General features: G+C 38.4%; 3 protein-coding genes across 8 annotated transcripts; 1 reads left to right on the top strand and 2 right to left on the bottom strand.

Annotated features, from left to right (window-relative positions):
* Positions 1 to 3,268: 3,268 nt before the first annotated feature.
* LOC307157388 (uncharacterized protein) lies at positions 3,269 to 10,599 on the bottom strand. 3 transcript variants are annotated; one of them, XM_079869304.1, is made up of 3 exons: positions 10,523 to 10,599; positions 9,722 to 9,867; positions 3,269 to 4,735 (listed from the first exon to the last, which is right to left on the bottom strand). In XM_079869304.1, the coding sequence occupies exons 2-3, from the start codon at positions 9,804 to 9,806 to the stop codon at positions 3,828 to 3,830; spliced, it is 993 nt and encodes a 330-aa protein (XP_079725430.1). In that variant the 5' UTR covers positions 9,807 to 9,867; positions 10,523 to 10,599; the 3' UTR covers positions 3,269 to 3,827. The 3 variants fall into 3 exon arrangements, with proteins under 3 accessions (XP_079725430.1, XP_079725432.1, XP_079725431.1); XM_079869306.1 differs by having other exon boundaries at positions 10,449 to 10,564; XM_079869305.1 differs by having other exon boundaries at positions 3,642 to 4,735; positions 10,289 to 10,545.
* Positions 10,600 to 15,236: 4,637 nt separating this feature from the next.
* On the top strand, positions 15,237 to 31,708 carry LOC307157377 (uncharacterized protein). Of its 4 annotated transcripts, XM_079869274.1 has the most exons (5): positions 15,237 to 15,303; positions 15,988 to 16,159; positions 22,708 to 22,799; positions 22,970 to 23,062; positions 23,171 to 24,085. In XM_079869274.1, the coding sequence occupies exons 2-5, from the start codon at positions 15,988 to 15,990 to the stop codon at positions 23,918 to 23,920; spliced, it is 1,107 nt and encodes a 368-aa protein (XP_079725400.1). In that variant the 5' UTR covers positions 15,237 to 15,303; the 3' UTR covers positions 23,921 to 24,085. The 4 variants fall into 4 exon arrangements, with proteins under 4 accessions (XP_079725400.1, XP_079725402.1, XP_079725401.1 ...); XM_079869275.1 differs by lacking the exon at positions 15,237 to 15,303 and having other exon boundaries at positions 15,976 to 16,159; XM_079869276.1 differs by lacking the exons at positions 22,708 to 22,799; positions 22,970 to 23,062; positions 23,171 to 24,085 and adding an exon at positions 27,982 to 31,708.
* Positions 31,709 to 43,470: 11,762 nt separating this feature from the next.
* On the bottom strand, positions 43,471 to 55,533 carry LOC307156995 (uncharacterized protein; the record flags this gene model as incomplete). Its single annotated transcript, XM_079868723.1, has 6 exons — positions 43,471 to 43,577; positions 44,855 to 44,865; positions 52,065 to 52,173; positions 52,420 to 52,503; positions 54,466 to 54,516; positions 54,759 to 55,533. The coding sequence occupies 6 exons, from the start codon at positions 55,531 to 55,533 to the stop codon at positions 43,471 to 43,473; spliced, it is 1,137 nt and encodes a 378-aa protein (XP_079724849.1).
* Between the last annotated feature and the right edge of the window lie 16,556 nt (positions 55,534 to 72,089).

Here is a 72,089-nt window from a genome sequence, read left to right as displayed (position 1 = left end):
AAGTGGTACCGTTAGAATGGAATGTTTAAACCAAATCAAATATGTAATCGCATGATGCTAGCTACTGCTAGTTCGCCAGCTGAAACTAAAGTTACCCTACTTAAAACGACACTAACGAGACGCTTACACACGTTTGAACAACACAGTGTAGAAAACAAACATTTTATATGGATATCATATTCTAATTAAATGAATACTTAAAATCACACAAAGAATGTCCTTGGCGATGATCAATGTGCTGCCGCGCCGCTGCTCGTGTCTGATAGCTAAATCATCCGTGTAACAGTTGTTCTAAATAAGCTACATCTGATTGGTTAATAATAATCCTATGTCAGTATCTTGCTGCACCATTGGCTCAACTGATATAGTAGGCAACCACATTTGCCTGCATATTTACGGGTCGTGCAATATGATTTCGGGAGGAAATGTGCAATAAATGGGAGTGGCAACACTTTTCATATCGTTGAAAATAAAACAACCGTCCCAACTTTACAAATCCAGGTTCTCCCTCCATGGGGATCATCCATTTCGAAAAGTAAAGCAGATACAGACCCTCAGCCCACCGTCTATTAACTGATATTATGCTACTAAACTGTTTTTTTTTTTTTTCTCTTGCGAGTCATTCCAAACATCATGACGTTGGAATTTGGTAGGTTTATGTATATCACAGCCTATTTTAAATGGATGGAGACTTAGGCATGTTATCCAATCATTAATGGCAAGGAAAGACCCTTATACTTAAGAGCGGCACACATGAGGTGTTTCTCCCTCATATCCACTTCAAGGTCTTAATAAATTGAGGCATTTTCTTTGTTTAGAATCCAGTATTCCTCTAATACTTTAGTCTTTTATGAGTTTAAAGAAGAACTCGTCTCATTTTCTGTCCAAACATACCGTGTCCATCTTTAAAGTATGATCGACTTCTACGTACTCCAGTTTTGCTAAATATTCCTCCTTCGAATTGCCTAAAAAACTAACTTTTTAGCGATATATTGGAGTTTTAGCAAAATTGACGTTTCCATTAGGAGTATTTTCCAATTGACAAAATTTTAAGGGTAATTAAAACGCGGCTAGTATCAGAATATTGTTCAATATTTGTTTTGAAGCCATAATCCGTGTCTTCCTGAATAAGGTTTTCGGCTTCAGACCCACCCCAGTAACTGGACAGAGGTAATTATCCGCGTTTCCACCATTGGGCCAAAAGCGGGCGTGCTAGTGGATGATTTCATATACCAGCAAACATCAGCATTAAAGACTTTTAGGATCATTTTAGCTCAAAACTCACTTTTCATGTTTGAATACCTTCTTGTGATCCGATGTGGATTCTGATCACCGTATAAGGCAGAAATATTTATACGCGATGCAAAAGACTATGTGCGCTAACCATTACCATAACTTATACTACAGAGCCGTTGAATGCTTGAATCTGATTGGTTGAAGAACGTTCTAAGGTGTGCATTATTTTCAGGGAAACGCACGGCTAAAGTAGTTCCAGGCAGGTCTCGACCGCATTACAGTTCCATATCACTTCTCATAGTCAACTGTAATAACGGAAAATAGGATACAATTCATAACAAGAAAAAACATTTCGCCCCGTGCGCTTGATCTGCAATTTTCAATGTCTAGCTTCACAATCAATGGAAACATGCAGTTTAATTTTAATAAATAAAGTATATAGTCCTATATAATCAATAGAAAATTAAACTGAATATAGGCTAAATGGATATAGTCCTGCAGCGCAGATAATTTAACAAATAAATAATTATTGATAGGCCTACTTGTTAAAAGAGCTTTGTGTTTCATTTATTTGGCTAGTCTACTGTCATCTGTCAATAATAGATAAAAAAAGAATGAACAAATTAATTAAAACGAATTGAATTAATAAATAAAAAATAATAATGACGCACATGCTTTTCTGTCTCATTATTGCAACATCTCTCTCTAATAACTGCATTAATAACTGCATAAAGCCGGGGACACACTTTAAGGCCGGTTATGTAATTTGATACGTATGACTGATCATGCCCAAACGCGTGTTCAGCGCGTTCAGTCTGTGTTCAAAGTCGGTGTTTAAAATCTGCTGCAGTCGATGAAAACAGTCAGAGAATGTGTCAGCTAGTCGTGTGTCCCCAGCATTAGTCTGCTATCAGTGGCTCAAACCTCCGTTACTAACTCTAAAATGACGTTTTGGAATTAGCAACGGAGGCATGATGGGATTAGATGCGTAAGAAATTAGTCCTACATACAAGAGCGTTTTAATGACAAAAACTTTACAAACGTCTTGAAATACATAATCTGAACAATGTTTCGAGGTGTGGTAACTGTAGTATAAGCGTAATAATTGATGACAGGCCGTTGAATTATTAGAAAAATAATTCTAATTATTTTAGAATATTTCCGCTTCGCGTCGTGACCGCATTACCACCTCGGGTGTGCATTATTTTTCTAATAATTCAACGGCCTGTCGTCAATTATTCCTTACATGGTATTTATGACCGCTTGAAGAAATCAGACAAATTATATAGGCTATCACAATCATGTTTTTGTTTTATCTGTAAGTGTGATTTATGTCATAAAATAAATCAACTCGAGCGTTTTTCAAAAGTTTCCTCCGTTTCTCTGACTGAAAATATAACTGTATTGGGAGAGAGTGCTAAAGCTCCTCAGGTCGTAATTTTGGTGGCATATTTGTAGAAATGATCATTCTTTCTATATGTGATTTAAACCATCGCTACTGTCCTGTGACTACAAATAAACTGAAACAGACGTGACTGAAAAAGTAGGCTGTGTCCTCTTTCTTTTTTAAAATAACAGTAAACCACTTTATTTCTGTGTGACTAATGTGCAATCTTGACACTAATTAATTCATTGTGATCAATGTATCACTTTTTATTGTAAACTTGTGGTAAAACATCGATGTTTGGTAAGTAAAAACAAAAATGCCAGCAAACGGTCGCTTTAATCATGTTTGTTTTGCGATCTCGCTAGTTTCCAGTGATTTCTTTCTGATTAGTTGTCTGATAAAACTTCCATTTGTTGGTGAAATGATGGGTTTGTGTGACGTTGATCCAGAGAGGCGTGTTACGGGTGGGTTTTAGCTAAGCATTTTAGTGGTTTGACGGTGGAAACGCAGCATGGTTTTTCGGCTCAGTGCTACAGGTCCGAAGTTATTGGCCCGGCACGGCCTATTTAAAGCCCTGGCTCACACTGGCCTGACAGTGGAAACGCAGCTATTTACTATACCATATTGATGGCCACTTCAAGGCTTGCTCTCTATAATTATTTTATTTAATCCCCATAGATCCGTATACACTTGAATAAAGAAAAACTATCTCAAGTCAGACCTACTACAGCCCACCAATAATACTTTCTCTGATAGTAGCTTTGGTTTTGGTCATGCCATGGTTTCCCATGTACACTTACTCTAGGTAAGTAATTCTGTTGTCCTAGCCGGAAGTTCCCTTTTTAGTCTTTACAGTCCAAGTACACTTGATCCAGTGCCAAGAGTAAAATCACAGTTGGCGTGCCCTATTCTCCGCTCAAAACTGGACTTTAGTCCGTTACTAACCTGACGCAGATTTGCAGTAACAATGGATCCAACATAATCTACTAGAGTCAATCATTTCAGAGTAAGTCAGAATAAATTAAAACCTAACAATTTATAATTAGGGGAAATAAATCATGGCAATTGCATAATCAAGTCAATGAAAATCAATACAAAACATCAAATGGTCAGAAATAAAGAGTAAAAGACACATAACACTGCAATGTCTTTCCAGAATGAGTTTGCAAATTACTTTTCAGATCTATTTTATACGTGAAACGCACTAAAGAAAAGTCCTCTTTCCAGTGTGTGTTCTCATGTGGGTGTAACGGGTTCCTTTATGTGTGAATCTCTTTCCACACTGAGGACAGGTGTAAGGTTTCTCCCCAGTGTGAAGTCTCATGTGACTCTTCAGACTTTCTTTTCGCGGGAAGCTCTTTCCACACTGTTGGCAGGCGTAAGGTTTCTCTCCGGTGTGAACTCTCATGTGAGTATTGAGGTTTCCTGTGTTTGTGCAAGTTATTCCACAGTGATGGCACATAAAAGGCTTCTGTCCGATGTGAGTTTTTACGTGGCGTTTAAGGCGTTTCCGGTCTTTAAAGCTCGTCCCACACTGATGACATGTAAAGCAGTTCGCTCTTAAGTGAAGCTTCATGTGCTGAATAAGGGTTTCTTTACGTGCAAAACATTTCCCACACTGACCACACGAGAAAGGCTTCTCTCCAGTGTGAACTCTCATGTGAGCCTTAAGATTACCTTTTCGATTCAAAGTTTTCCCACACAGTTTGCAGGTGTAAGCACTCTCTCCAGTGTGAACGATCATGTGAGCATAAAGAGTTCCTTTATGTGCGAAACTCTTTCCACACTGATTACATGTGAACGGCTTCTCTCCGGTGTGAATCCTCATGTGGACTTTAAAGTTTCCATGTTGATAAAAACTCTTTCCACACTGTTGGCAGGTGAAAGGCTTCTCTCCAGTGTGAATTCTCATGTGGACTTTAAGGTTTCCATTTTTTTTGAAAGACTTCCCACACTGTACGCAGATGAACTGACTTCTAGTTCCTGTGTCTTGAGCTCTATTTTCTGAGGAAGTATTTTCAGTCTCTGAGCAACTAAAAGATGTTTCTTCAGTTACGAAATCAGTGTGTTTCTCATTCAGATCTTGACTCTCCTCTTTCAGCGCCATCAGGTCTAAGGCAAATAAAGACAAATATATGTTAACTCCAGCTAATGGCAGAAAGCAACAGACATCAAAACATTTATACATGTAAAGCATAAAAACCAAAAATATACATAGCTGTAAACAGCGATAACAGGCTCAAGTACTACGTTCCCATCGTCACACATGCATTTATAGGAGGACTGTTTCATAGCCTGTTGTATGTGCTACACTTCCTGTTGTATGTGCTACACTTCCTTCTACACTTCCTGTTGTATGTGCTACACTTCCTGTTGTATGTGCTACACTTCCTTCTACACTTCCTGTTGTATGTGCTACACTTCCTGTTGTATGTGCTACACTTCCTGCTACACTTCCTGTTGCCAGCTTGTGGCGTTCTGACCCTGAATCACAGTAGCCATATTCATGACCCCATGACCAAACCTACAACACCAATGTGATCTTTATCAGACAATACACTTAGAAAATCCTAGACTTCCCATTTTACCTTTATGACATTAATTTAAACCCTTGCAATGGCCACACTGTTCGAGATATCAAGATTCTGCTGGCAATTTAGCATCTTCAATGTCTTGCCTATTGGTGCGTCTCAATCAGCACTGAAGGAATGGCTTCTGGAATCCACTGCTGCTTTAATGTATGTCGAATGAGTGAAAATCAAGGTATTAATCAATATTTTTCCTTCTAAATATCACGAGTTGAATGACTTCTCTAGGCTTATAAGATTTTACTTTGTTATAGCAGTTACCAGTGTGATTACTAAAATGTTCTTTTCATGTATTCTCTATGTCAGTATTTGATATCTGAATGCAGTAACAGCGCTTCCTCATTTAGCCCGGCTTCCAGAAATGAAATATATGGAAGATGTTTAGTTTGAGAAAGGTCTTCAACATGTGTTAAAACATATATCTGTTCCTCTAGGTCACCATGACGACTATAGGTCACAAGAGTCATTGGAACCAATAGTTTAAGTGACCATCTCTTTGTTAAAGCCTTACTTTCCAGTTAGACTAAAGTGTAGCTCTTCTTGAGAGAAATAACGTATTATCTTGATGTTTTGAGAGGACTCTTCTGTTTATAGTTAGAGCCTGGCCAAATCCAACCTTGAGGAAGCTGTGTGTCGGCGTGTGTGTTAGTCTTTTTGGTTACAGCTTATGGAACAAGTGGCATTATTGGTGATCGACTGAGTTGTTGTTCGGGACATGCTGGCGCCCAGCAACCCAAATCTGCGACCAGGAAGGTCACGACGTGCCTAACTTCAGGGTCTGAGTGTCAGCAGCATAATCAGATGTAGATATGCTTCAGTCTATATGTATATGTGTGGGAAATTACTATGTTTATCTATTTCTTAGCCAATGAGAATCATTCAACCTGAAGTAATGAAGTAGCTTAGACCTTGGTGAAGGGTATAACTGCTGTGATCTTTGTAACTGTAAGCGGGGCGGCCTACAAACTCCTTGTGAGTCTTGAAGCTGAACTTCTGGCTGATGAAACTTCAAACTATCTTCAGTAAAACTTTTCTTTCATTTATTATAATTCTGACTCCGGGTCTTCATTCATCATATCTGGTTCTGGGTCTTTGACTGTAAATCCCCTTACAGCTCCCTAGTTTACTAGTCAGGCTTCCGATCAGGGAGTCGGACATTTTAAGGGTTGTCTCAATTAGGGGTGGCACGATCCGCCTTTTTTGTCTCCGATACCGATTCCGATACCTGGGATTCAGTATTGGCCGATACCGAGTACCAATCCGATACTAAAATAATAATAATTCAAAAAAGTGCTGAATTACCTAATAAACTGTATCTGTATGCTTGACTGTGGGGAAGAGACTGTGATTATTCTTTTGAGAAAGGCTTTTAAGCTTGACTTAAACATTATTTTCCTAACTTTGTAAAACAAAAAACGGACAAAATATATAGGCTACTATATAATTAAAAAACATTACTTTTTAAATTTTAAGCGCAGCTTTTTAATGAAGCAGCAACATATGATAGATAGGACAGAACAACTAAAGCTATCAATAAACTTTCGTTGCTCAAAAGTATTGTAATATGAAAGGCTCCAAGCGGCACGAAACGCTTATGCGCATTTCGTGCGCAGAATGATGCGTTTGAAGCGACATGGAGTCACAGTGCACAGCGACAGCACTTCGCATTGAAAAGTTCAAAGCACAAAGGTAAGAGATATTGATGCGATTAGTTTGAGCCTTTTAACAGTTTTAATTTCTGAACAGTAGTGCTCTCTACTCCAGTGTTGTGATCTAACAGGCATCCGGGAGAAAGTAACGTTAAACTCAAGCCAGATGAAGTCGCGGTCTCTCCCCGAAACGCGATTGGCTTTTTTTAAGAAGCAATTGGGCGGGATTTGTATGTGAAAATCTGGCAACCCTGCGTGACGCGTGTTGCTCATCTCTCTTTACAGTAGTATAGTCTGTATGTAGCATGTCTCTCAGGAGTTGTTAAGCATTTGTATGACAATTTAGGACTAAGGGACGTGATCGTATCGGATCGGGTTATACTCCCGCGATTCATGCAATATCCGATCCAGTGATTTTGGCCAGTATCGGACTAATACCGATACCGAATATCGGATCGGCGCACCCCTAGTCTCAATCCCAGAATCCTATCAGTGCACTGAAACGTTCATTCCTAAAAAGTAAAAAAAAAAATTCTTAATTTCATTGATGCTTCCTGGTTTTCAGGCACTTTGAAAATCAGGAAGCAACAATGAAATTAAGAATAACTATTAAAGGGTTAATTCACCCAAGAGCGACTGTTAAAATGCATATTATACACAATATGAACAATCATCTAACTAACATCATGAAGTATGATCATTTTTTTCTTTGAACAGTGATGGAGCTATTGCTATACTTGACCCATCTTCTGGGGTGTCTTAGCATATAAAACAGCTCCTTGTAACAAAAGTTTGTATTTTAAATTTGCAAGGCTCCAGATTAATATTTGAGGGCAGCAATTTTATTAACAATGTCGAAATAATAATTCAAAAGCAAAATGATTAAAAAATAAATATTTAGGAGTGGAAATAATGTTTTGGTCATCACATTAAAAATAACATTTAAATATGATAATATTTGAGTTTTTGAAGTGCTGGAGAAAGAAGTTTGACGTACTTGAAACAGGGTTTCTGCACACTTTTTAAAGTCAAATTTAAGGCTTTTTATTTGATATTAATCAAATATTAATTGATATTAATTAGATAATGTTTTACTGATTGTGTTTTTGTGCTTGGTGCCATGGCTGGTTTAGGCCTGTTGTTGACAGATGACTGACAAATATATTCATATTTTTAATATTCTATGCTGTGGTCAGTTCACAGCAGTGACAGAAATTTAATTTTTTATTAAGGGGCAATATTTGCCACCTTAAATTGATTTGGGAAATCATCATTCGGGAAAGAAGCAAGTGATTGTTCATTGAACCATTCAATTGATTCGTTCAAAACGCAGATTTCAGTAAAAAAAATAAAAATCATGGCTGTCTGTTGCATTGAGACTCTGCTGGTTTCATTTTGAAATTCTTGTCAGTGAAATAAAGGGAAAACAAACAATATTAACAATATGGTTTATAAAATGTAACTCACAATGTTAACTTATTGTTAATTTAACTGTTATTTAAAATAAATATCACATGTGATATTGTAGGCCTATGATAACAACATAATATGATATAAGACAAAAACTCATTTGGGAACAGACCTATAACTGCACACATCACGCAGTGAAAGCACGAAAGAGTGCCTCGCACATCGTTAAAACAAAGATTACAATATCATAATAGACAATACACATCGCACACCACTACGCTCATAAAGAATGAACTTAAAATTGAACTGACATTTACCAGCTTACTTCTCCTTCTCTCCTCCTGTTTCGCAGGAGACGGGCGTAATGCTGACGCGAATGTGGCGCGAAATGTCACATGAACAAGTAAATCCACAAAGAAAGAATAATAAATAAAAAAGTACACTATTTAGATGGTTCTAATTTGTATGCTTCAAAACATTCTAACTAACCCACTGATGTCACATGGACTACTTTGATGATGTCTTTATTACCTTTATGGACATGAACAGTGACACGTCCATTGACTTTCAATGGAGGGACAGAGAGCTCTCGGAATAAATCTAAAATATCTTAAGATGTCTTCAGAAGAGAAACGGAGGTCTTACGGGTTTGGAGTGACATGTGGGTGAGTCATTAATTACATAATTTTCATTTTTGGGTGAACTAACCCTTTAAGACTTTAAGGATCCGCGAAAACCCTGTTGAAAGCATTTTACTATTCCTGCCAAACCTCCATGTTACAGTTAGTACTACTACATTAAATCCATGGTGAATGTTGCTGATCTGTGGACTTTAAGCCTATAACTAGTTCATTCATGGCACAATGTTTCACCTGGTTTCCACGTCAGTGCTGTTTGATCTAATAGAGATCTACGGTTAATAACGGAGAAATTTGACTGCTTCTCACTAGATCTCGCAGCGATGTTATTACTTCTGTGGTGAATTCTAGGGCTGTAGATATCGATTATTTTAGTAATCGAGTATTCTACGGATTATTCCATCGATTAATCGAGTAATCGGATAAATGGTGGTAATAGAAATAGATACAAGTGAACAACAGCCTTTAAAATGACTTAAAAATACAAATAGGTAATACTTTGTTGTTAAACACGGCTTACAGCGCAGCACCGGAAGCGATCGTGCATAGAGCCTATTTGTTCAGTAAATCACTGTTTAATAAAAAAGAAAAGAAGAAGCAATTTTATGTTTAGCTGTTTGCACGCGTTTATGTTTTGGAAAGTATGAACTTCTCAGGTTCACTTGAAGGTATTATACTTGCATTAGTGTTTGTCTGGTCATGTGATCTCGTGTCTGACCGCTACATGTCAAATAAACCCACTTTATTTAGGACACTCATATTTCATTCATTTCTGTAGAGCTGGACATTTTAATAAGGATCAAATAAACCAACCTGTTTGTGTCTCAGTTTCTTCTTGTTTCACTCTGAATGTTTCATCAATCTTCACGTCTTCACTCTCCTCTTTAATAAACGGCATCTTTATAATAGTGTCGCGTGGATGTCAGTCGCTTCACCAGGAGTTCTTCTGCGTGTTTGTCCTGTTTAAGATGAGAATAAATCCACACTAAATCTCTGTGTGCGTCTAAATCAGATCTAGTTCAGTAGTTCAGTTCACTGGTAAGAGTCAGAGTGAGAGTTAATTGACTTAAATCACCAGATTAAACTAAAAATAAAATCAAAAATAAATCTCAAATCTCAAAATTATACACTGAAGTTATGATTTATAGTTGGTGTTTAATTATGTACAGATTATATTTAATAGATTACTCTTTCATGAAAACATTTGCAGTTGGTTTGTAAAGTTGTCATTACTCATGTTTGTTTGTTGTTCTTATTGCATTTACACTGTTTAAACCAGCAGATGACGTCAGTGTGTGTCATCAGTTAAATTCAATTCAATAAAATAAAATAAAATAAAATAAAAAACATCCGTTTCTCTCATCACTATTTACAACTCACCACATTCGTGTTTACGAACTGATTCACGATATTGGGAGCAAAATGAGACGCTCCTTTTCTTTTACTCAATTGCGGATGCACTTTACTCACAAGCAATAACGTACATTAACTTTAGTTAAAGCATTACAATGTTACATTCAATAATACATAGGCTAATTACCTTTAGATCGCTTACAAAAACTATAAAAATACACTGAACGGTTTGCATCTATTTAAACGATTTAAAACACTAACCTTTCTTCAATCACAACAGTTGCAGGAGCGCGGCGCTGCCACATGACGTCACTTCGCCGCACCATAATAAAAGTCCTGTTCACACGCTGAAATGTGCATGGAAATTACATACAAAAAAACACACATAAATAATAAAACATAACAGAAGAATTCAGAGTAATAAAAACATTTAAATAATAAAACATATCAGAAGTATTCAGAGTAATAAAAACATTTAAATAATAAAACATACCAGAAGTATTCAGATGTCTAATTGTGTGCTGAAAATAACTGCTTATGAAAGTGTTTGTAACATCTAATATTTGAGAATCTGTCTAACAAGTCATGAGGTTGGCAATTTATTTTTTTATTATTATTGGGTTTTTTCACAGTCCATTTTGTCATTTTTGTTTGATGCATTTTCTATTGCCATTGCAAAAACTACTACTGTCATACAAAAAAGGTTTGTCTATAAATTAAACCAGATTATTCTAAAACAAATAAACGTATCCTAAATGTATATAGTTGCAATTGTCTTCTATCCACATTAGTATGCACAATACAGGTGTATGTGTAACATGATCTGACCTCCATTTAGGGGTTTTATTGCAGTACATTTTCATCAATCTTTTCTCAAGGTCAGCATGTGTCGTTACAGCTCTTTCCAGTCTGTCAAAATCACCAAAAAATCAGAGAAGGAGTTATATGACAAATGGAGGTTATTCAAAATATACAACAGAGACAGACAAATAGAAAGCTATTGGTGTTTCAGTGGGACAGCATCAAATACTCTGACACAACCTTAAACATTAACATAAGATCAGTTAATGTAAGGTTTATTTAATTTTAATGTAATATTTTGTTAATGTATAGTTGTCCACAAAACTCCACATCTATGGAACACTTAATAATGTATATTTGTAACATCTGCTGCTCAAGACTGGAACTGTTTCTGTAACAGTAAGCAAATAAAGATTAAAAAAAAATTTGCGTGAAATATCCCTTTAAACTCATACTTGAGTGTGCAATCTTTCTTTTAGGGTACGTTTACACGTCAATGATATGCTTAAAACGTTTTTAGTTGAAAACGGTGTCGTGTAAACAGGCCCTTAGATGCAGTTTTTTTGTTTGTTTTTTACTGCAAAGTTTTTTCTGGGGTATATTTTTGCATTATCCTTTTATGAAAGAAGGCCAGTAATACTGATACCAATACGGCTACTGATGTCTCTATAAAAGTGATTTTTCCCCCTCAATTTTAGCCATTAAATACAGCCATTCAACATTACAGTATAATTATATTTAATTATACTGTATAAATAATTATAATTAAATTCTTTATGGTGGATATCATGACCATTTAAACATTCTCAACAAACTTCAAGGTTGATAAAACTGTTAACACAGTACTATAATTAAGTCCGAACATAAAAATAAAAAACTTGTGGTAGATGCAGCTTTCAGAGAACAATCTTGCACATTTCCCCCATCAACGATGGCAACACGGATCGATTCAAGCTCAAAATATATAGACTAAGAATAATACTGAATGATAAAAATCAACCTATTTATATCACCTGGCTTTCTCTAGTAACCCCTCCGATGTACCAGTCGAAAATGGACTTGACTGACTTGTAGAAAAATACTGTGTTCCATTTTCCAATGTTGACCTGCACACATTCTATTAGCGTCTTGTTCCACAATATTCCAAACTTAACAACCTTTGCCTCTGTAATACAACAATAATGTCGGCCGCCCAGGAGACCCTGAAGTCATCATCTAAAGGTCACCCTACCAGAAAGCAGAGGAATGCTGCAGACCAGGAGAGGGTCTGAGGTTCTTCCAGATCGGTCTGTGTTGGGGGGCACCTGAAGATCTTACAATGAGCTCTGATCGGCGTTTGAGAGGTGGAAGAAGTAGCAGTGGAGTACATGCCGACTACCCCCTTGATAGAGGCCTGTGTAACCGGTCCAACTGAGTAGGGCGATCTCAAGGAGACTAAAAACCACAGCCTCTAGAGCGCTTCTTGAGATCAAGTGAGTGAGGTTTACCCGCACAGCGACTACTGGCTTACGGCAGTTACACTCGCCCCCCTAAACCTCAATCCCATCCGGGTGACCGCTTCTACTCTACCCACTTACAGTTACACATGTACTTCGAATGCCACAGCGTTTTGTGGATTTCCCTTTTCTTCGGGGACGAGGAAACCTGAGGAGGGGGCAGTATGACACTGACACTTTGTTCTCCATTATATCTGTGTCTACTGTTATTTACCTGCTGTTGGGGGTTGGGGGGTAGCCATGCCCTAGATGGTGTGGGACCCTGAAGAGGAGGGATGACAGTCTAGTTAGCAAGAGGACAGAGACATTCCTGATTCTGCAGAACCGTTTGCTGTGTTGCATAAGAGACACGACAATCAAACGAGGAAGCGGTTGACAAAGCAGTTTCAGATAGACCTGCAAGATATAGTTTCAGCATCGACATCACAATGTGTCGATGGTCGCATTGCAGGATGTGCGATGTCAAGTAAGACAAATTAATCCAAACACATCAATCTATAACTTGGGCCCCAAACAGAAAAGCGACTGACAGAAGAGCCCATGCACTCAAACAAAACAAGACAGAAGGGCACAGACATGGCAAACAAACCACCATGAGCTCCGACAGAAAACAAACACACTGGACTGGCAGAAGTGCACAGGGCATGGGTGTCACGACCCTGACGCCGAAACTGAACCAAGACTAGACCAAAGTGTCAAGATCTAGACAGCACACCCCGAACACACAAAACATAAGAGCACACACTGCATTAAAAGGGGTGTATAGTATTCCTGTAACACATTTTCAGATGAAAATTTGAATTTCGGATGAATCCGGGTGTATTAGATATGGGAACCAGTATTCGTTGTGTGAAAGGGAGTATTAGATACCTGACCAGAAATGGGAAATACCACGGGTCTGTATACTGCCGAAAATATACCAATTCGGATGTATGTTATTGAGGTATTCATCCATGCAACTGCCATTTGTTGCCATGGCAAGTAATCCCCTTGCATTCATGCTAACTCTTTCCCCGCCAGCGTTTTTGAAAAAGTTGCCAGCCACTGCCAACATTTTTTATCATTTTCACAAAAAATGTCATGGCCCCCAGACTCTTTTGTTGTATGAACATCTGTACACGCAATATATCAAAAGAAAGAACAGACCCTCTGCTTTTAAACCCAACCTGTTTTATTCTTGCTTAATGCACACTTTTTTTTAACAACACTTGAATATGGATACGTTTTTGTAAAAGACTACATCCAGATCAGATTCAGAATGATGATCAAAACATAGATGGAGTAGATCGAGTCCAATGACATTGGTCCATCAACACCCCTAAAGCTTCAAAATACTATAGCTCGTTCTCGGTCAACATTTCATTTCATTTATCCCACTAAGAAACCCATACAGCAAAGTAACTTCGTCGTTACATTTATAATACATCCCTCTTGAAACCCTTACAGGTGAGTGACTTGATAGGTTGCAGGAGGTGCACAGCAAAACTATAAAGTTCAAACAATAATTCATTGTTTTTATGTGTCGGAAAATTTTTAAATATAATTTAAAACATAAAAACAGTCAGAAAACAACATTTCAACAGAAAACAACATTTAAAAATACAAGTCAAGTCACCTTTATTTATATAGCACTATACAATACAGATTGTTTCAAAGCAGCTTTACAGTGATAGCAAGAAAATGATTTATTTCAGGCTGTTGTTCAGCTCAAGTCAGTTCAGTGTTGATTCAGTTGTTAAGATCATCAATTATTAAATTAGTTCATTTCATCTGTAAAGCAGCTCTGTAGAAAACAGTGATGCCATTGTCCAGCTTGGATTGTTAACAATACAAACATGGATATTAAAAGATTGCAACAACCTTCTGAACTTGAGCTGAAGATGAGTTGACCCAGTCTTGTGTGTACGATACTGTGGAAAAGAGGAAACAATATCTGATATAAATACAGTATATTTTCCGTGAAATAATTTCCTATATCATATTTTCTGGACTATAATAAATTGTGTGTGTGTGTGCGCGCGCGCGCATGTGTGTTTTAACTATAACCTAAAACATGCTATGATTTATACTCCAAAGAGATTTTTATAATGCATTTAATGATAAGTAAGCAAAAATCAAACTCTAAAAGTGTTTTTAAAAGACATATTTCAAACACACCAATAGCTACAGACTGAAACACTGTAAGCTTGCACAGTTCTGACTCTGAGAAGAATCCACTTCAACATCATGCACAAACCAGGTAAGACTGATAATCTAAAATGGCTCTGTCAAAAATTATAAAGCTTGCTATATTTGAGTTCAATAATAGTTTTTGATACATATATTTGATTCATATCAAACAAAAATGGGGAAAAAATGGTTTGATATAGAAAAGTTCCAGAGACCCCTGGTAGGTAGGTAAAGTAATTAAAAAAATAAGTAAATAAAGAAATGGTGTATGCACTAAATCGTTTAATTAAATCATTAGTGTTTTGCCTCATAGACAGAATCTCACGTATTAGATGTGGTTCAAACCTTTCTTTGGTAGTTATTTTCAGCACATCACTAAACAACATATATTTCCTATTTCACAAAGAATTCAACTCTGGATGCTGCTGATAAATGTTTTATTATTAGTATGAAAATGCACATACGTATTTCTATGCACTTTCGTAATTTTAGAAAAGGACTTTTATTTTGGAGTTGTGATTTGACGTCATAAGGCTGCGCCGCGCTCTTGCTTCTGTTGTGATTCGGCTGAAGAAGGTTAGTGTTTGTAAAGTGTTTAATTCAAAGCTATCCGTTCAGGTTATTTCATAGTTTTAACAGGATTTGTAAAAAAATAAAAAATAATGCGTTATTATTGAATGTAACGTTGTGATGCATTATCTAACATCAGTGCATGTTCATTTGTTTGAGTAAAGCGCATCCACACATGCTTAACAGAAAATGTGCGTCTCATTTCGCTCCCTTTATTATGAATCAGTTTATCATGAACACGAATTCAGTCACGGGTAGAGATGAGCAAAACAGAGCTTTTTGAAACTCCGAGTCAATTGAATCAAATGCTTTTCAAAATGATTCAGAGATTCGAAGCGCTCGATTCGTGAAAATAGTGTAAATGCAATGAGAACAACAAACACTAAAATTTTGTACATTTTAAAATGCAATTACATATCATTAACTACCTATTTTAAACTAAGTATTACTCTAAAAATTAGATGTTTTATATTTTGTGTTCTTTTATTAATTTGTAGTGCTAGTTTTGAGCCTTTTTTATAACTTTTAGATTAATCAGGTGATTTAAGTCCATTAACTCTCACTCTGACTGACTCTCTTACCAGTGAACTGAACTACTTAACTAGATCTAATTTAGACACACACAGAGATTTAGTTTTGAGTATTTTTCTTTCTACTAATTATTCTCATCCTAAACATTCTATTATAAAGATGGCGTTTATTAAAGTGGAGAGTGAAGACATGAGGATTGAAGAAACAATTAGAATAAAACATGAAGAAACTGAGGATCAAACAAAGATGCTGTTTATTAAAGAGGAGAGTGAAGAAATGAAGATTGAAGAAACATTCAGTCTGAAACATGAAGATCCTGAGGAACAAACAGGTTGGTTTCATTCTCAAAGCTGAACTCTGTCATTTGATCCTTATTAAAATGTCCAGCTCTACAGAAATGAATGATAGTTTTGAAGAATGAGTGTCCTAACAGGGTTTTCCCTGGGTCAAAAAGGGTCTTTGGTGGCGGTGGACGGACACTGTGTGAACTGTGAGCACAGGACTGACAATAAATGCAAAGAAACAGTTTGTAATATTAATTGATCCTATATATTTATTAATTAAAATTAATCGCTGTCAGGACAGATCATAAAACAATGTACTGATAACCATTTTTCATTTAAACATTTGTAAATGTGTGATAAGTCACTGACTGACTGATTAAAAAAAGTTAGTAAAAAAAAAGCAAAAAAGTAGCATTACGTATAAAATTAGGCTGCCTCTGACTAAAGATTTTTCTAATCGACTAGTAGTCGTTCATTTGAGCCATTAATCAACTAATCGCATGTTTATATTAACTTAATTACTTGAATATATACTGGGTGGCAGGGATACTAAACCATAATAATCCTTTAATATATACAGATGGTGGACAACCAGAATGCCTATTACCGCAGCGGCGAAAATAAACCAGCCGCATTTCAAAGTTGTTCCCGAAATGACCGCCAGGTGGCGCAAAGGGACATTGTGCAAAACAGCAGCAATTGCCGTATTTTAATTGCCGTATTTTAAAATGTAAGTGGGTTAAATATAAAACCCTAAGCTAGGGGTGTGCGATATGACGATTTTTGATCGTGGACAATTAAAATGTCTCCACGATTTGCTTTTGAAGAAATATCGTAGAATCGTGCATTATATCTGTTCTGGCGCCTCTTTCCCAACATACTGAACAACGCAACGTATATTCACATAAAATGTTAACGCAGCGGAACGGGACTGCAGTTCACAAAAGTTCATATTTGCATGTGCTTTAATGCCTTGTCGGTTAAACATTTAATTTGCGTGCTGATGCGCTGTTCTACGTGTGCGTTTCTCAGCAATACATGTGAAGCTCACATGCACTAAAAGCCTGTCTACCAGCGCCTTGATACTGGACTAAGTTATCTTTCGAGTCTTATTGTGCTTATACTGTTAAATACACACAAGGTTTACATAAACAAAGTCGGTTATGTCTAAAGTGAAAGCAAACTTGAGAAAATTGAGAGAAAATCTGCTTGTCAAATGCGTGTATATTAGACACGTCGCGCGCACCTCTTAAAGAGACAGTAGCAATAGTAAACACGCTGCCGCTTGTCCTTAAAGGGATAGTTCACCCAAAAATTATCTCATCATTTACGCACTCTAATGTTGTTCCAAACCTGTTTTAATTTCCTTCTAATAGTTTCTAATATTTTTCTAATATTAATATTTCCATAGGAGAAAAATATACTATGGTAGTCACTGGGGTATATCAACCGTTTGGTTTCCCACATTCTTCCAAATAACTTTTATTTTCAACAGAAGAAAGAAACTTATTCGAGTTTAAAACAACTTGAGAGAGTAAATTATAATAATTTGAATTTATGATAATTTGAATAAAACAACAAAATGCAAAGAGAAAATCACTCACTGCTCTTGACTGATAACTTTAATAGTAGCTTTAATAAGTATCAATGTATAATTTATACAGTGAAGTCTGTTTTGTTTTATTTTCATATTTGTTCATTTAATTACTTTCTTCAATGCTACTTGTTAAATACACCTACTGTAGCTGAAAACGTAAAGCACTGTTTAGCCTATTTAATTTGTATATTAAGTTGTGTATGTGTAATGTGTATCTTTGATTTTAATATTTAATAACAAAGAAAATAATGACAAATATATTTATCTTCGCACCTGTCTGCCATTTTTTTATTTTGTTACCTAAGGTTTTTGTTTTTAAAATATGGACATTAGATTGGCTGTAGTGCTAAGTCACAAAATAGTAACATAAACCAACATAAAAAGAATCGTGATAAAATCGTTAATCGTGATTTTCCTGAAAAAAATCGTGATATGATATTTTTGCCATATCGCCCACCCCTACCCTAAGCCTAATAGGCATATTTTTCATATATATAAATAGGCCTATTAGGCTACAACAGAATTGAACCAAAGATAGAATCAATTTTAGAACTGAAAAAATAGAGACGATATTAGGAGCAATGACGCTGAATATTTTTACTATTCTATTGAGGAATTAGATAAATGAAGAGCTCTCGTGAGCGATACAATTGCATAGTAATTTAAAGTGATTTCGAAAGCAGTCCTTAAAAAATAAAAATAAATACATGGAGTAGTGTGGCATAATTTTTGAGAGATTACGCGGAACGTGTTTTAGTTAAGATCCTGGTTTCAATGCCCTTAATGTATATAGGCTAGGCTACTGCTTTAAAAAAATGTCACAACGCGTTTTGAGATTGTTTTGAATTAAACATTGACGTTTAAAATGTAGTGTTTTGGCACACCAGGCCGAGTGACGTTACGCATTGTTCAAAAATCAGGTTTTATTCTGGCATGTTGAATTGACGTTAGAATTTTTTTTTAGATTTATTAGATTTAGATTTTAGATTTCGTTACATTTATTTTTCTCATAACAGCTAAAATAACTTAATATATGCCTTGTCTTAATATGACCTACTTAATATAGGCAATAGGAATATAATAGCCTATATAATAAATTAGCAAAACCTGGCCACTAAATATTTAATTTTCAATTATTTTAATGATCACAATTAAAGTTTTAATTTTATTAAATTGAACAAGCGCAACAATCAGCATTTAATCAAATATTCTAAAAGATGTTTATTTCAACATAATATTTCGTTTTTTCGACATAATATGTGTGCGTGCAACAAGCAAGATGTGTATTTGTAAATCCAGTGATGCGTGCATTGATTTTTATCAATAAACTAGTGTTTTCTGACAGTTTCGACTGCAAAGATGAAGTTGACGATCGCCATATTTGTAGTGAACGCACCTAGAGACAAAAGCACATAAAGACATAATCAGAGAGTAGCCTTTTTCTTTTCGTTTTGAATTATTTCGTTTGAAGACATTTCAAGCTTTGTGTATTTGATGTATTTATCATGTCTGTGTGAGGCATACGCTGAGTTTCGTTAAGTTAGGAGGATGAGATGCGCTCCAGCTGACGTGCAATGCAAGTGACCGCACGGGCGCCTCCATGATTAGTGTCTGTTATATTTGCTTCTCTTACTTATTCAATCCAGGCAATTGGTTGATGAAAAATTGATTAAAATTAAGATACAATTTATAGAAAACGAAATTCACTTTAAAGAAAGGTTTTCTACTAAACAAAACTTAATGAAGTGGTCAAAATCATGTCTGACCCACTCCATATCCATCTCTCGATATAATGCATCCTATCTTACTCGTGTTGTTCACTTTTCATATTCAACATAGATGGAAAAAAATAACATTATAATATTTTAACAAATATGATACTAAATGAGATTATTTAATGGCTACAACAGTATAGTAGGCCTATAGACTCTATTTGTACAAATTGCTGCACATTAATTTAATTAAATGAAACCTTGTAATGAATTCACACTGTAGGGTAGACTGTGTACAGTTGAGACACCTTAAATAACTTGCGTTCGCAGCAAGCACAAGTTGTGATTTTTTGAAATAATGGTTCTTATATGGCTCTTTGTCTGGGTAAATGGTTCCATGACAACCCTGTAAATGTCCATGTAAAAAGTACTTGTTCTGTATTTTGTAACTATGTATCATGAGCTATTTGTCATACAATTGGTGGTCTTTTTCCCCTTTTTAATTTAACAAGAATAATTAGCGAGTGGGGCTGATGTATCTCCAATTGACTAAAATATGAATTACATTCCTTTGTGTAACATAAGATGCGATATGGCCCTGAATGTGTTTTTTGAAATCATGAAAAGTGTTGCCGTTGCCGCTATCAGTTCAGTGGCAATGGCTCACCATCACAGACGAGCGCCTTACAGACGGGGTAAAATCACAATACCAAATGCACACTAAAGTGTCCCTGTTTGTGATATAGAATTATTGATGAATACCTTTAGCTTTGAAGGCTACCCGATCACACTAAATGCGCCTCTAGCACGCATTGTGTTTATCATGCAATTTATACGCCAAAATGAGTTTTTACGTGCATAGGCCTACTGTGATACGCATGGGTAGGTTTAGTATTGGTAGGGTACGTGCATATGATACTGTAGGCATGGGTAGGATTAGTTGTGTGGGGTGCGTGTATTATACGCAAAAAGTGTGTATCAAATGCACGTGAAAACTGTGTCATATGCACGTTAAAACTCATTTTCGCGTATAAATTACACGATAAACAATGCGTGCAATCACACACACTTAGAACACTCATTCATTACACAGTAAGAGAGAGCTGAGAAGGGTCTGCTGGCATCATGCAGTACAAGAGCGGCCTCTAGAGGTGTAATAAAAACTATCGCTGATGCCTCGTGTTGTTTATTTCGACACGTGATTCTGCGTGCTGCACTGAGAGCACACGCTGCGTGGAGAGCGCTGACATCAGATGCGTGTTTAAAGCACCGACAGCTAAAAGGTAGCCTATGTATTATGAAGGTAAAATAGTAGCAAAACTCGAGAGCACGTAGATGTGAATTTGAGAACTTGTACAATAAATATTCGTACTTGTACATGAACATTTACACTCACAGCTCCAATGTGAAAACCTGTAAAATAAAAATCTGAAGTTGAATGTTGAAATTTGCACTCGCATACAATAGTCACAAACCTGTATTCTGAATCTGAAGCTGCAGACAAGTAGACCCAAATGTGTAAAATGCCATTCACAAATATACAACGACAGACACAAACTTGTAATATATATTTTGCGTTTAATCTTACGTTCACATTCGCAGTACTACCTCAAATAGGCACTTGCAACTTCTCAAATCTGTCACTGCAATTTCAAATTTCACGCCTTGACTTTTGCTACTCTTTTCGCGATATATCAGGTGCAAAACTAACTTGTGCACTTGAAACTCAGAGGCGGCGAGAGAGAAGGGGGGGCGGGAGTGGGGGGTTCAAATGAGCCGTTTTATTGGTTGGCAGCTAGCCAATGAAATGGGACTTCGATGATGTCACGAAACCCGCGTGCACTGAAACACTAACATGGCTTAATGCATTAGACTGATATTAAAAGAAATAAATGATATTATCAAACTCAGTAAACGCAATGCTTATAATGCATACTACAGAAAAGCAGATGAGCACAGAATATGACGAAAGAAAGCAAATGTGTGTTCAGTGCAAATAAACTTGCAAGTTTCATCACTTCAATACATGTTTTGTTATTTTGATTAGATAATCATCAAGTGTTTATAAAATAGAAGCAAAAGTGTGAGACTATACATTTAATATTTATGTCATTTCAATGCTCTGGCATTGTAGATATTTAAGCATGACTGTTTGGATTTATATGAAATGATAATACTTACAATAAAATTCCATATGTAACATTAACTAAGGTTAATAACTTCTGTATAAGGATTGTTCATTATTTGTTAATTAACATGTACTAATACATTCTTAAATTAAGGTTTTTATTTGTTAACCATAGTTAATGCACTATCAAACTAACATGAATGATCAAGGTGCAATTGTATTGCTCAAATATTATACCGATCAAATTGTTACTTTTTTATTCATTAAGTTGGCTTGAAAAATAACAGTAACTGGTTTTATTTGTTATTTATTTTTGTTTCAGTTTGAATGAATGTCTTTTATTGACTTCAATATTTATTCATATTATATATTTATTTCATTTAGCATGTTTTCATGGTTCAATACAGTTTTATTATTTTTATAATAAAGTTCAGCACTGTTTTACTTGGAGTGTTATGTTTGTTTTTATCCAGTATCAATTTTAAAAACTATCGGTTGATTAATCGGTTATCGGCAAGTATGGCCCAACCTAGCTATCATTATCGGTAAAATCCACTATCGGTCGACCTCTATTAGCTATACTATGTGTATTTAAATATCAGAAACATAACTAAACCTTATATGACTGAAAACACTGAACTGATCGTCTTTGGTTCAGCGAAAGCCAAAGCGCGAACGAATTTATCAGCTGATGACACGGGACACTGACCATTCTAATCTCACCAGTGTGATTATTTCAAATAAAAATAAAACTATATTTTTTGCAAGTGTTTTGGAAGCTAAAGTAGGCTACATTTACAATTAATTTGCGTCATAAATCTGAAAGGGCACGTGCCCCTCGGTTTGAATAGGCGCTTCTGATCGTTTCATAATGTTTTTCTCACTTTTGATTCACACCTTTGCAAACCCACCCACATTTCACAGCCATGTATATATAAAAAAGGCAAATGCCACGGAACTTATTTTGCAAACTGAACTGTTCCGTCCGAAAAATGAACACCTCTTCGTTTTACAGTTCCAGGATGACGAACACAAGAAAGGTAACACAAAAGCTAATAATTGTATTGTTGTTCAATATGAATTTAAACATTCTTCTGGTTTTAAATGTTATTTATCACATTACCTACTATGTTTTAATCATTCCACTATTGTTGACAGAAATCTTTGAAGGAAAACAGACCCCCAGGCCCTGCATTAACAGAGAGGAGGGAAAAGGCTGCGACAAAAAGCGTGTGGTCCCGAAAAAAGCGGTAATTTGCTTTATTTAATATTTTTAGATACATTTTACATTAAACTGACTAGCTTTGTAACAAAGTAGGCTACCACGGATTTTAATTGTTATTTATCACATAGCCTACCTACTATCCTTTTAATTGTTATTTATCACATTACCTACTATGTTTTAATCATTTGTTGACAGAAATCTTTGGAGGAAAACAGAGCCCCAGGCCCTGCATTAGCAAAGAGGAGGGAAAATGCTGCGTCAAAGAAGCGTATGGTCCCGAAAAAAGCGGTAATTTGCTTTATTTAATTTTAATTTCATTTGCTTTTACATTAAACTGACTAGCCTTGTAACAAAGTACCACGGATTTGTATTAACACGTGTTTTCTCTTGATATAGCCAAGTACTCTGTTTAGAGAAGTGATGGGACACCAAAGACAAACCGTGTCTGAGGACTTAAGGCCTGAGCTGGCAAGGCGCGACGCAGAGATAAAGGCACTAAAACAGCAGCTGCGAGTCTGCAAGGCGAAGCATGTTGAGGAGATGGAGGCCCTGAGGAGTGAGCTGCGTGTCTGCAAAGAGGCACATGTAGAAGCAAAGGCATCCCTTGCTGATATGCAAGCTACCCACAGAGGGCTAATCGAGATCCACTCCACGGTTGTAACGCAGCTAAGAGAGGCACAGACAGCGGTAACTGAGGCTCTAAGGACACGGTTGAACTGTACACCCGCCGCAACCTCAGACTGTCTGACTCCGACCAGGGGTACTCCGTGCCAGGATGCAGAGAGCAGGGGAAGTGTGCCTTCTTCTGCCACAGCACCTATTACAATCTCTCATCCCGATCTACCGTTCACTTCTCCCACTCCGGAGCTTCTTGAGTCGCTGATGATGCAGAGTCGGGGGCGACCAGATCGGTATGGTTGCTTGCTGTTCCGCGCCGTGGTACCGCAGCAACTCTACGAAGAGTGGGCATCCACAACAAACTGGGATGGTTCGAGAGGCAAACGTGGACTGCCTGTAAACGTAAGGCAATTTATAACTAATTCAGTTGCCCAGAGATTCCCCCGCATGGCTAGCTGTGACGACAAGCGGATCAAGGACAGGGTGAACGAATTTCTACGCTCCCCGAGGAATACTATTGCTCACTGACGTCTACAATATTAGATATTGTAGTCATCAATGTGTAGTCATTATTTATTTTTTTAAAAATTGTACATATTTACATTTTGCTTGTCAAAATTAACAAATTATATTGTAGATACTATTTTTGTAGCTAACGAAATTGTGTCGAAAAAATAAAAAAAGTGTTTTTACAAGACTTTGTGCTGTTTTTTGTGTTTATTTATTATTATTATTATGAGATGTAAATTCAGCCATTCTGTTGGATAAAAATTGTCCCTAATGTAAAATGGAAATGAATGGTAATTTTATTTTATAAATATAAAATATTTAATATAGGCTATAGGAGAAAAAAACAATATGGTGTAGCAATATTTTAGATCTATCAAATCTCTCTGCATTAATAATAAAAAAGTAGCCCATGTTTGTTCGGGATTTGAACCCGTGTCATCTGAATTATTAAAACGTAAGTTATAGCCTACCACTCGGCCACGAATTTTTGTTTTATTTTGTTTGAAATGTATTTCTACATATTTTGCTTTCGTTAATGTTAACCAATTCTGTTGTAGCATAATAGGCCTATATTTTTTCCCTAAAAGTTTGTTTTATTCTCTGCTTTGTTTGTTTATATTTTTACAAATTCAATCAGTCTCATTTTTGTTAAAATAATAAAAAAAAAGAAAAGTTTTTTTGTTTTTTTTCAAGATCTTGCAGATAGGAAACTTACCTTTTTAAAATGCCGCAGTTGCTGCTGTTTTGCCCTGTCACTTGCGCCACCCGGTATAGCCTAGTCATTTCGCGAACGACTTTGAAATTCGACTGGTTTATTTTTTCTGCGGCAGTAATAGGCATTTTGGTTGATTATTTATTAAAGAATTCAATTGATAATCATAACAACATGTAAGCCTATTTAATTCTGAATATAACAAAGAATGCTTAAACCGACTAACATCGGTTAGTAACTGCAAGTCCTGAAAATGTTTAAATTTTGCGGTAAATTATTTAAATTTATTTCACTGTTATGTTTCAGTTAATAAATCTACAAACACATTAAAATAACACGAAGTAAATGACAAGTAACCTATTGACATAGCCTTTCTAAATTATAGGAAAACTGGGCACACAATGTTAACGTGTGTCTACTTTGTTTAAATTTAATGAATTTGAATTCGTTTAACCACAATATTTATCTTGAATTTATCTGTGACCTCAGCTCAGATTACTGCCGCGCGGCAGATTACGTCATAAAGAGAATAAACTGACACTTTTCAAAGTCTGTGATTACAGCGCCACTCAGCGGTAAAAGGCAGCAAATACACATCCCAATTTCCCGCGGCGGTAAAAGTCTTCTGGTTGTCCACCATCTGTAGGCGTAATCTATAACCTATTCTGTGCTCGAGCACACATAAACTAATAGTAGACATTTCAGGCTTTCTATTCACCTTATTCTGCGCCCGTTCTATTTCCCATGATTCATAGCGGGTTCAACTGACTAAATGGTTTTCTACTTCCGGTTGAAGTGTTTGTTTACACAGAATGCAAGTACTAGCGTAAAGTGATCATTTGTAGTTATTAAAGTAGTAGACAATTTAATTTGTTGGTCAGCGACTGAAACTGCAGAATAGACACATGAGCATAATGAATTCATAGAAAATATTGCTCAGAAACATTTTTATTCAAATCACAAAACAACTGTTAAGTGCTGCCGCTGTTAACAGAATGAAAACTCATTTTTTACACAATCATACATTTAAAAATGCTGAGCATAAGTATTGTTGTACATAAGTGAATATTTACAAATACAGAATGTTGTTCATATAAAATTGTACAATTTGTTGTTAATGCAAATCTGATCAAATCTATTGTACACAAACTCAAAGAATAACAAAAAAAATCATACAAAGAGTAAATATAAACAGTAAAAAATGACAAAAGGCAGCGAGTGTCAATATTAAATATACAGGAGCAATTTATGTAGACGTGTAAAGGGTGTGTGTTTGTGTGTGTGCATCTGCATCTTCCCTCATCCTCCTGGTCTATCACTTCTGCTGTTGCTGTACAAAAAAAAAGAGCACATAGGCTACATATTAAACTCTACAGTTTCTGTCCATGTTTCTCACACTGACAACATTACAGTAAAAGCTTATGATAAGCTCTTCCTCGCTCAGGCTAATAACTACCTGGCCCACATAACGATAGCAGCTAGCTCTACGATAGCCTTCAGTGGAGTTCATAGCACTAAACCTACAGTAACATTCAGTGGACAAAGGCATAAACCATTAATGGCCATGTTTTTAACACATTTACTCATAATGGGCTTATTGTTCATAAAAATGTAGGTTAGAATGCCCACAGACAACACGAACATTTTTGTAGCAGGCCGGTGGAGTTCGTAAAAATGTAAACAATCGTAGGTAGCTAACTAGGTTAGCTGTGAAGTGGTGCTATCGCTAACCAGCTACACAATTCAACATTAAAAGTGGCTTACCTGTCGCTTCGACACGAACAATTGCACGTCTCTTCTTCACCACTGGTCTGTCATATCCAAGGTATAATTCCTGGTTGGGATGGTCATCCGTGGGGCGTTTGTTAAACAAATTGGTGCGAATAGACACCTTTTTCGGTGGATGCTTCAGTTTTAACGCAGCTAACCACTCTAAATGTTTACTCTCTGGCATTGAATGTATCTGATACGGAACCGGACATGGGCATTCTCTCCTTCTTATCTTATGCTCGAAGCACTCAGTTTCTAAAAAGTTTGAAATCTTCTTTGAATTGTTAAAACAACCAACAACAGCACATGTGGAGCCTGAACTCATTCTCTCGCTGCTAGTACAGGTCGAGCGCTACCAACCGGAAGTAGGCAACTGGAGTCGTCGTCATGGCAGGCAGCGCGCATTGTTTAGAGCAGAATAAGGTGAATAGATATTTCTCATGTCTGTGAGCCAAGCATATGCTGACTTTCAGTTCATTTTTGTGACGACCGAGAGACCGAGACGGCAGAAAGCATATCCTGTTAGATTATTTTATTTTAAAAAAACACGTTTTGTTGTTATTATTCCTTTAAACAAACAAAAGACCCTTTACAGTTACAAATGATGTGTTTTTTTATAGGGTTAGTTCACCCAAAAATTTAATTTCTGTCATTAATTACTCACCCTCATGTCGTTCCAAACCCGTAAGACCTCGTCTTCAGAACACAAATGAAGATATTCTAATGAAATCCGAGAGCTGTCAGTGTGACTTATAAGAGCTTATTTGTTGATCCTGCAACATGTATATACGGCTGTTCTTCAAACATTAGAAATGTACTGTTACATGCATCCAATGGGATCTAGGTATTTGGAGATATTTTTTGGCTTTTGTCTTGTCAGAATCAGTACAGGAAAATTACTAGACATCCCATATTTGCTATTCTTAAAACAGTCTGGAATGTTGTTCAGGTTGTGAAGACATTTAAAACTGAGTATCATTGACATAACAGTGAAATATAATGACATTGGCTCCTTGGGGAAGCATACAAGGAGAAAAGCAGAGAACCTAATACTGAGCCCTGTGGCACACCATACTTTCCTTGAGTAAATGAAGATTCTTCTTGTCAAACACAAGTAGTAGCAGTTGGCTAGATGTGACAAATGTCCACAAATGCCAACATATAAATCTGTTCAAGAGAATGTCATAGTCGGTGTTGGCGAAATATCTAATGACTAGATGCCGAGAGCAGTTTGTTTATAACTTTAATATACATAGACAATGTGGCTTACATCCTGACTGATATTGTTCACAAATACAGTTTCTCTGCAAAACTGAACATAGTTGAAATGCCAGTGTTTTTCTAATACTTTAGACCTTAATTGCAGGTTTACCAGTTCTTATTGGTCAAACTGTGGGTTTTAGATAGTGGGTTTGATAACTTTTTGATAAGTATTTGGGATGTGTCATAAAAGTAAAGAGTAAAAAATATTGTGAAGAGGTTCTGAGCTTACAACAACTCTTTCAGTTGCTTTGTGGCTACAGGATTCTGCATACATGCCTACATGTTTGGTGTCTGTTGTTTGGTGCCATTGTTAACTTCTCTGTTTTCACCTTAGACCTGACAGCGCTGAAAGAGGAGGAGAGTGAAGTACTGAATGAAACGGAGGAGAAAGACCAGTATGATTTCACAACTGGAGAAAACTCATTTAGTTGCTCAAAGACTGAAAAGACTTCCTCGCGAAAAAGAGCTCAAAAAACCCAAACCAACTTCACCTGCCAGCAGTGTGGAAGGAGTTTCAAGAAAAAAGGAAGCTTGAAAACCCACATGAGAGTTCATAAGAGAGAGAAGCCTTTCACCTGCCCTCAGTGTGGAAAAGGTTTCACTCAAACAGGAAGCTTTAACAGGCACATTAGACTTCACAATGGAGAGAAGCCCTACCCCTGCAAACTGTGTGGGAAGGGTTTCACGACAGATCTAAACCTAAGGTATCACATGAACAGTCACACTGGAGCGAAGCCTTTCACATGTGATCAGTGTGGAAAGAGTTTGAGACACAAGGTAACCCTTAAAATGCACATGAGGCTTCACTCAAAAGAGACCGTTTTCAAGTGTCATCAGTGTGGGGTGAGATTTAAAGACAGTAGACACCTTGAGAATCATGTATTAAGTCACACTGGAGAGAAGCCTTTCATGTGCTATCAGTGTGGAAAGGGTTTCACGCTTAAAGGAAACCTGCAGACTCACTTGAGAATTCACACTGGAGAGAAGCCTTTCACCTGCCCTCAGTGTGGAAAGAGTTTCACACTCAATGGAAACCTTCAGACTCACATGAGAATTCACACCGGAGAGAGGCCTTTCACGTGTCCTCAGTGTGAAGGGAGTTTCACGTATAAAAGAGACCTGAAGCGTCATTGGAAAAAATGTTGTGGAAAGGCATCGCAGTGTTCCTCAGCGAAGCAAGAAGCTTAGAAAAAGGAGCAATTTCAAAGTCATTTGCACATTCACTCTGGAAGAAGGCAATTTAATTGAGATTAGTGTAAAAAAAATGTATGTCACACTTAAGATTAGTGTTCAATTCTCACTATTTAACTATGAATTTTGCCTCAAACTCTTAATTACTGCTTATTAATAGTAAGGTAGTTAAAGTTTAGGTATTGGGTGGATTAAGGGATGTAAAATAAGGTCACATAGAAAGAAACTTATAAGGTTTTATAAGTACTAATAAACAGAAAATATCCTAGTTATTGACAACCAGTATTCTAGTAATATGCATGCTAATAATCAAAAAGTTAATAGTGAGAATTCTCCTCTATACTAAAGTGGTATAAAAATGATTTTGTCATAAGACCGGGACACACCAAACCGACTTCAATGTGTATTAGTGGCGAGGAAAGCCGACTGTGTTTCGGTACTTGAACTAAAAGCTGTACTTGAACACACCAAAAGGACTAAAGGAACTAGCACGAGCATTCTTGTATATACTTGTGTGAACAGATGATGCTCCTACACATGTCATTTATTTGCATCTGTCTCTTTAGCTTGATGCTGTTTATTTTCTTTTGTCATGTATATGTGAATGCCATACTTGACCATCTCCTTTGATAAAGTTTCAAATATTGAGCGGTTGCAGGAGAAACAGTCTAATTTCTAAGGTTGTATTGAAGCGTCCTCATATTTTTTATTCAGTTTAACACCTCAAAACTTGTGTCCTTCGGTGAAATAATGATGTAAAAGAAAAATTGTCATGGGGACCACTGAGCAAGAGTCAAGGCTTCATCTGTATATTTACGGACAGTTGTTCTGAAATGTGTTTGTCCGACCAAATTTTAAGTAGGCGTTTTACCTCGTTCACCTCGTGGCTATGCTCACACTAGCCGCGTTTCCATTACAGATTTGCGCAGAACTATTGCGAAATGACAGCGTTTCCATTAACCGATGTGACTAAATTGTTTGTTTTTTTATCTTGTGAGTCATTCCAACAATCATGACGATAGATGTTTGTAGGTTTGTGTATATTCCAGCCTCCACACTAGCCATTATTTTTATTGGAAGGAGACGATGATGTGTTTATTCAAGCATTAATGGCAAGGAAAGCCCCTTATACTTGAGAGCGGCACATATGAGGTGTTCCTCCTCCTTCTGCTTCAAGGTCTTGATAAATTGTGGCATTTTTGTTGTTGTTTAGAACGTTGTTTGTTTAGTCTTTTATGAGTTTAATGAAGAACTCTGTCTCGTCTTCTGTCCAAACATATCACGTCATCTTTAAAGAATGATCGACTTTTACATACGTCAGGTGACCCGTAAATGCGAAAAAGACGTTTCTATAGCAGTTTTGCGAAATATTCCTTTTTCGAATTGCCTGAAAAACCACCTCATGCAAGCTTAAATAATTTTTTGCGATATATGGGAGTTTTTGCGAAATCTACGTGTTTCCATTGGGCGTATTGTCAATTCGCCATTTTAATTTGCGCAATTTGAAGGGTAATGGAAAAGCGGCTACTGTGAGTCCATAACTAATTATTTGCATATTGGAATCTGATCTAAACTATTGACTGTCCCCACTGTATCACAACTGTTCATATCTGATTTGTGTCCTGTTAGTTTTTCTGAATATCTGCATTGGTTTCTATGGCAATGATGTTGCACTGGTTGGCATTCGCTGGGACTACTGCATCTTCTGAGGCAGCGGCAGAAAAGTAGGAGGTTGGCATCTGTATATGTGTCTTTATTCCGTGCTGTCGTCTCCGCCAGTCTCAAAACATGTCTTAAAGGTGCTTTAAGTGATGTGACGCGTTTTTTAGGCCAACATTTTTTTGTCACATACAGCAAACATCTCCTCACTATCCGCTAGCTGCCTGTCCCCTGAACACACTGTAAAAAAACGCGGTCTCTTGACACCACAGGCTCCACAAATGGCAAGAAAAACAAACTGGGCTCACCCGCACCACGAAACACAACAAACAGTGTTCCAGCCAATCACTGGCAAGAAGTATTTGAGGGTGAGGTTTGGGGGGGGGGGGGGGAAAGAGAAACATGTTTAAGATAATGTTTCTCTTTTTCTGCATTCTGTTCTGCAATATATAAAAGCATTTATCTAACTTGGCGACATTACACATTGAATGAAGTATCAGTAAAACTTAACTTTCTTTGTAGTGACTACTTTGACTTTCCTTTATGTCATAAGGGAGGGGAGGAGGGAGGAGACGGGATGAGGAGGAGGGAGGGTCTAGCTAGCCTCTGTTTTGTTTGACAACAATTCGAATGTCAACAAGAAGTTACTCTCCTGGCATCGCTTAGAGCACATTTAATTTATAGGCTATTGTAATTTTTTGCTCAACCAGCACTTGCAGTAACACAATCTTGTTTCAGCATGTTTCCTATAACATTGTCTGACATGTTTTACATGGCGTGAGGAAAGTCACATAAACCACGGGAAATTCGATTAGAGCAGTCAGACTGAAACTGATTTCATGTGATTTTTTTTTTCTTTTCTTCTTGGTTCGGTTTCAATATATTAACTGTAAACATGTATTTCAAGTAATTTTGGTGCTTACGTCATTGCATTTTACTTGTGTATGTACTTTAAGTTTGTTGTAAGTATATGTGATGAGTGCATGGTAAAGATAAACAGCCACATCTGCCTGCTTAACAAAAAGTGAAGTTGAAAACTTTTTGATTTGACTGGATATTAATTAGTTTATTTCAGTGCTTCTCCCCATGGATTTATGCTGTCAAATTAGGGTGTATAAAACATCAAAGAGTTATTTTAAATGCATTGAATTTCTATGAAATTTCTCTAAACATTAAATTCTTCCCTGAACGCAATAAAGCACATGTTGTACACAATTTATACCATATTCAATATCACATTCTATCTGCGAGTGAAAATCGGGGCTAAAAACATGAATTGTGTACACAGAGTAACGTACCATGTCTTAAAGTTCAAATCATCTCAAACCGGTTTCCTGAACATGACAATGAGTTCATTAAACTCAAATGGCCTTCAGTCACCAGGGGCCATATGTATAAAGCCTGTCTTAAGTCTTAAGTGTGTCAAAATTCTAAGAATGACATAATTTTATTCTTAATCCTAGACTTAAGAATAAGTGTGATTCATTAAGTTTCCTAAGTGTCAAGACTGGGTCCCAGCTCCTAAATTATTTAAGAGAGCTGGAGAGGTCCCCTAACCTAGTTATGAGTAACAAGATGGCAGCAGAGAGGAGGAGGCCACTTTTTTTTTTTTTTTTTTTTTTTTTTTTATGTATTGGAGTCTAAACTAGATGTACCGCATGGCGGTACAAAATATGACCGCCGCTCAGGCCTGCACTGGCTTTCCACAAAAATAAATGACGTGGAGCAATTTGGCTGTATTGCGTGTTTATGTATATACCTAAAAAAAGTAGTATGTGCATGTCTGTGTGTGTGTGTGTTTTTGTATGTGTGTGTGTTTTTGTATGTGTGTGTGTGTGTGTGTGTGTGTGTGTGTGTGTGTGTGTATGCGTGCGTACATGTGTGTGTGCGCGTGTGTGTGTCTGTGCATGTGGATTTGTATGTGTGTGTATGGGTGTGTGTCTGTGCGTGTGGATGTCAGTGTGTGTGCATGCTTGCGTTTGTTTGTATTCCTGCATGTGTGTGTGTGACAGTTAGGGTTGCCAACTTCAGAAAAGGAAAATGCGGGACAATCGTGGTTATTTATAGGAAAATGAGGGACACTCAAAATATTTGCACTGTATCACACAGTGTACGTCATTTCAGTGTCTGCAGTTAAGTTTGTGTTTAAAAGGTTATCAGACATAAACACATTTGTATTGCTTAACCTATTTATGTATTTAATTCTAAAAATAATTTTAATGTCATAAATGAAAAAAGTCACATTACAAACAAACCATAGTTCAAAATAACAGCATTTATCTAAAATAGAAAGCTTTTTTAACATTATACACTAGGCTTACAGTTCAAAAGTTTGGGGTTAGTAAGATTATTTTTGGGGGAAAAAAATAAAGTAATTGCCTACTTTTATTCAGCAAGGATGCATTACATTAATCAAAAGTGACAGTTAAGATAATGTTACAAAAGCTTTCTATGTACTTTCTAAAAGCTTTAAAATATTAATAATAATCAGAAATGTTTTTTGAGCATATTATTCCCTCAGGTAGATTACATGTTTTCTTGCGTGGCTGGATGTTAGACTCATGAACAATAATCACGTTGTTTGCATTCGCCAAAATTGATTAGCCGAAATCAAAACGTGGACAGTGAAAGGAAATTACCGTTAGGGCGAGACGAGTCCGGCTTGAAGCGGAAGCGACCAGACGGCAGAGGATGTTCGCAAATCAAACAATGATTTGTCTCAAAACAGTGATTAAAAAAAGCTGTGATTGGATGATGACAGGTGTCGGTGATCATTCTCAAGTGTCGTGGTCAGCACTGCTGCTGTTGCTGTTGCATCAGTCAGTGGTTTATCAGCTTGTCAAAAAACGGGACACGGGAGGTCACGCACGGGACAAATAAATTAGGCCCAAAATACGGGACGTCCCGCCTAATTCGGGACAGTTGGCAACCTTAGTGACAGTATCATCCTATACCAGCAACCCTTCGCTCAAGGTTGGTTTTGATTGTGGCATTTCTTTGAGATTTAGAATCCAGTATTCCTATATAGGCTAATTATTGTTTCTTTTATGAATTTAATAAAGAACTATGTCTCGTATTCTGTCCAAACGATCCATGTAGGCTACTTTTGTGTCCATTCGTTCCTTTTTTAACCCGTAATTGAAAAAACGAAAAATGAACGGTTGTTGTCTTTTTAAAACGCTAAGTTGAACACCAACATTTTTATTTGAACTGGCTACACCAGCTGCTGCGCAAAAAAGTATATATCGACGAATTTTCACATTTTTGTTTATGACTTTTTGCCACTTTATTTAACATTTAAAATATTCACAAATTAATATGGAAAACATGTCGATTTTACTGGTTATCTAAGGCCAAATTTTCAAATTTTTTCCCGGAGTGCTGAATGAGCCATTAATATTATCAATAAACTATTGTTTTGGCTAAAATCACATCTCCATCTCCGCTGTTTAGCAGATGCGCCTTTAGAGAGAAATGCACCTAAGAAGGTATTAGCTTTCGATTCGAATTTGTTCGTTTTAAACATTTCAAGCTTTAGCCTACATAGGCTATATTTTGTTTCAGTTCTCGCGCTCCAGTTTACGGAGATCATGAAAGTGCGTCTGATTGTTTTATTTTATTTTACAAAAGCACAACGTTTTATTGTTATTGTGAGTTTACACGAATAAAAGTAGTAGAGAATAATGTATTATTATTTTCTGTATGACCAGAAATTATAGAGTATTTTAAGCTGTTTCCACTGTTGATAGAAAAATGCAAGTGTTCGCACCCGCGCCTCCGTGCCATGTAGTGCCCGCTCCACACTCAGCTTTGTTCCTTTTTTGCATAAAAGCGTCTTCTAAATATAGCCTATTAAATGTTATAATAAAATAATATAAAATTATTATTATTTGCGTAGCTATACATGGACCTCAAACACACACTCTCAGAAAAAAAGGTACAAAAGCTGTCACTGGGGCTGTACCTTTTTAAAAGGTACATTTTTGTACCTAAAGGGTGCATATTGGTACCTTAATGGTACATATTAGTACCTAAAAGGGACAAATTAGTACCTAAAAGGAACAAATTAGTACCTAAAAGGAACAAAAGTGTACCTTTTGAAAGGGTACAGCCCCAGTGACAGCTTTTGTACCTTTTTTTCTGAGAGTGCACCGCGTCTTCTAAGTCAGGTGACTGTAAATGCGCAAAAACTGTTTCCATTGCAATTTTGCGAAATATTCCTTTTTCGAATCGCCTGAAAAACCACCTCATGCGAGCGTAAAAACTTTTTTGCGAAAAACGGGAGTTTTTGCGAAATTGACGTGTTTCCATTGTGCGTATTTTCAATTCGCAATTTCAATTTGCGCAATTTGAAGGATAATGGAAACGCGGCTATAGTCAGTTATTAATATTTCATTGTCCTCTCTCGTTTTTTCATGTGTTCATAATTTCTTTGTATGACAGCCTGGCTAAAAAATATGTCTGTACAATTAGGAATGTTTCATTGTGTTATCACAAATAAACAATTGACTCCAGGCACAACTACGCTTACAAAATCACATTTTTAATACTATTTGAATAAAGGGTGAATCTGTCAATTTTCCATTGCCTCACATTTGGCCACTACTATTTGGCAGTTCATTGACTTTGCAACTGATCTTCAAATCTTGCAGCAAAATCAAGCCACTTTTATGAGGATTTCAGGCTTCCCTGCATTGTTGGATCCATTGATGGAACTCATTTTTGCATAATTGCTCCAACTGTAAATGAGGAGACATCTATCAATAGAAAAGGATTCCACAGCATCAATACTAATTTGTGATAATTTTGCACAATGCAAAGCAATTAATTTTTTTTTATTTAAATATTAAAGTTTCAGTGTCTTAATTAAATTATTATATAATAATTACATTAAAGGACAAGTTTGGTATTTTACACTTAAAGCCCTATTTACAGATCGTTTCTGATGAAATAAAACGGTTAAGATAAAAATGTGGACACAAGCTGCTGGCCCGAGAATTTTCGGTTTCTTTCGCTTCCCCCCCACCTACAGAATGGCTGCATAGGTGCACTGGAACAATCCTTCCTAAAACGCATTAAACTTTCGTTTACAAAGACGTGAAACTCACCGAGTGGTCAGGGGTGTTCACTGATATGCTCACACAAAAATCACTGCAAAAGATGCTTTCCAACAGGTGTTTTACCATTCGTTGTAAAACTGTGGACCTATTTTTCCAAACGCCTCACACCCGTACATTCTTCCGTTGAGAGCTTGAATAATAGACACTCCAGCCCACAAACAACCCCATTTCCGTTTCCGGCGGCGGAGTAATAACGTACCTAACAGCACATCCAATACAAGTCAATGGAGTTGGACAAAAATTACGATAAAACCTGTTGGAAAGCATCTTTTGCAGCGATTTTTGTGTGAGCATATCAGTGAACACCCCTGACCACTCGGTGAGTTTCACGTCTTTGTGAAAGTGCGTTTTTAGGAAGGATTGTTCCAGTGCACCTATGCAGCCATTGTGGAGGTGGGGGGAAAGCGAAAGAAACCGAAGATTCTCGGGACAGCAGCATGTGTCCACATTTTAATCTTAACCATTCTATTTCATCAGAAACAATCTGTAAATCGAGCTCTATGGCATCTAGCAAAGATAGAAGCTCTGCATATCTGCGGATCGCCGGAGCTGGGACGGAGTTGGAACGCAGCCATTCCGCAGTCAGAGAAAATACACACATTGACTTTTGTAATGGTCTTGTCTCCAGAGCGCATTTTCATCCTGGCCAGTAGGGGTCGCTCTTCTTGAGCTCTCCATATCATGCTCCCTCCAGAACTGTGGATGGCGCTTGACTATAATTGATACTAGACTCTCCGCTCCTGAAGGAGGCGCCATTACCCCTAACCATGTATTAAATCCTTCTCATCAATCCTGATTTCCCACACCTGTGTTTGACCCTTTATAAGTCTGTTTGTTCCCTGTCACTGTGTTCAGTCTTGAGCCATTCATCCAGTGTATCCTGCTGCCTGTCTTCGAGTTAAGTGTATCTCTTGTTGTATATTTTGGACCCTCGTGTCTGTTTTTGTTTTCTCTGTTTAATGGAAGCTCGGCTCTCCTAGTTTATTTGTATTTTGTATCTTTTGTTTCTCAAGTAAAGTTTACTTTTATTTTTGAAGACTCAAGTCTCCTGGCTCTTTTGATATTCTGCAATTGGGTTTAACTAATGGGGATTTAGCTCAGTGAGTAACCACTCACACTTAGAGCACCAGAGACCCCGGTTCTATCCCCACCAAGGGCAACTTCTTACAACTTTAATGGAAACCTATTGACTCCGCTGCCGTTCCGGAGTTGGTGGAGTTGCTCCGGAGTCGACGGCATATACAGTCAGACCCAGAGCAGTGCAGAAGAAGGCACAGGGCTTTGGAGCATGAGATGGATATGTATGAACCAGAAGCTACGCTACCTGCTGATGAAAACCCTCTCAGTTAATGGCAAAAATCGTGCTGTACGCATTTTGTGTAGCGGATACGCATTTTGACTTCAAAGTACACTGGTACGATTTGTCACTCTAAACTACGCAAAAACCTGGTGACGCCTCTGTGCACGTGCAGTCCTTAAATCAAGAAACAGCAAAAGAAGAAGAGTTCGACCAATCATAGCGCTGGGTTCATTCCCCAAATAGCAAGCAGGGATGATTGACATGCCGTAAGGCCTATCATTAAAAAGAGACTGAAAATCGACACCAATAAAGAATCCCGCTCGATCCCCCTTCCACTCCCGCGGCCCGTCGTCTGACTGATGTCATAAGCGAGGACAGTTTAGTAGTCACGGTACTTCTGACTCCTGAAGGTAAACGGCCTGGGGTGGATGTGGAAAGTTGAAATATTGTATTGAGTTAACTTAATCTATGGATTCGATGATCGCATGGATTATCTTAAAATACTCATGGTCATTATTCATGGTCACTCAGAAAAGAGGAAGACATCATTAAGCCATGCAAATAATAAAATGCTCAAGTAACGCTGAACAATGAATCTTAATAAATTTGAAATCGCTATGGCTTGGTGATTATGAAAGTGATGTGATTTGTGGATTACCGATAAGCGCGAGTCTGGAGAAACAGGCGTTTATTTATTCATTCACAGTGTTGAGAAACGTAGCCTGCATGTGTTACGTTATTGTGTTAATAATAACTAAAGTGCCTAATTATGTTACATATTTATTTTGTATGAAAACTAGCACGTTAGTTACTTATGGATTAAAAAGTACCATTGTATCAGTGTTGCGCTCTGTCTCTCTCACAAACACAGACGCGCGCACACAGAGAGAGAAGATAATTGTAAAATGAAAATTGACGGGCTAAGTTTAAATTTTGTTCTTGCTTGTGTTTTTTTTCTGTCAAAATGTCAGAAAGCATTTTGTATTTTCCATCCGTGTTTTTAAAATTCGTTAAATGACGGACGTTTTACTGTTGACACAGCCCTCATTATATGTCGGATTCGTCTAACTTATACTTCATATTCTTTTTAGAATAAGTGATTCGGTTTGCTATTATTGGACTCCGGTACCCTGGTAATCCAGAGTTCTCGCGAGAGCACAAGTTGAATTTGCTCAGCGAGTTACTCTGGTGTTGTATAATGATGCTCGTTAAATATGCCCCTCGATCTGAGCTGCACCAATCACATTGGGTTATCTGATACAGGCGGGCCAGAGGCGAGCTAAACAGATGATGACAGCGCTGTGATGTCGAAGTCATTAGTAAACATTGCGAGATATGGCTATGGATGAACACCAGTTGTTTGAAACGGCTTTGGCCGCTACAATGAACGAGTTAGACTTGGCTTTTTATCTAAAACATGGAACAGAAGACGGCGCTCGAATCGTTCCTTTGCAAGAAGGACGTTTTTGCTGTTTTGCCGACCGGATACGGTAAGAGTCTAATCTACCAGTTAGCTGTCTATCCTTCTCATGGGCCTTGAGCAAGTGACTTACAATTTTCCAATCCCAGCAGCACAAACTATCCTTCTTTTTTGAGTACTTTAGCTAGCTTCTTTAGATTTTCCGCTCCATCGGAACTGTCGGAACTTCGGAACTTCATAGGTGACAGTGTCACTGAGGTATCTGGCTTTGCCCACAACAGGAAGGATATTTCTTTATATTTTTATTTTATTGTAACACTTATGTTTGGAGAATGAATGTACTATTTTGTTAATCTGAAAGAGAAAATAAAAACTGAACCATGAAGAAAAAAAAAAAAATTCAATACAAGGTGCCAAAATGTTGGCTGCCGAAAATAATTAGCCATTATTGGCATTTTCGTTTTTTTTTTTTTTTTGGCCAAAAGGGAAAATGGCAGAATATACTGTATATGCTACCCGTCAGTGTTCCATATAGTGCGTGGACAGCGAATTTATTCCTCTTTTGCATCTTTTCACACAGTCGTTTATGTCTTAAGTGAACGTAAAGAGTTGATGAAATCAGATGTGTATCATTATATTAGATCTGTGCATTCGGTCTTAAAGTGAATGCAGCCTATAAATGCTGTCAAGTCATTAATGTTAATCAAACAACAAAACACTTTAACAAAGATTATTCTATATTTAATTTATACAGTGAACACTGTATAAGTTTTTTTTTTTTTACATTTAGGCCTAATTATTACATGTCCATACAACCTAAATACACTACAAATTAGACTTTACATTAATTGTAACTTTGTTCTACTGTATTTTTTCTGTGCTTGTAATTGTTTTTTTGGTATTGATTGAAATTTACATTTAGTCATTTAGCAGACGCTTTTATCCAAAGCGACTTACAAATTAGGACTAAATTAAGCGAGTCATCATGAAGAGGCAAAAACAACAACAACGCAAGAAGTGCTCAAAATACGAAGTTCAGGCATTATTCAGAGTAGCATAAGCACGATAAGTGAGGTTTTAAAGGGAAAGGTTTTTTTTTTTTATGAAGTTAAGTGCTCACGGAAGAGATGGGTTTTCAGCTGTTTTTTTGATAAATTTGATCAATTTGATATTAGTTTCTGTTTTTGGTCAAGAGCGTCCAGAAGTTTTGGTTTCAGCCTAGAATTTTAATTTGGCTGCATCCCTAGTTTGTTTACAAAGCTGTGCATTATCAGGCACCAAAGTATAAAAAAGATATGTTAATCCCCTACCACTCTCAGAGAGTCTTTCTTTCCTCTCAGAGAATGTGTTTAACTGCCCCACGGTCACGTTTGAGGCGCTGAGAAGATTGGGCTTTCACAGTAATTTTAAGGCTTACTTATTTCGTCTGGCCTTTGGCATTTGATTAGGTATGGAGATGGGAGTGATTTTCTGTATGATGAATGCTTTGATTGTAGTTGTAATTTATTGTTATGTTTGTAATAACTTTATAGAGTTTTATGGTATTTATGTACAGCACTTTGGTCCATTTTTTATGGTTTCACAAGTGCTTTATAAATAAAAGTTGAGTTAATGCAGAAATTACAATGAATTATAGAACATTGGGGGAAAAAAGTACATGCACCAGTTACAGAGTTTATGTTGGTGGTGAAGACAAGGTGTATAGTGTTGCAGTGTTTATGATTGTTAGTCCACAATTCATACTTATAACTTTTCTCTTCATTTAAAAAAAAAATAAAATAATTATGGCTACCTCGATACAGTCTGGATTTAGATGGAATGTGCAAATGTGGCAGGGTAGTGGAAGGGCAACAGTTACACTTATGGACAAAATAGAGCAAAATAAAGAGCAGACTACGCCACCCCATTACGTGAACGGGGAAATTTCATAAGACACAGGTTCGCTACCACAGAGGACAAGAGACGTGGATCTGAATACAAAATACTTTTATTTTTACAACAATAAATTTTAAATATATAAAAACTGTTGACTCTGAAGAGTAAAAACTGAAGAGTTTACACCACTTCGGTGTGCACCAGGGGCCTGTACCATGAAGCCGGTTTAGGTGGCTAGCCAGCTATGTTTCAGTTTAGTTTCCGCCAACCCTGGGTTTTAGGTACTATGAAAGTAGCTTGGCTTTAATCTGTGTTCGTTGCCATCGTATCTTACGCTGCACGGCTAACCTGCTCCGGGGCAGGTTATGTTCTGGATTCAAGATCTCAGACTGAAGTTTGACCAATCAGCTGAGAGCAAAGAAACATATAGGTGACGTAACTTATTCCAAGTGTCTGTTGCAATGGCTTCACCTTTTCTTCCAAATCCTGTGACATCTCAGCGCAAATTGTTTGACGAGCACTTCGTAGAGAAAGAGTTTTTAGCCAGACAAAATCCCCTTGCCTTAACTGATTAGCCTGGCTAACGTCAGAGGTCTGGGAACTACGTGTGCATTTTCTCGTATTTGAGGCGTGGTTTACGAATGCCCAGAGACGTTTATTGGGCGCTATGAATGTCTATCAAATGCGCCTGTATGTAGCTCATAGCCAATCGCTTCAATTATACCAGATGACGTATGTAGAGTGAGAGAAATTTGACGAGGAAAAAGACGATGGGTCAAAGATTTATTTGTACACGATGGCGTTTAGCGAATATTACCGTTTGTGCAAGATAAACATGAGGGTAGAAGGTAACGTCGAGTCTGATGCCATGTTGGATCCATAGATATAAACAAACTGCTTCGGTGTCGTCATCGTCTTGCTGCTCCCTCCCCGTTCTGTGATTGGTTCCCTTTTTCAGGGGAAAATTTGTTCCATGGTGTCCAGACTGCCTAGCAGCGTGAATGAAATCGCGCTGCGAGCAAGGCAGTATGGGGAAACCCAGGCTATTAACTGATAGTTACTTGTATGAAAGATACAGATTTTCCGCAGAAGGAATGTCTTATCTTTGCGAACTTCTTGAGCCGTACAAAAATAATTTAACACGTCGAATTCATGCACTACTGTACCGCAAATATTGCGTTGCGTTTTTTTGCAAGTGGTACATACTTGCACGGTGACGCACAGAAGCTAGGGGAAAACACGGTTTGTCAAACCATTCGCAAGGTCGCTCTGCAGGAGTACATGAATAGTTTCATTAATAGTGGCCTGGCTCCAGTGCTTGACTCATGAATTTTCCGTGAGTCTGTGTTGTGTCAGCGCTTTGAGGAAAGCAAGTTAAATTTGGTACAGTACAAAACACTTAATTTGAACGGAGATAGAAAAACCTACACAATAACCCCCTATCATGACCCTCAGACAGGGCCACAGCACCGCTTCAATGTGGCCCTCAGTAAAACCAGAGTGAAAGATAGAGATGACCTTTGGCCTCCTAAAGGCACGTTTCAACTGTGTTCGGCGCTTCAGAGTCACCAGAGCGGACCACCCAGCTGGTGCAGATGTAGATGCAATCACCATACAATATTACACTTAATAAAAGCACATTGAAACTGCAGATAGGTCTCAAACTGTTTTTTTTTTTTTTTTTTTGGAGCCTCCTCAGCTCAGTCCAGCAGCTCCTTTAGTGAACAGTCTAGTTAAAGACTCCTTTAGTGAACAGTCTAGTTCAAGACTCCTTTTGTACAGGGACCTGACTGAGTCTGTTTCCACCTGAAACATAATTCCACCACAAACATGATCTTTACAAGTTTTCTGGAGGCTCATCAAATCACAAAAAGTTCCTTGACTTCCTACAAACACAGGACTGACTGTAATTTATGTCAAGGGTTTTAAATCCTTACACATTTCTTCTGAAGGCCATTGAGGTAGAGGCCTCAGTTTCTGGGGCAGGTTGTGTAAAATCCTACAATAAAAGAGATGTGTAAGGGCCAGTCCCTTTTTTATGCCACACATTCAAATGTTTGCCATAATAAAAAGCCTAGTGCATTCACATCAGCAACTGTCTAATAACACACAGACAGAGTGTCTTCATCATTTCCTCCACCCTAATAAATAAAAGTAGGCTAATGTAAAGCATAACTGTTGTAAAGCAGGTTATGTTTGGTGTTCTGTCTGCTGCATACTGACCTCTGTGTGGGAGACTGTGTGTATGTGTGCTGGCTTCAAAAGGGACACTGTATTTCCCTCTACTGCAGAACATACAGTCAGTCCTATTTAAAACATAAAGTAGTAATGTATTAACACAACAGTGTTACTTGCTTAGAGGAGCCAGTGCCAGGGTCAGATTGTACAGCACCTGTAATCCCATCCATAATCAGCCATCCCTTATTGCCTACTCAGAGCCAACTCCTCCGCCACAGTGTATTCTGGTTTTCTGAATTTAATTCTTTATTTCTGTTTGCTGCAAACAAATGTTTGTGATAAAATGTTCACAAAAATAATAAAAGGTTGTGGTAAATACTCACCACTTTGAATTATATTTTGTCTTTATCTGCTGCCAAGAACATTGGAGTTGGGGTTGCATCTAAAAATCAATGAATATTAATCTTTCTTAGTACATGCACATTTTTATATATTATAAAAATAGGCTATAGGCTATATTACACGTATAGGCTAGACATACATATATACATAATTTTACATAAATATAGAACGTATTTGTTTAACTTACACATTAACAATCAGCAATCTTTCTCCAACAGTCTTCTCTTGCTTTGGCAGCAGAGACTGTAGTGTTTCGAGCTTGAAATACATATTTAAATTCATCGTAATTCTGAATGATTATCTCTTGCTCCTCCGCGGAAAAATATATCGCTCTCGCTCTACCCGTGATTGGTTGTTCAGTGTCGACGTCACTCTTTTATGTGCACGCGCGCGTGGAGTAATCATAGCTTGAGGATCAAAGCCTGAGTTGACAGAGAAAGTTGATGAGCTGCATCATGGTACCAATAAAGCCTGATTGCATCGGTTTGGTTTTGTCAACTCAAAACTAATCCTGTAACCCCGAGTTTGTTCAGCTACCTTCATGGTACAGGCCCCAGACCAAAAATAAAGAAAACAAACAAACAAATACTTTCAGGCTGAGGCTTACTAGTAGGGCAGCTAGCTGGGCAGTGAGTACACCACTCACCAAATTCCACTTCACACAAACACTCACACTCGCTAAGTGAAGGAAACGCAGGTGCCAACGGCAAAACACTCAGTGAAGGAAACACCACCACCAAATGGGCAAGGACAGCTAGCTTCCCTACACCGGGGGCCTTCAGCTCCTGAAAAAAAAAAAACACAATATACTTCACATTTAGCCGCAGACACATGTATCAACAAGTTATAGTAGAACAAGTTCAAACTACAAAGGAGGTCAACACTTGGCAAATTACTGGCCACAGAAGTTAAACAGGCTGTAGAGATGCGCGGATGGGCTATTATTTCATCCGCAACCGCATCACAAAACTCATCATCCGTCCGCCATCCATCCGCACCAACATTTTTGACCAATTTTCAAAACCGCACCCGCCTGCCATCCGCTGATTGGTGTATACATATATTTTTCATTTGATTGGTTCAACCGCCCGCCACCCGCCCAAATTTAATTAAAATATTATTTTTCGTCACGTCATCCGCCCGATCCGCGGTTTATCCGCGGAGTCCGCGGCTGTAACCGCCAACCGCGCATCTCTAACAGGCTGGTGTGACCCAAGGAGTTTACATCAAATTGCCATTGAAGACCAAACATTGGAGCAGCCAACTGCTATAAACAAAAATAGAATAAGACAACAAATAAAGTCAACAAATCCAAAATGAAGACAATTAATTGGACAAACAGATTAAATCACAGAAAAACAAATCCAAAAGGGAACGTATCAAAACAATAACGAAACGTCACATCGTACTATTAATAGCAGCAGAACAAACAGTGCAGTCTTACGACATTGTCTAGGACAGAGGTCTTCAACCCTGCTCCTGGGGACCCGCTGTCCTGCAGAGTTTAACTCCAACCCTACTCAAACACACCTAGACCAGCTAATCAGGCTCTTCGGGATCGCTTAAAAACCACAGGCAGTTGTGTTGAAGCAGGTTGGAAATAAACTTTGCAGGACAGTGGGTCCCCAGGAGCAGGGTTGAAGACCTCTGGTCTAGGAAGCATTTGCCCCACAGTCCACAGAGACGAACCGCTCAAGCGGATTGACGCACAAAAAAAACACTAATGTTCAAGAGGTTAGATATACATACCCAATAATAGATCGCTAGACCCACAGAATATTCAGTTACTCACAGCCTCATTCATAATAGGCAAACCGCAAATGTACCGGTGTTCCATCTGATCAAACACATGAGCTGCTCTATGAAGGAAGCATAGGTTACCGGGGATCACACCAGAACAAATATTAGTCCGTTGGAATAAACAGACCTGTGATAAGGACAGCCTGCACCCGAAAGCAACGTCGCACCAATTTGGACCCTAACCTGACTAAAACATATACATCCCCACTTTAAAAGAGCAAGTGTACTAGCAGCAACATTAGCCAAACAGCTAGGTACATACCTCCCACAGAGCTGCACTCACCCACACAGAAACAAACATGACAATGACACATACCCAGGTGGCCTGAACTCCGCCTTAAATAGGCCAGGGGTAGCTGCCGATAGGCTGTCACACCCATCACTCAGGTGACAACCACAAATAATAGGGCGGGATCTAACCCGCCTTGCCACACATAGGTTGGTCCCTCCTGACTGATGCAATTCCTCCTGCACGTTCAGGACACTCCTGAGTTTGGGCAAGATGGAATCTGCATGATGTTACATAGACATATAATAGTAAAATATATATAATAACATAAAAATGTATTCCACTAAAATCTAACCGGAAATTCCAGTAAGATGCCATTGAATGTTCAATCTGAGATACATTTCTTGAGGTTAAGGGCTGTCTCCACCATTTTGAGTCATTCAGACTTCTGTTGTGATATACAAGAGGTAAGAGAATGTTTTTTTGTCCTTGATATAAAATGTGCAATTTTCCTCCCAACTTGAATTCAGAATTCATTTGTCCATGCGTGACAGAAAGTCTGCAGTGTGAGAGGCATCTGGAGGAAGTCTGTGAAGTTTAACCAGTGGAGACAGTAAGAGAAAATGGCATCTACACAGTAATGGGTACAATTCACAGGTACGTTTGATCAGGCATTACTTGCTCACTTCTCTCTAACAAGTTAAATCTGTGTCAAATTTGCGGTGCAGTGATGTGAAATAGGACTAAAGATGTTTATGGGACCCTGTTTTCTAAAAGGTAAACTGATTTTACGCATTACCCAGCAAACACAGAACGTTGCTATCAGGGTGCTATTTGTGAAAAAAAAACAGAGGGGGGGATGTTTTGAAACATTTTTATTCATAAAAATAAATCATGAGAACATGAACTTCATCACTGCATTCACAGGAATTGTAAAATCCTTTTTCTTATTAACTCATGAAGTAGCCTAACGCAGTATTTTTACTCTAACAGCTTATCTTTCCCCACACATATGAATTGTGATCATGCACAACGAACAACGAAAACATGCAAGAATTAAATCCCCCTCCCAGTACCATGGATAGTGCCACTCGGCTAGACATGTCAAAACACTTATTTATGAATGGCAAAATTAAATGGCACAACGTAGTGTCAACTTAACTTAGCTTTAACGTTACTTAGTTTAATAGGCTACTTCTATATATCAGCCTCTGCTGAACCACGGATTGATTGCAAAGTTAAACCATCACAGTAGAAACAGTTTTACTGCTGCTGTTAAAGTAATAGCGTTAACTTTACATCACGATGCTGAGCTACAGTGAAATGATAGAAAAGACAGATGCATTATCTGTGTTAGTCAATTCGCCTCATTCGTGCGAACTGGACGCGCAAATGAGGCTAATTCGCATGTACCGCGCCGCGCTAAACGCCTCAAGCCTTGGTTATACTTTCGCCTGGCTCCGCAGCGCGAGTCTCCACAGACTGCGCACGCACCTCCCCAAACAGACGAGGCGTTTATACTCGACGCGCTCGCCGTTGTACTATTCTTTGAAACGATAGGGGGCGACTCGAGTAATTATCCTCTAAACCATCAGGAATCAGCGGTTAGAAGAAGAAGCTATATACACGTGACAATGTTTATTTTAGTATACCGCCACCAATACCACACTACAAAAAGAATCATGTAAAACCCAGTAAACCCTGAGATTATTTCTAGTGACAGTAAAACAAAATATATGGATATGAGAATGTGTATAAATAAATTAACAATCTCTTATATTTTCTAATTTCACTAAACATTTCATTAAGTTTCGTGTACATTTTTATTAAACATGGACCTTTATGTTAATTAAAAATACTTTTTTATGCTATTTTATGCTCATTTTTTAAATGCAAGCAACTAATTTATAGGTGCAAACTGGGTGCCGGTGTGGTGAGAAGTTCGAACTCGGCCAGATTCGGCTCGAGGTCGTTCACCTTCGGATGCGGCGCCGCGCGCGTTGTTACAAAAATTGTCGCGCACACGGCCAGGCGAAATTGGGTCTTGCGAACCCAACGCGCATGACCGCCCACACCGCAATGACGTCATTTTTCCTATACGCCGTAGGCAACGTGTTGGTTTTAATTTATACTTTTGTGTTGTTGTCCGCGTTGACGCGCACCTAGGGAGCATGTGAAACCCCGAGGGAGGGGTTCTGGCAGACCAATCACAGCGCTGGCGTCCGCGTAGAATTGACGCGTTGTTACATTTTTGGAGCGGTGCACGTCAGGTTACGCCGTAGGGTACGCGCGCTACACACATCCTACGACGTAGCTACGGCAGCAGTTCGACGCAGAAGTATAAATAGGCCTTAACGGTGCGTGTCCACTACTAATGCGGCATAACTCCGCTCAGTGCCGCTGGCAACGCTGTTACGTCTCCGCTTTGGGGTGTGTCTGTTGCGAGCAAGGTTATAATCGTTAACGAAAACTAACGAAAAAACGAAAACTAGGTGGGAAAAAACATTGTCGTTAACTGAATTAAAAATAAAAACGAGGCATTACAAAAAAACGATAACTAACTAAAACTGTAATGTGTGTTCGGCAAAACTAACTAAAATAAAATCAAATTATAGAGTAAATGTCCTTAGTTTTCGTCTTTGTCAAGGTATTTCATTTTTTAACGCTATTTAAAACACGCAGCGTATTCGTTCAGCTGCATTTCCTTTCCCTGCTCTCCCTCCGTCTCTCTGTCACTCACGCGTCTCTCACATGCGCGCGCGCACACACACACACACACACACATACTTGTTTATATGCATTGTGGGGGTCACCTGTCAGAAATGCTACATAATGGGGACCACCCTTTCTAATAAACTTTAAGACCTAAAAAAAATATTATGACAACTAATACAATATCAGTTTAGAAAATGTCCTTTCAGATTACAAATATTTTGCTATAAAATTTTCAAACATGACACAGTGGCTACTTGTGGGGTCATTTCAGGTCTTGTGTAAATCTGAGGTCCGCCAATACACACAACTGGTTTTTAGTCATTGTGGGGATCAAACGTACACACACCAAACTGGTTTTAGGTCATCGTGGGGATCAAACGCACACACACACACAACTAGTTTTTAGTCATCGTGGGGATCGAACGTACACACACCAAACTGGTTTTAGGTCATCGTGGGGATCAAACGCACACACACACACTAGTTTTTAGTCATCGTGGGGATCGAACGTACACACAACTAGTTTTTAGTCATCGTGGGGATCGAACGTACACACACCAAACTGGTTTTAGGTCATCGTGGGGATCAAACGCACACACAACTAGTTTTTAGTCATCGTGGGGATCGAACGTACACACACCAAACTGGTTTTAGGTCATCGTGGGGATCAAACGCACACACACACACAACTAGTTTTTAGTCATCGTGGGGATCGAACGTACACACACCAAACTGGTTTTTAGTCATCGTGGGGATCAAACGTACACACACCAAACTGGTTTTTAGTCATCGTGGGGATCAAACGTACACACACCAAACTGGTTTTAGGTCATCGTGGGGATCAAACGTACACACACCAAACTAGTTTTAGGTCATCGTGGGGTCAAACGTACACACACCAAACTGGTTTTAGGTCATCGTGGGGATCAAACGTACACACACCAAACTAGTTTTAGGTCATCGTGGGGTCAAACGTACATAGCTACTTGTATCCTTGTATCAACTAATTTTGAGAAGACTGCCCCAGTAACAATTTTTAAAAGGCACTTTTTAAAAAGCAGTGTAAAAAGAGAATCTACTTTTTTGAGTTCTTTATTTATAGAAAGCAACATTAAATGTTTTTACTTCTAAAAAAGTATAACCTACATACACAAACATACGTACATATATGTAGACATGTACATGCGTGTATAAATAATTATCTGTGACATGTAATGTTAACATTTTCAAAACTTGCATCAAATGTCTGTCAACAAATAGATCTAGCATAAGACTTCCATGCTCATGTTCATATTAATTAATAAAACCCTTGACAAACACTTCTAAACAGTTTCTCAAAACGTATCGTCAAGTAAAACTTCAGCATGAAACTTTTGCATGCCTGCGTGTATAGTAAACATTTGGCATTAAAAAAACAATTATGAAAACTTGCTAAAAAAACAAAACAAATCATTAACTGCAGTATAAAAGTTATTTGAAACACTTTAAAAACATTTGAAAAGAACTGAATCAACAAATCCATACAGGCAAGATTAAGATATAACCTGGTGACTAATACTCAACATGGTGTCAATATTAGTGTATGGAAGTAAAATAATGACAAATGTTTTTGAAACTAAAAAGCTTGTTGAATTGCACTAGTAAAAATATGCAGTGCATTAACCCTGCTTGCATTTTAATGCATAATATTTTCAGGGCTTGCATTTTTATGGGCTGAAATTCAACATGGTTGTATATTTAAGCTGTGAATATTTCAATGCAAAACATTTCACACACGTTTTCATTCTTAAAAATTCAATAATCCATATTCACCTTTCAGATTGCACTTCCAAAATGTTCATTCGGTTTAAAAATACAACCTATAATATTCGACTGGCAATTTTCGGTCCATTTTATTTCGCTTCCACAAATTCAGTGGTTCAAATTCGACAGAAAATTCAACATTGATATCCGGGAACTGCAGGAAAAGCAGTAGATTGCCGATTGATAATCTCCATAGCTGTAGACAGCCTCACCAGCAGGGGAGCAAGCGGCTGTTGACGAAGAACACTATAGAGTAACGGGTGAGAGACTCACTCATTCGTTGAATTACAGAAATGGAGCGAGCAGTAGTTGGCCATTTGTGATTATCATCAGGGCAATGAATTGTGATGATTATCATTTGGAAAAGCTGATAAAGACACAAAAGCTGTGTTTACATTGAAGTCTTCACTGTTACTTTTGTACATGCAAGTTTTGCACAGCTTTCTCTGTCCTGACCGAGATTATGTTATTCCCCGATGCTGATGCACAGATCAAACGTTAAATCTGAGGTAGTAGACATATTTCTCTCGGTTGTTTAGTTTTCTTAACTTTATATTGTGAGTATTCCCCTTCATCTAAACTAACGAATATTAACACAGTCAGTTTCCTCATATCATCTCATGTCACTTCAGTTTATGATCAGAGAGATCGGTGTAAAGATTTCAGAAGATTTACTTTTGTACGAAGAATGATTTAATAAAATGATGTTGTATGTGAACGGGTCGTTTTGATGTAGTCTGATTCTTAATGATATGTTGATTTTTATGCTAAATAAATTGAACAATTAAAGAAAGTAAATATTAGTGCATGTGAACACATATTTGCAGAAAAGCTAAAAGAGAGAGAGAGAAAAAACATGTCAGCACTTCAGATGAAAGTGAAGTAGAGAATGAATTTTTCAAATGTAACTATGATTTGTGTTCATAAATATTAACACATACAGTCAGTCTCTTCATTTCACTTCAGTTTGTCATCATCAGAATGAAATGTAAAGATTTAATGATAGATAAGTATCTTGACTCATAAACAGCTTGTGCATGGCCCTCACAGAGTTGGAAAATAAACTGTGTCATTACTTCAAGCGTATAGAGATCAGAGGGAAAAGAGGCAGAAAAGTCCCAGTGCTTGTTACTCCTTCAATGCAAGAGTCGATCAGCCTGCTGATTAAAAACCGGAGCGAGTGTGGAGTACTGAATGAGAACCCTTTCCTCTTTGCACGTCCTTGCGGCTGTGCTGCAGAACTGGGGATTCCCTCAATAGTCACTCTCCAGGATTCCCCTGCGGTCTCAGGACACTCAAAGTAATGGACAAAATACAGTGATATAAAAGACCAAACTCCCACCTTATTGGGGATGAGGGCGATATTAATAGGCTACAGGCAAACAGATGGACCAGAATATGAATGTAACGCGCAAAGTTTCACGCTAAGCGTTTCCCAGTGAAGTACTGGCATAAGTTCGCCTGAAACTGGATATTCACACATTTAGGGACCGTCTCTCATAAGACATTGGTACACATGTTTCTAACTTCAATAGCATTTGAAGAGAATGACTTACAGTCATAAAACCAACTGTAAAGTAAAAGTGTGCATCATGGCACCTATTAACACTTTACAGTTGGTTTTATGACTAAGTCATTCTCTTCAAATGCAATTGAAGTTAGAAACATGTGTACCAATGTCGTATGTAACTTTAGAGACGGTCCCTAAATGTGCGAATGTCCAACGCCAAGCTAACTTTATGCCAGTCTATCACTGGGAAACGCTCAGCATTAAGCTTTGCGCGTTATTCTGAGTCCATCTGCTTGCCTGCGAGTTTGGTCTTTTATATCACTGTATTTTGTCCATTGAGTAACTTTGAGTGTCCTGAGACCACAGGGGAATCCTGGAGAGTGACGTATTAAGGGAATCCCCAGTTCTGCAGCACAGCGGCGCAATATACAGTTAAGAAAACTAAACAACCGAGAGAAATATATGTCTACTACCTCAGATTTAACGTTTGATCTGTGCATCAGCATCGGGGAAAAACAATCTCGGTCATGACAGAGAAAGCTGTGCAAAACTTGCATGTACAAAAGTAACAGTGAAGACTTCAATGTAAACACAGCTTTTGTGTCTTTATCAGCTTTTCCATATGATAATCATCACAATTCATTGCCCTGATGATAATCACAAATGGCCAACTACTGCTCGCTCCACTCCCCTGCTGGTGAGGCCGACTAACAGCTATGGAGATCATCAATCGGCAATCTACTGCTTTTCCTGCAGATCGAATTTGAACCACTGAATTTGTGGAAGTGGAATAAAATGGACCGAAAATTGCCAGTCGAATATTATAGGTTGTATTTTTAAACAGAATGAACATTTTGGAAGTGCAATCTGAAAGGTGAATATGGATTGTTGAATTTTTAAGAATGAAAACATGTGTGAAATGTTTTGCATTGAAATATTCACAGCTTAAATATACAACCACGTTGAATTTCAGCCCATACAAATGCAAGGCCTGAAAATACAATGCATTAAAATGCAAGCAGGGTTAATGCACTGCATATTTTTACTTAGTGCAATTCAACAAGCTTTTTAGTTTCAAAAACATTTGTCATTATTTTACTTCCATATTAGTGTGTTAGATCTTTTCTTTGTAGAGCAGAGATTCGATTTTTTATATAAAACTTCAGAGCAGACCATTCTCTCTGTTTTAGAGCAGATGGTTCAGCTTCCAAACACCTTACGCAGTCTGCCTTCCCTGGAACTTTGCGGTTCTTTATGAACCTCATCATGTGGTTCTCTACTGCATCAATTTCGTGTTTGTTCCAGGCTGTCCTCTTGATGTGACCTGTAGAGGGAACAAGTAGGTCTACATCATATATCTTAGCATTTCACTAGTAAGAAGTTGCTTAAATGCTTAATCGGTCCAAGATACGGATCCTTGAGATCAGCTTGAGACATTCAATGTTTGAAATAATCTCAATCTTCCGTAGTTAGTATATTGAAATGCTTCAAAAATCATGTTGTAAATAGAAACCTACTGCAACTGGAGAACATATTAACCATCAATCAGTTGAAATTAAAATGAACATACCCCTCTTTTTTTTGGACACTGGGTCTGCTGGAAGTGTGCTGTCTTCACATTCAGGGTGCTGTGGTGATGATCCTGTAGTGCACTCTGAAAGTAAAAATTATGCCAGTCTGAGTATGAACACATATCTTCATTAAACTGACAAAGCTACCCCGCATCTGTTATTATTTATCACTGCTGTTTTAAGTGCAACCAAAATAACTTGAGAACATAAAGTGCAGTTCTCAACTTCAGTCCTGGGGACCCACCTACCAGAATTTTGAGATGTTTTACATGCCTCACTATTTAAAACACCTGATTCAACTTAGCTTCTTAGTGTTTAATTAGGGAGTCATCTAAAATATTCTGGGAGGTGTGTCCTGGGGACTGGAATAAAACAATGAAAATAAAATATTAAATTGTATTCCTTTTTGGAATAAAAAGAGGACTTTGTAATATTTTTTAATCAGTTATTTAAACTTACTTCTAACCCATGGGGGATCATACTTCCACTGAGTACTTGTAATGCACAGCAATACAATTACTTTCCCTGGTAACTAGTAGTGCAACCAATTACTAATAAAATTTCAGTAATATTACTCACCATCCAAAAAGTCACACTTTCTAAAAAACAAATCTAATTGCTAAACAATTTAACAATCCAATCATCCCTATTCACATTTGTAATCATTGCATGCATGTGACGTCACTATTGCAGCAAGCTAGCTTAGTCAGAATCTGGAAAAGTCTACATTATTCAGCGGCTGGAAAATATAGTTGACTGCATTCCTGTACCAAAACCAAGATGGGCGTGTTAAAGGATAATTCCAGTATTTAGCACTTTGAGTCTCTTTTCTGGTTTGTTTTGGGTGAACTAGAGTGGTGGACACAGAAATGTTGACGATGGGTCCTGTCTCGACTTTTTGACTTCTAGAATCGCCTTTGAGCGCTTCAGAGCGGCTGTCTATGTATGGGCCTGCACGAACATGTCCTTGAAACAACCCTTAACGTTCGTTTTCAAAACTGTGCAACCCACCGAGTGGTTAGTGGTGTTCGTTGATGATTAAAAACAAATATATCAGCGCAATGTATGATTTCAATCCATGTTATTGTTTGCTATAGTGGAACTATTTTTTCAGATACCTCACAACCGAGTATAAACTTCCGCTCGCTATTTGAGTCTGAAGCATCTTTTCCTTTCCCGGTAGCGCAGTAATATCAACGAGCAATGAGTCCTCCAAAAGAGATCAATGGGATTTTACAAAATGCCAAATAAAACACGACAGAAACTGTATTTCGCTACGCTACTTGTTTTGGAACATCAACGAACACCACTAACCACTCGGTGAGTTGCACAGTTTTGAAAACGAACGTTAAGGGTTGTTTTAAGGATGTTCGTGCAGGCCCATACATAGACAGCCACTCTGAAGCGGTCAAAGGCGATTCTAAACGAGTCAAAAAGTCGAGACAGGACCCATCGTCAACATTTCTGTGTCCACCACTCTAGTTCACCCAAAACAAACCAGAAAAGAGACTCAAAGTGCTAAATACCAGAATTATCCTTTAAGGAAAATAGCTATACTGGTTGATAAACACACATAATCTGTATTTTGTGCATAGAAAGCAGAATGATAATTTTAAAACACTGCATTTTCCAAATACACCATATATACAGGAGTATTTTTAGGTTTAAGTCTAGCGAATAAAGCCACTCTCTCAATCTCAATTGGTGTTGTATTTTGACAAATATTAATATATAAATTATGTAATGATTATGCTAATTAGCTTATGATGTCATTTAACAACATAAAGCAACTTTGAGCAGGGTTTAGAAGTTGGCAAAAGTGTTTTGGGGTGTGTGCGGGCTCATGCGCAAACCACGAGGGAAAAAACTAAACTGGAAATGCCTAAGCAACATGCTAAAGTAATTTGTGCATGTAGTCAGTAGAAAGTGAGAAAAATAATCTAAAGATGAACCACCCATTTCAAACCAATTTGCCATCCCTAGAAACAACAATTTAGAATTAGGCAAAAATAAATTGGAACAAACTTGCTAAATGAAATTGTTACCTTTCGGATTGGAAGTAGACTCCTCTAAATCACTGTCCACTGTAACGTTCTCTGAGGGTAGAAAACACAGAAATTAATCATTTAACTTATTTAAATTTTAAATAAACATTTAATTTAAAAACACAAGGTAATACATGCATATTATTCCAAAGCATTCCCAAAAACCTATATTACAATTTATGTAAACTATTACAGAATAAAAAAAAAAAAAAAAAAAAAAAAAAAAAAATACAGAACCAATATCTCTAAATTAATTCAATTCAGACAATGGTCACAGTAACAGTGTATAGTACCTTCTGGATCAATGATGATTTCATCAAGATTTTTCCCTTTAAAGTCTGCCAAGCGTCCTTTTTCGAGGGCCAGAAGAATTTTGCTCATTTTGGCCAGCTGAAGGGTCCCCTCAGGTAAGCGGTAAAACTGACGGTGTATCCTAATATCATGGCCTAGGAAGTCAGCCAGCTGATCAAGCTCAGTGTTGCTCAGATTTAACACTTCAGAGAGGGTACCAATCTGTTTCCTCAACTTGGTGGAAGTTAGAGTTTGAGGATTCTTAGCATTGCATGCACCTGCAAATTCACGGATGCAGTCAGAGCCACGGAAAAAGGTCATTGCAGAAGGACGTGCAAAGAGGAAAGGGTTCTCATTCAGTACTCCACACTTGCTCCGGTTTTTAATCAGCAGGCTGATCGACTCTTGCATTGAAGGAGTAACAAGCACTGGAACTTTTCTGCCTCTTTTGCCTCTGATCTCTATACGCTTGAAGTACTGACACAGTTTATTTTCCAACTCTGTGAGGGCCATGCTAATATCCGGATGAGCTTCTGTTTGGTTGCTGGAGGTGTATGCGGACAAAGGCATTTGTGACACTTCCCCTTCTCGCCTACGATTGAAAAGCATAACCTGAGTTAATATAACCTTTGCCAATTTTGACCAATGCTGAGATGATGGCTGTGTTGACAAGAGTTTGCGGTACACTTTCTCTTGCTCATCAAGATGCACATGGAGACGTTTGACATCTTCAGTGAACGGGAGCAAATGTGGGCAGTTCCACTTTGCTTCCTCCATTGTTCGCCGTGCTGTTGAAGAAATGTACTCGGGCCATCGGGTTTGATACAGCTGTTGGAAGCTGCTCGCAAAATTTGCACTTGCTTTGTCTCCATTGATTGTAGAATGGCTCTCAATAAGCATTGCGATTTTGTTCAGACTATGACCAAGTTTCACAGCAACACTAGCCTTTTCATACACATTGGTCTCTTCAATGTATCCAGCTGTTCTTTTAACTGCATTAACGGCATGCATGAAGTTTGTGGGATGGATGAGCTCTTTAATAGATGTAAGGGGTGTTACCTCTCTAGTACATATGAGGAGTCTTCCAAGCTCTCTCATCTTTTGACGGATGTATTCATGCATTTTAACTCTTGATCCATACTTGTTGTAAAGATGCTTTCCCAGCTCTAAAATGCACCAGTCATTTCTAGCTTCAAGTGCCACTTGGTCTTGGTTCATAGCATTTAACAGCTTCCAAACACCATGAGTTACTCCTGGTGGGGGAGGTTGTGCAAAGCTACAGAGAGCCTGCACACGGGTTTTTCCAGGTTTGGGTTTCACGTCAGAAGGCTTGAATTTGCAAACTTTCACATGTCGCCACAGGGTTTTCTTTAAGAAGAGTCCTTGGCAGTAAATGCAATGCATGAATTTTTCCCCATCCAAATTCTTTTTAGGCAGTTTCCGTGGAATCATCTGTCCTGAGCCTGTATTAATAACAGTAGCATTGTAAGCAAAATTACCTTTGTTGCGTAGATACTCAAGCTGCATTCTCCTTTCTTTGGAGCCTTTTGGATGACTTAGAGCCTTTGCTACCTCTACTTCATTGCTATGCTTGCGCTCTAGGTGTCTAGCAATTTTCGTAAAAGCACTGTCACAAAAAAAGCAATGTTGTCTCTTGCTATACATTCTCAGTCCATCCCTCTTTTTAATGATAGCTGGGATAATCACTGAACTTGTGCTGTCAGGAACTGAGGCTGCACCATGGCTCTGGAAGCTCCCTAAGTCACAGCTGCTTTGAGGATTGTAGTTTGTACTTCTGTTCTCAGCTGAACTGCACTGGACTGGCAAAGTCTGGAGCTTTCCTTTACCTTTAGGTGAAACAGTAAGGCTTGTGCTACTATCTGATGCACTACTCTCTTCTGATGTGTCAGGGATGTACTCTTCCTCACTGACTTCAGATAACTCATCTTCGCTCGAATCAAAAACATCTGAGTGCTCAGCAATCTTCCTTCTAGCCTTGAAAGACAATGACCATCCAGTTTAGTTAATCCTCTTTCATAGATTAATAAATAAAATGAAAAAAAACAAAAAAAAAACTTACTCTGGTGTTTTTTGGTCTTTTGAATGTTGTGGCACAAGTGGAATGTTGTTCACTCATTGCAAATGGTGTATGTTTCAGTCTGATGTCATCTTGAATGTCTGTACTGTCATCTCCACTGGAATTTTCAGAGTAAAAAATATCGGAGTCCTCATGAGTTGCAGGTCTCATCTAAAAAAGACAAATTAGACAAACGTCAGAATGGCAAGCCTTCAAATAAACTAGGAAAATATATGCTTATAGAACTATGTTTATCATATAATGAAAAATAAAAATACAATATTATGCAGTTTAAAAAAAAAAGTGCTTTTGAAGTATGAGGCAATTAAAAAGAAATGGTAATAGCAATGAAAAATAAATACCTGTTTATAAGATGTCATCATTTTAGAACACGAAATGTCATCTTCACTGTCTGAGTAATCAACCAAAGGCTGTTAAGAAAAAGAAAAAAAAAATTGAAAAACTGTCCTAACAGTTTAGGGCAAATTATTTAAGACTTTCTTGAAGCACCATAAAACAACTCCAATTTAGGGTCCTGATCATGTCAGGGTTTATTTACCAACAATGATGGGCTTACTTTACATCATCCTTACTAAAATGCCACAGTTAATATATGTACCTCAACTGTACGTCGTGAAATGCCAGCAGTTGTAACAGAATCCCCAGAGCAGTTCTTTATTGTCATCATGTCTTCATCATCCGTGCATGTAGCCTATAATAAAAGAGTTAAAAAAATGAGTTATAATTGATACTCATCAGACAAGGTCCCCATTACGCTAAACTTGTAGGAAGTGTGTGTATTTAATCACAGAGGAGTTTATATGGCATTCCTGAGACAATACAGGTCCCCACAAAGTACATTACACTAGAAACAGTGTGTAAGAGTCAAGACCACATATAATAGATAGAAAAACAGATAGAGAGATGGATAGACAGTCAGACTGATAGAGAGAGAGAGATGGATAGACAGTCACACTGATAGAGAGAGATGGATAGACTGACTGATAGAGAGAGATGGATAGACAGTCAGACTGATAGAGAGAGATGGATAGTCAGACTGATAGAGAGAGATGGATAGACAGACAGACTGATAGAGAGATGGATAGACAGTCAGACTGATAGAGAGAGAGATGGATAGACAGACAGACTGATAGAGAGAGATGGATAGACTGACTGATAGAGAGAGATGGATAGACAGACAGACTGATAAAGAGAGATGGATAGACAGTCAGACTGATAGAGAGAGATGGATAGACAGTCAGACTGATAGAGAGAGATGGATAGACAGTCAGACTGATAGAGAGAGATGGATAGACAGTCACACTGATAGAGAGAGATGGATAGACAGACAGACAGACTGATAAAGAGAGATGGATAGACAGTCAGACAGATAGAGAGATGGATAGACAGTCAGACTGATAGAGAGATGGATAGACAGACAGACAGATAGAGAGATGGATAGACAGTCAGACTGATAGAGAGAGATGTATAGACAGACAGACTGATAGAGAGAGATGGATAGACAGTCACACTGATAGAGAGAGATGGATAGACAGTCACACTGATAGAGAGAGATGGATAGACAGTCACACTGATAGAGAGAGATGGATAGACAGTCACACTGATAGAGAGAGATGGATAGACAGTCAGACTGATAGAGAGAGATGGATAGACAGTCAGACTGATAGAGAGAGATGGATAGACAGTCACACTGATAGAGAGAGATGGATAGACAGTCACACTGATAGAGAGAGATGGATAGACAGTCACACTGATAGAGAGATGGATAGACAGTCAGACTGATAGAGAGAGATGGATAGACAGACAGATAGAGAGATGGATAGACAGTCAGACTGATAGAGAGAGATGGATAGACAGTCAGACTGATAGAGAGAGAGATGGATAGACAGACAGACTGATAGAGAGATGGATAGACAGATAGACAGATAGAGAGATGGATAGACAGACAGACTGATAGAGAGAGATAGACATAGCTAAACCTGTAGGAAGTGTGTGTATTTAATCACAGAGGGGTTTATATGGCATTCCTGAGACAATACAGGTCCCCACAAAGTACATTACACTAGAAACAGTGTGTAAGAGTCAAGACCACATATAATAGATGGACAAACAGATAGAGAGATGGATAGACAGACAGACAGATAGAGAGAGATGGATAGACAGTCACACTGATAGAGAGAGATGGATAGACAGACAGACTGATACAGAGAGATGGATAGACAGACAGACAGACAGACTGATAGAGAGATGGATAGTCAGACTGATAGAGAGAGATGGATAGACAGACTGATAGAGAGATGGATAGACTGACTGATAGAGAGAGATGGATAGACAGTCAGACTGATAGAGAGAGATGGATAGTCAGACTGATAGAGAGAGATGGATAGACAGACAGACTGATAGAGAGATGGATAGACAGTCAGACTGATAGAGATGGATAGTCAGACTGATAGAGAGAGATGGATAGTCAGACTGATAGAGAGATGGATAGACAAACAGACAGACAGACTGATAGAGAGATGGATAGACAGTCAGACTGATAGAGAGAGAGATGGATAGACATAGATATTAAATATATGTACCTCAACTGCACGTCGTGAAATGCCAGCAGTTGTAACAGAATCCCCAGAGCAGTTCTTTATTGTCATCATGTCTTCATCATCCGTGCATGTAGCCTATAATAAAAGAGTTAAAAAAATGAGTTATAATTGATACTCATCAGACAAGGTCCCCATTACGCTAAACCTGTAGGAAGTGTGTGTATTTAATCACAGAGGGGTTTATATGGCATTCCTGAGACAATACAGGTCCCCACAAAGTACATTACACTAGAAACAGTGTGTAAGAGTCAAGACCACATATAATAGATAGAAAAACAGATAGAGAGATGGATAGACAGTCAGACTGATAGAGAGAGATGGATAGACAGTCACACTGATAGAGAGAGATGGATAGACAGTCACACTGATAGAGAGAGATGGATAGACAGTCACACTGATAGAGAGAGATGGATAGACAGACAGATAGAGAGATGGATAGACAGTCAGACTGATAGAGAGAGATGGATAGACAGACAGATAGAGAGCTGGATAGACAGTCAGACTGATAGAGAGAGATGGATAGACGGATAGACAAACAGATAGAGAGATGGATAGACAGTCACACTGATAGAGAGAGATGGATAGACAGTCACACTGATAGAGAGAGATGGATAGACAGTCACACTGATAGAGAGAGATGGATAGACAGACAGATAGAGAGATGGATAGACAGTCAGACTGATAGAGAGAGATGGATAGACAGACAGATAGAGAGCTGGATAGACAGTCAGACTGATAGAGAGAGATGGATAGACGGATAGACAAACAGATAGAGAGATGGATAGACAGTCACACTGATAGAGAGAGATGGATAGACAGTCAGACTGATAGAGAGTAGGCTTGGCGCGATAGTCGGTGTTACCGGTGTTACACGGTGTTCAGTCGCAACAGCGGTTGCATCACTTGCCCACCGCAGCACCGCAAAAAAAAAAAAAAAAAAAAATTTTTTTAAAGCAATTACGCAGTATCCGTATTTTCTGTCACCAGTTGACTAGCGTTGTATGATCACGCTCAACCATTCAAGCGCGACAAAACAAGAGACCGCGCTGTAAGTCCTGCCTATTACACGCACACACGGAAAAGACGCGCGTCAGTATCGAGTTCTCTTTTCGGCCTTGAACAAAACATAACACACACAAATTATGCCAAAATGTCCGTTTTGTCGAGTGTTCTCATAAGAGCAAATGATTTAAATAATATCATAAATGAATGTAGAGATTTGTGAGAAAATGGGACGCGTGTCAGATGGAGTGTCATTAATGTTAATCAAAGAACAAAGGTGAGAGTAAATTACTCACTCAGACCCGGCGCCAGGAGAATTAGTATACCGGTAGCCTAATAATCATGAATGCACTCTCTTGTGTGCATGAATGAATCTTTTAACACATCTCCGGCGAACGGCTTCTTCACGCAAAATAAAAACTCTTCATAAAGCGCAGTGAAATTCATGTGGCGTTTCCTGATGGAACGAGGTTGTTCGTTAACTTCATTTTATACGTGCAATTCACACGAGCTCTAAACGAATGTGAGACTGCTGCGATTAGTCAAACTTTATTAATGAAACAAAATCAGAGGGAATAGTTTCTTTAATGTATTTTTTTCTTTTAGTTTTTTTTTTTACCGGTTGGCCACACGGCTTTCATAGTTTTCAGTTAGGCTAGTGCGGAGACCAGGGCCGGGTTTCCCGATAACGATGTATCTTGGATCTTAAGAGCGTTCTCTATGTGCAAGGTTACGCTCGTCACACGCCGCAATTCCACGCGCGTTTCCCAAAAATGCACTTAACATGAATGCGCGAGAACGCATTCGTGATACTTAAGAGTCGCTGTCCATTCGCGAAGTGCTGAAATAATAACATGCGTTTTTCATGAATAATAACGAACCCACCATTCAAACATTGTGGTTGAATCCGAAATCGCGCCCTATACACTCAAATAGGGCGTTATTGTTCTCAACATAATCTCAAGCAGTGAAAAATAGAGGACACGGACAACGCGCTGAAAGACAGGACCGAGCAGGTAATATTTAATATGAAACAAAGTCTCAACTTTCAAATTTGGTCAGTCAAACAAAAATAAAATAGGCCTACCGTTTTTTGGCTCTTTAATGTGTCGTGACAGATTGCCTCAGTTAAAGCCAAGTTCAAATCCACCGAAGTTTATCAATAACTCTTCTGACTGCTTTATCGCACAAAAATGGTGGAATTTGATTGGTCAGATCGCATGTCAATCAAACTCAATATGAATGATGAATTGACGCCATGTAAAAAAAAAAAAAAAACATCACTCTAACACCCCCCACCCCCACGATGAAACCGGTAATACCGGTGTTGTCACAAGTCGATTAACCGGTGGGAGAATATTATCACCGTCGCATCTCTAATAGAGAGAGATGGATAGACAGACAGATAGAGAGATGGATAGACAGTCAGACTGATAGAGAGAGAGATGGATAGACAGATAGAGAGATGGATAGACAGACAGACTGATAGAGAGAGATGGATAGACAGTCACACTGATAGAGAGAGATGGATAGACAGTCAGACTGATAGAGAGAGATGGATAGACAGTCAGACTGATAGAGAGAGATGGATAGACAGACAGATAGAGAGATGGATAGACAGTCAGACTGATAGAGAGAGATGGATAGACAGACAGATAGAGAGATGGATAGACAGTCAGACTGATAGAGAGAGATGGATAGACGGATAGACAAACAGATAGAGAGATGGATAGACAGTCACACTGATAGAGAGAGATGGATAGACAGTCAGACTGATAGAGAGAGATGGATAGACAGATAGAGAGATGGATAGACCGTCAGACTGATAGAGAGAGATGATAGACAGTCACACTGATAGAGAGAGATGGATAGACAGTCAGACTGATAGAGAGAGATGGATAGACAGTCAGACTGATAGAGAGAGATGGATAGACAGACAGATAGAGAGATGGATAGACAGTCAGACTGATAGAGAGAGATGGATAGACAGACAGATAGAGAGATGGATAGACAGTCAGACTGATAGAGAGAGATGGATAGACGGATAGACAAACAGATAGAGAGATGGATAGACAGTCACACTGATAGAGAGAGATGGATAGACAGTCAGACTGATAGAGAGAGATGGATAGACCGATAGAGAGATGGATAGACAGTCAGACTGATAGAGAGAGATGGATAGACAGTCAGACTGATAGAGAGAGAGATGGATAGACAGACAGACTGATAGAGAGATGGATAGACAGATAGACAGATAGAGAGATGGATAGACAGACAGACTGATAGAGAGAGATAGACATAGCTAAACCTGTAGGAAGTGTGTGTATTTAATCACAGAGGGGTTTATATGGCATTCCTGAGACAATACAGGTCCCCACAAAGTACATTACACTAGAAACAGTGTGTAAGAGTCAAGACCACATATAATAGATGGACAAACAGATAGAGAGATGGATAGACAGACAGACAGATAGAGAGAGATGGATAGACAGTCACACTGATAGAGAGAGATGGATAGACAGACAGACTGATACAGAGAGATGGATAGACAGACAGACTGATAGAGAGATGGATAGACAGTCAGACTGATAGAGAGAGATGGATAGACAGTCACACTGATAGAGAGAGATGGATAGACAGTCAGACTGATAGAGAGATGGATAGACAGACAGACAGATAGAGAGATGGATAGACAGTCAGACTGATAGAGAGAGATGGATAGTAGGGCTGAACGATTTTGGAAAATAATCTAATTGCGATTATTTTCACCAATATTGCGATTGCGATTTAATATGCGATTATTTTTTAAGCTCTTTATCTTTTCTATTATTTCAACAAAAACAAGCAATACATCATTGTAAAATAGGATGGGAATCTTTAGGCACCTCACGAGCCAATCAAAAATTTTTCTTATTAATTAATCTTATTAATAAAACTTAAAATATTTATAATTATAAGTACTTTTAAAAAGAAATACAAATTAAAAAACTAAATAATACAACTATATGTTAAGAATTTGAACTAATATAGCTTCAAAACATAAAAGCAAATAAAATAAAAACATTAAAAACATTACAAACAATAAACAAAGAGTGCTTTCAGTATTTAAGGGTAGGCTGTCTGAACGTTTTCATCTCTTTTGAAATATAAGATGTGGTTTGTCCTGTCTGTTAAAATAACTGACTGCGTTTACATTAATTTCGCGTCATAAAAGCATTTTGAGATGCAAGTACATTAAACCACGTAGACGGAGTCGCTCAGCCGCATGCTCAAGCGCTCTTCGCAAAGCGCGCGTGAGTATTTGAACGGGCCAGACTACAAGACATCAAGCAAAGCACGCGTGACGCGCATCTTATCGCGCATCTTGTGCAATGCAGCCTGCGAATGTCCTTGTAATTCGCTTCAACTTCTCCGAACTTTATGAAAGATTATTTTTCGGAAGGTTCGAGTGGTGTCGCGTGTGCGTGTGTGTGAGACAGAGGAAGCAAGCTTAATACGGTTGTTTATAAAGCACACGCAGCGTCATCACGTATCTGTGTTTAAAACTAAGCTCAGACTCTATTCTGAAATTATCTGAATAGATACAAAATCGTTGGAGAGAATCTATAACACAATATCACATAAATTAAACACAAACTGTTCTTTCCTGTAGCCTATGCCAGGTCTATATGCGTAGCGTGCCAAGTTGATGCTTCCTCCGTAGTGCAGACTGCTTTACTCTCGCTTGTCACGTGACCAAAGTTTAATCGCAGCTTTTGCGGTTAGAAAATCGCGTTTCATCATATCGCGATATTATCGCAAATGCAATTAATCGTTCAGCCCTAATGGATAGACAGACAGACATACTGATAAAGAGAGATGGATAGACAGACAGACTGATAGAGAGATGGATAGACAGTCAGACTGATAGAGAGAGATGGATAGACAGTCACACTGATAGAGAGAGATTGATAGACAGTCGGACTGATAGAGAGAGATGGATAGACAGACAGACAGATAGAGAGATGGATAGACAGTCAGACTGATAGAGAGAGATGGACAGACAGACAGATAGAGAGAGATGGATAAACAGACAGACTGATAGAGAGAGATGGATAGACAGACTGATAGAGGGATGGATAGACAGACAGACAGATAGAGAGAGATGGATAGACAGACAGACTGATAAAGAGATGGATAGACAGACAGACTGATAGAGAGAGAGAGATGGATAGTCAGACTGATAGAGAGAGATGGATAGACAGTCAGACTGATAGAGAGAGAGAGAGATGGATAGACATAGATATTAAATATATGTACCTCAACTGTACGTCGTGAAATGCCAGCAGTTGTAACAGAATCCCCAGAGCAGTTCTTTATTGTCATCATGTCTTCATCAACCGTGCATGTAGCCTATAATAAAAGAGTTAAAAAAATGAGTTATAATTGATACTCATCAGACAAGGTCCCCATTACGCTAAACCTGTAGGAAGTGTGTGTATTTAATCACAGAGGGGTTTATATGGCATTCCTGAGACAATACAGGTCCCCACAAAGTACATTACACTAGAAACAGTGTGTAAGAGTCAAGACCACATATAATAGATGGACAAACAGATAGAGAGATGGATAGACAGTCAGACTGATAGAGAGAGAGAGATGGATAGACAGACAGACAGATAGAGAGAGATGGATAGACAGACAGACTGATAAAGAGAGATGGATAGACAGACAGACTGATAGAGAGATGGATAGACAGTCAGACTGATAGAGAGAGATGGATAGACAGTCACACTGATAGAGAGAGATGGATAGACAGTCAGACTGATAGAGAGAGATGGATAGACAGACAGACAGATAGAGAGATGGATAGACAGTCAGACTGATAGAGAGAGATGGATAGACAGACAGACAGATAGAGAGATGGATAGACAGTCAGACTGATAGAGAGAGATGGATAGACAGACAGACTGATAAAGAGAGATGGATAGACAGACAGACTGATAGAGAGATGGATAGACAGACAGACTGATAGAGAGATGGATAGACAGTCACACTGATAGAGAGAGATGGATAGACAGTCACACTGATAGAGAGAGATGGATAGACAGACAGACAGATAGAGAGAGATGGATAAACAGACAGACTGATAGAGAGAGATGGATAGACAGTCAGACTGATAGAGAGAGATGGACAGACAGACAGACAGATAGAGAGAGATGGATAAACAGACAGACTGATAGAGAGAGATGGATAGACAGACAGACTGATAGAGAGAGATGGATAGACAGACTGATAGAGGGATGGATAGACAGACAGACAGATAGAGAGAGATGGATAGACAGACAGACTGATAAAGAGAGAAGGATAGACAGACAGACTGATAGAGAGAGAGAGAGATGGATAAACAGACAGACTGATAGAGAGAGATGGATAGACAGACTGATAGAGGGATGGATAGACAGACAGACTGATAGAGAGAGATGGATAGACAGACAGACAGACTGATAGAGAGATGGATAGACAGTCAGACTGATAGAGAGAGAGAGATGGATAGACAGTCAGACAGACTGATAGAGAGAGATGGATAGTCAGACTGATAGAGAGAGATGGATAGACAGACAGACTGATAGAGAGATGGATAGACAGTCAGACTGATAGAGAGATGGATAGACAGTCAGACTGATAGAGAGAGATGGATAGACAGACAGACAGACTGATAGAGAGATGGATAGACAGTCAGACTGATAGAGAGAGAGAGATGGATAGACAGTCAGACAGACTGATAGAGAGAGATGGATAGTCAGACTGATAGAGAGAGATGGATAGACAGACAGACTGATAGAGAGATGGATAGACAGTCAGACTGATAGAGAGATGGATAGACAGTCAGACTGATAGAGAGAGATGGATAGACAGATAGACTGATAGAGAGATGGATAGACAGTCAGACTGATAGAGAGAGATGGATAGACAGATAGACTGATAGAGAGATGGATAGACTGACTGATAGAGAGAGATGGATAGACAGTCACACTGATAGAGAGAGATGGATAGACAGACAGACAGATAGAGAGAGATGGATAAACAGACAGACTGATAGAGAGAGATGGATAGACAGTCAGACTGATAGAGAGAGATGGACAGACAGACAGACAGATAGAGAGAGATGGATAAACAGACAGACTGATAGAGAGAGATGGATAGACAGACAGACTGATAGAGAGAGATGGATAGACAGACTGATAGAGGGATGGATAGACAGACAGACAGATAGAGAGAGATGGATAGACAGACAGACTGATAAAGAGAGAAGGATAGACAGACAGACTGATAGAGAGAGAGAGAGATGGATAAACAGACAGACTGATAGAGAGAGATGGATAGACAGACTGATAGAGGGATGGATAGACAGACAGACTGATAGAGAGAGATGGATAGACAGACAGACAGACTGATAGAGAGATGGATAGACAGTCAGACTGATAGAGAGAGAGAGATGGATAGACAGTCAGACAGACTGATAGAGAGAGATGGATAGTCAGACTGATAGAGAGAGATGGATAGACAGACAGACTGATAGAGAGATGGATAGACAGTCAGACTGATAGAGAGATGGATAGACAGTCAGACTGATAGAGAGAGATGGATAGACAGACAGACAGACTGATAGAGAGATGGATAGACAGTCAGACTGATAGAGAGAGAGAGATGGATAGACAGTCAGACAGACTGATAGAGAGAGATGGATAGTCAGACTGATAGAGAGAGATGGATAGACAGACAGACTGATAGAGAGATGGATAGACAGTCAGACTGATAGAGAGATGGATAGACAGTCAGACTGATAGAGAGAGATGGATAGACAGATAGACTGATAGAGAGATGGATAGACAGTCAGACTGATAGAGAGAGATGGATAGACAGTCAGACTGATAGAGAGATGGATAGACAGTCAGACTGATAGAGAGAGATGGATAGACAGATAGACTGATAGAGAGATGGATAGACAGTCAGACTGATAGAGAGAGATGGATAGACAGATAGACTGATAGAGAGATGGATAGACTGACTGATAGAGAGAGATGGATAGACAGTCACACTGATAGAGAGAGATGGATAGACAGACAGACAGATAGAGAGAGATGGATAAACAGACAGACTGATAGAGAGAGATGGATAGACAGTCAGACTGATAGAGAGAGATGGACAGACAGACAGACAGATAGAGAGAGATGGATAAACAGACAGACTGATAGAGAGAGATGGATAGACAGACAGACTGATAGAGAGAGATGGATAGACAGACTGATAGAGGGATGGATAGACAGACAGACAGATAGAGAGAGATGGATAGACAGACAGACTGATAAAGAGAGAAGGATAGACAGACAGACTGATAGAGAGAGAGAGAGATGGATAAACAGACAGACTGATAGAGAGAGATGGATAGACAGACTGATAGAGGGATGGATAGACAGACAGACTGATAGAGAGAGATGGATAGACAGACAGACAGACTGATAGAGAGATGGATAGACAGTCAGACTGATAGAGAGAGAGAGATGGATAGACAGTCAGACAGACTGATAGAGAGAGATGGATAGTCAGACTGATAGAGAGAGATGGATAGACAGACAGACTGATAGAGAGATGGATAGACAGTCAGACTGATAGAGAGATGGATAGACAGTCAGACTGATAGAGAGAGATGGATAGACAGACAGACAGACTGATAGAGAGATGATAGACAGTCAGACTGATAGAGAGAGAGAGATGGATAGACAGTCAGACAGACTGATAGAGAGAGATGGATAGTCAGACTGATAGAGAGAGATGGATAGACAGACAGACTGATAGAGAGATGGATAGACAGTCAGACTGATAGAGAGATGGATAGACAGTCAGACTGATAGAGAGAGATGGATAGACAGATAGACTGATAGAGAGATGGATAGACAGTCAGACTGATAGAGAGAGATGGATAGACAGATAGACTGATAGAGAGATGGATAGACTGACTGATAGAGAGAGATGGATAGACAGATAGACTGATAGAGAGATGGATAGACTGACTGATAGAGAGAGATGGATAGACAGTCAGACTGATGGAGAGAGATGGATAGTCAGACTGATAGAGAGATGGATAGACAGTCAGACTGATAGAGAGATGATAGACAGTCAGACTGATAGAGAGATGGATAGACAGTCAGACTGATAGAGAGATGGATAGACAGTCAGACTGATAGAGAGAGATGGATAGACAGACAGACAGATAGAGAGATGGATAGACAGTCAGACTGATAGAGAGATGGATAGACAATCAGACAGATAGAGAGATGGATAGACAATCAGACAGATAGAGAGATGGATAGACAGTCAGACTGATAGAGAGAGAGAGATGGATAGACAGACAGACAGATAGAGAGAGATGGATAGACAGACAGACTGATAAAGAGAGATGGATAGACAGACAGACTGATAGAGAGATGGATAGACAGTCAGACTGATAGAGAGAGATGGATAGACAGTCACACTGATAGAGAGAGATGGATAGACAGTCAGACTGATAGAGAGAGATGGATAGACAGACAGACAGATAGAGAGATGGATAGACAGTCAGACTGATAGAGAGAGATGGATAGACAGACAGACAGATAGAGAGATGGATAGACAGTCAGACTGATAGAGAGAGATGGATAGACAGACAGACTGATAAAGAGAGATGGATAGACAGACAGACTGATAGAGAGATGGATAGACAGTCACACTGATAGAGAGAGATGGATAGACAGTCACACTGATAGAGAGAGATGGATAGACACACTGATAGAGGGATGGATAGACAGACAGACTGATAGAGAGAGATGGATAGACAGACAGACAGACTGATAGAGAGATGGATAGACAGTCAGACTGATAGAGAGAGAGAGATGGATAGACAGTCAGACTGATAGAGAGAGATGGATAGTCAGACTGATAGAGAGAGATGGATAGACAGACAGACTGATAGAGAGATGGATAGACAGTCAGACTGATAGAGAGAGATGGATAGACAGATAGACTGATAGAGAGATGGATAGACTGACTGATAGAGAGAGATGGATAGACAGATAGACTGATAGAGAGATGGATAGACTGACTGATAGAGAGAGATGGATAGACAGTCAGACTGATGGAGAGAGATGGATAGTCAGACTGATAGAGAGATGGATAGACAGTCAGACTGATAGAGAGATGATAGACAGTCAGACTGATAGAGAGATGGATAGACAGTCAGACTGATAGAGAGATGGATAGACAGTCAGACTGATAGAGAGAGATGGATAGACAGACAGACAGATAGAGAGATGGATAGACAGTCAGACTGATAGAGAGAGAGAGATGGATAGACAGACAGACAGATAGAGAGATGGATAGACTGACTGATAGAGAGAGATGGATAGACAGTCAGACTGATAGAGAGAGAGATGGATAGACATAGATATTAAATATATGTACCTCAACTGTACGTCGTGAAATGCCAGCAGTTGTAACAGAATCCCCAGAGCAGTTCTTTATTGTCATGTCTTCATCATCCGTGCATGTAGCCTATAATAAAAGAGTTAAAAAAATGAGTTATAATTGATACTCATCAGACAAGGTCCCCATTACGCTAAACCTGTAGGAAGTGTGTGTATTTAATCACAGAGGGGTTTATATGGCATTCCTGAGACAATACAGGTCCCCACAAAGTACATTACACTAGAAACAGTGTGTAAGAGTCAAGACCACATATAATAGATAGAAAAACAGATAGAGAGATGGATAGACAGTCAGACTGATAGAGAGAGAGAGATGGATAGACAGACAGACAGATAGAGAGATGGATAGACAGTCAGACTGATAGAGAGAGAGAGATGGATAGACAGACAGACAGATAGAGAGAGATGGATAGACAGTCACACTGATAGAGAGAGATGGATAGACAGTCACACTGATAGAGAGAGATGGATAGACAGTCAGACTGATAGAGAGAGAGAGATGGATAGACAGTCAGACTGATAGAGAGATGGATAGACAAACAGACAGACAGACTGATAGAGAGAAGGATAGACAGTCAGACTGATTGAGAGAGAGATGGATAGACATAGATATTAAATATATGTACCTCAACTGTACGTCGTGAAATGCCAGCAGTTGTAACAGAATCCCCAGAGCAGTTCTTTATTGTCATCATGTCTTCATCATCCGTGCATGTAGCCTATAATAAAAGAGTTAAAAAAATGAGTTATAATTGATACTCAGACAAGGTCCCCATTACGCTAAACCTGTAGGAAGTGTGTGTATTTAATCACAGAGGAGTTTATATGGCATTCCTGAGACAATACAGGTCCCCACAAAGTACATTACACTAGAAACAGTGTGTAAGAGTCAAGACCACATATAATAGATGGACAAACAGATAGAGAGATGGATAGACAGTCAGACTGATAGAGAGAGATGGATAGACAGTCAGACTGATAGAGAGAGATGGATAGACAGTCACACTGATAGAGAGAGATGGATAGACAGTCAGACTGATAGAGAGAGAGAGATGGATAGACAGTCAGACTGATAGAGAGAGAGATGGATAGACAGACAGACAGATAGAGAGATGGATAGACTGACTGATAGAGAGAGATGGATAGACAGTCAGACTGATCGAGAGAGATGGATAGTCAGACTGATAGAGAGAGATGGATAGTCAGACTGATAGAGAGAGATGGATAGTCAGACTGATAGAGAGAGAGAGATGGATAGACATAGATATTAAATATATGTACCTCAACTGTACGTCGTGAAATGCCAGCAGTTGTAACAGAATCCCCAGAGCAGTTCTTTATTGTCATCATGTCTTCATCATCCGTGCATGTAGCCTATAATAAAAGAGTTAAAAAAATGAGTTAATATTCAACAATATTATTGATCTCCTGCACTGACAGCATTATATGAGAACTGAACTGAGCTAGGCGATGACATCACTGTTTTCTCAAGAGCGGCAGCGGCTGTATATATAAATCAACTAAATTAATTACTAATGCTTTTTCCAACCTAAATTAATAAATTATGAACTAAGTAGTGAACTAACTTAGGATGGACTATGACGCTATTTTCTTCTAGAGCTGCTGTACAGCCGAAACAAACTTGGTTGCATTATTTTCCTGTTGTCACTGTAAAGCAGCTTTTCAAACAATCTGTATTGTAAAAAGGTTGGAATATCGATAATCTATTGTGAAAAAAAAAGCACTGCGATAGTTAGCTCTATCGATATTTTAGCACAGCCCTACTGATAGAGAGATAGATGGATAGACAGACATACACACCCATAACTGTAAAAATGAGAAAAGTAGACAAATTTTGCCAAACCTTTCTCCAAGGCCAGTCACTTCCTCCATAGTCATATGAGATTTCTTCTCCAGGAATGATGTCTTTTGCTGCAAAAAGGCACAAATGTGGCTTTCCCTCGACAATAACCTTTTTCATTATGCAATTTGGGTTCCTGCAGTCATCATTCACAAGCCGGCCAAGAGTGGTGTTCTCATGAGTTGCATCAATGCTTGGGAGGAGAAAAAAAAAAAATAAACACATTGAATTTATATTAAGGTTTAGCCTAACAAACCGTGGCTGGGTTT

This window comes from Squalius cephalus (assembly GCF_949319135.1).
Source record: "Squalius cephalus genome assembly, chromosome: 4".
Classification (NCBI taxonomy): domain Eukaryota; kingdom Metazoa; phylum Chordata; class Actinopteri; order Cypriniformes; family Leuciscidae; genus Squalius; species Squalius cephalus.
The sequence above is the reverse complement of the archived record's forward strand: the minus strand, read 5'-3'. Positions and strand labels throughout refer to the sequence as shown.

Bases quoted from the DNA above. Each gene is read 5' to 3' on its own strand.
- LOC307157388 (XM_079869304.1), bottom strand. From the start codon at position 9,806: ATGCCGTTTATTAAAGAGGAGAGTGAAGACGTGAAGATTGATGAAACA. The intron at 4,736-9,721 runs GTTGGTTTATTT...TATTTGCCTTAG, and splicing joins AGAAACTGAGACACAAACAG to ACCTGATGGCGCTGAAAGAG.
- LOC307157377 (XM_079869277.1), top strand. From the start codon at position 22,497: ATGCCACGGAACTTATTTTGCAAACTGAACTGTTCCGTCCGAAAAATG. The intron at 22,800-22,969 runs GTAATTTGCTTT...ATTTGTTGACAG, and splicing joins GTGTGGTCCCGAAAAAAGCG to AAATCTTTGGAGGAAAACAG. The intron at 23,063-23,170 runs GTAATTTGCTTT...CTCTTGATATAG, and splicing joins GTATGGTCCCGAAAAAAGCG to CCAAGTACTCTGTTTAGAGA.